This window comes from Cydia splendana, chromosome 2 (assembly GCF_910591565.1).
Source record: "Cydia splendana chromosome 2, ilCydSple1.2, whole genome shotgun sequence".
Taxonomy (NCBI): domain Eukaryota; kingdom Metazoa; phylum Arthropoda; class Insecta; order Lepidoptera; family Tortricidae; genus Cydia; species Cydia splendana.
The window spans coordinates 17,972,289-18,044,377 of NC_085961.1; the positions used below are offsets into that span (position 1 = coordinate 17,972,289).

Genomic DNA, 72,089 nt, shown 5'->3' on the forward strand with positions numbered 1-72,089 from the left:
AACTGATAATGAAGGTATTTTTCTGCAGTGAGGTGCAATATCTCCCTGTTTATGCATATATTTCAATTTGAGTACAAAATACCCACAATTGCAAAGTTGAGTTTTGAGCACTGCAATGTATGGGCGGGTTCCAGTGTGCGACGGCGCCGTTGAATTACGCCATTTAGCTACCTCGCCTCCCTAACTATAGGAAACACTTCGGTACCAGAATGTTCCAATTTAAATAGCTTTTCACGCCACTGCTCGGAAATGTCGCAATAGATGGTCTAAATCAAGGCTAAAGTAGCGACTTGTTGTACACATAAACCAACAGTAGGTGAACAGGGGTGAATAGGGATAAAAATCGCGACTGACATTTACCGGATAATTTTGTTTTTTCGATGCCTACTTGGTTTGTTTGCTTGGTTGAGGCTCTGGTAAAAGTGCCGCCTACGGCAAACCATGGCTGTTTATTTATTAACCCATTCTTAGAAATTATTTACCCTAGTTACTCGAGTATAAAGAAAACTGCAATTATATACACTACCACACTGTACCTAGATACTAAAAAGTTAAAACTATTGTTCGATCGTAATTTTGTAATCAAATCAACAACGTAGGGTGACTGCTATAATTATTGGCCACTACATACCTACCTAGTAAGGGGTCATCCATTAATTACGTCACACGAATTTCTAGGTTTTTTTACCCCTCCCCCCTCCTTGTCACACTTGGTCACATTTGGCAAACCCCTCCCCCCTGGTGTGACGTCACATTTCTTCAACGAAATCGGCAATTATTCATTTAATATTATATCAAAATATTTTTGACAAAAGAAATATTAGTAATTTTATAACCCAAAACTGATTAAGAAATAAAATTAAACGAATAAAAACGATTATCGTTTCAAAAACTTGTTATTTAAATGTATATTAGCGTATAAAATAATTTAAATACATTTTCGGTTACCGATGAAGTTAAAGTGACGTCACAAAGTTTGTGACTCCTCCTCCCCCTTGTCACAACATGTCACATTTTCTTGACCCCCTCCCTCCCCCTAAACGTGTGATGTAATTAATGGATGACCCCTAATTGGCTTATTTCAGATTTTTTTGAAGTGGCCTATTACTATGAAGTGGCCATGGCCAATAAATATACTATAGCAGTCATCCTATAGGTACATATTGCTAAATAAATAAAACTAAAAATTTTTCACTATATTCATTTTAAATTGTATATTATAAATAATATTTATTTATTTATTATTTATATCTAAGTAAGTAGATTCACCAAAAACGTATGAATAGGTCGATTAAACAAATAAATACAAATAAATAAATTTATTTCAAGTGGATATGCCACGATGCCACTCAGTCGGCCATTTTGTCCCTGATAGCTATTGTGAGTCGACAGTAGTTCTAACGCTATAATATTTCCTACGCAACTCTTATTTAATACCAGAAACAACCTCTCAGGCCAATTCAAATTTCATATTATAGAATTGGTAGGTATCATAATTTTGAAATATGAATTGCTGCTTATTTGCGTAACATATCTAATCGGCTAATACATAAAACGTATAAAATTAACTAAAACTACGTACGAGCTAAATGTTCATCTTCATGGTTACTTTTTGTCTTCAGGTTTCTTATTACTGAAAAGAAAATAACCTTAAGTAAGCTGCCACTTTTTCTCCTATCCCAGAATAGGTAGTCAAAGGTTGACTCGATATTTACGTAAGTACGACTGTACATAGGGTCATGCATCAGTTTACCGTCCAGTGCCTGTTTCCGTCACTTGGCGTAGTTGCTACAGAATTGCGTATAATTAATTGAAGGGATGTTTAAAAAAACAACATAACTGACTACACTGGTTGACACCTGAAACGATTAACAATGTTCTTAAAGAAGTGTCAACCGCTCTAAGCAGTTATGTTGTTTTTCTAAACATCCCTTCAATTAATATATGCCTGTATATTCAAAAGATACGCAATTCTTTGTAGCAACTACAACTACGCCAAGTGGACGGAGACAGGCACTGGACGGTAAACTGACGCAATCTATACGTGGGCACCAAAGAGTTCGAAAGGTGCAAAAAAATGTTATTTCGCCACTAAACATGTATTACGTGTAAAAATATTATTACACGATATAAAGTAGATATATATTTGTTATTATTTAATTAAAATGCTAAATAATACGATATTTCAACAACAACCTTTTTTTAACTATTTGGCTGAATGAACTATCATTGCCATGTTGGCTGTCGTAACTAGAAAAAATGAAAAATTAAAAAGTAAAACCGGCGTTCGGTGATTTTCACTCAAAATTTACATGTATCTAAATAATTCATCTTAAACTGCAACCGTGTAAGAGTTTTTGTGTAAAATGAGTTATTGTGATAAATTTTTGTAATGTACCTATTTATCATCCCTAATCGTAATATATGGTGCTGAATTAACAATATCATACGGATTCAAGGGAAATTCGTAACTGTAAGTATGTAAACAATATAGTCTACCACCCTACCACCAACTAAATGATGACGTCACAAATGGCATGCGAGGCGTTTTCGCGCGAAGTTTAAACTAGCTATAATAAAATGCAATTATCTATGTTAAATCTTATGAGTATAACTGAAATATAGTGTTTTTCGGAACTAATACAAGTGTACCGACGATATTAAAAGGGTTTTCAAAATTTGTCATCAGGCCTATTAACAAAAGTGACCTTTACATTTTTTTTTAATTCGATGAACTGTAAAGTGGTTGATTGTAAGCTAGTGGTAAGTAATGTAAGTATCAGGGATTTACCATAATCGACACCATTATAATAAATAGGGCATACTTTCGTTAAATCTATTCCAATAATAATGACAAAAGGTCTTCCAATGATTTTGTTACACGAGGTGTTGATAATACAATACAGTGTGGAAAGATAAGTCGGGCCCTGGAGGGAAACTACCTTAAATCCTTAAGCTGGCTCATTTTACTTAAAGGAGACATTCCTTTATTTTTAAAAAGAAACAAAACTGTATTTAAAGATTTTTTTTTTTTCAATTTGGTTTGTCTAAAAAAATCTTGAGTACTAAATATTAGATTGTATGGATATTTTGTATGACAGACGAGTGTAAGACCTAATGTTTCTTGGAGAAATTGAGAGAGAGAAATTGAGGAGAAATGGAGCTGTGCGCTTCAGCTTCAGGTAACTAGAAATATATAATAATAGACTATACATGGAGTACGGACCTACCCACCTATCATAAGCCGAGCTGACTCAAAAACTTTCTAAAACAGTAGCTCACCAGCGTGACTCGGTGCCGAATTTCTTTTGGTAGTATTAAATACAAAGAGAGACAATATAACATACAAAACCAGATATGTAAATTGGACTGGCCGCCAATCGTTAGCTAATATTTGAGCATTGCGCGTCCCGCGTCATAATATAACAAAAAATCAAGTCATTACTGAAAGTCCTCTTTTGTCCACCATTAGTTCCATAGTTTTTGTACTTTTAAATAATAATCATTACTGACACTAAACGTGCGCCCGTCCCGTACAGTTAAACCCAACAAACAACAACAAAATGGCGGAAGCGTGGCGTATGAAGAGAAAGAAGCCACGGCTGTAATGTTGGCATTGGCAGAGTAGTCTAGAGACCATAGAAGGTAGGATGGTCTAGAAGTGGTATACGCGTGCCTCCGTGAGGGACAAAACATACGCAAATGTTATCATTAACATTAACTGTATCGACTAGTAGAATAAAATTGCGAGTGTTTATTTTTTGGAATTTTTAGTCAGTTCGAGTCCCGGGCGAGGCAAGCGAGTTTTAGAAAATCTTTGAATGCAGTTTTGTTTCTTTTAAAAAATAAAGGAATGTCTCCTTTATGTAAAATGAGCCAGCTTAAGGATTTAAGATAGTTTCCCTCCAGGGCCCGACTTATCTTTCCACACTGTATATATCTACTGACAAACAAAAGAAACCTACCTGTAAGTATGGGCCACTTCATTGACGGTTTTCATTTTCAATTCAGGCGCCTTTTTATATATGAATACATCCGGAACGACTGGCTCGTACTTGTAGTTGAATAACCTTTTTATCATGAAATCCTTCGTTTCTTCTTCTGTTTTAGGTTTCGGTAAGAAGGAAGCTATACCTACAATAACATATATTAAATGCAGTCACAGAATAAATAATAGTACTAGGTACAGAAGACTCACTCTCTAACATATTATGGCTAGCCATCAAAATTGGTGTGGAACGGATGTACTTTTAGCTACCTGTAGCAAAGCGACGAAATCGTGGAGTGAGCCACGCCTGATGCAGTTTATGCAGTGACAACAAGCATAAAGAGCCGGCTGCAAAGTACAGCGAAATCAAACTACCCACCTTTTAATATTAAACTGAATAGGGACCGTGCACGTTGGAGGGTCTGCCATCTGGTGGCTTAAATCGGAAACTTAAACTTGACATTGACACTTCACTCCAAAGCAGGTGCTGCCCCCTACGTGCACGCACGCTCCCTTGCGCGTAATAGGTTATGCCATCGTGTGGCTTAAATCGGAAACTTAAACTTGACCTTTACTTTGCGCCAATAAACAAGGGGCTTCTGTGCTGCCCCCTGCAATTTATGCACGCTCCTTATATTAAGGTAGACTTGATATAAGGAGCGTGCATACATTACGTGGTACCGGACCGCAACCATGATAAGGTCTGCTTTATCTCTTTCTCGCTTTCTACTCGGGCTACATCCATCGGGTTCATTCCCCAGTTTAGCAGACCTGTGCGAGGCAAGAAGTTTGTTTGTTCAGACTAATGATTTTAGAGTTAAGTCTATGGGGTTTTCGCAACTTTACATACTATAATTACAGATGTAGTGCATAATTGTTTTCCATCGTATTTTCTCGGAAACGTTTGTAGGTATTTGTCATGCTAGTTCAGTAATGTCAGTACTTTTTGTACCGAACTGACTGAAATAGCAAGACACGTTCGTAAGTCTCCGTGAAAATACGATGGAAAATAATTACCTATGCACGTCATACGTTATGAATAAATACTTACCCCGAACAATATGTTATACAAAGACCTTGGCACATCGGCGTTTATTATATCTACATACTTTATCATTTTAAATAAACTTAGAATACTTATAAGATAGGTATCTACTAAATTAAACAACAATTATTGTTTAGAACATGTTTATTTAGTAACATCCATAATTGTATGCAACAATTTTCAACTATACAGACCTAAACAATAAACCTGCGATAAAATTGCAAAAGAGGTATATGTAAAATAATTCATAAAATTGATCTACATCGCTATACTGTAAACAGGACCCTGGTGTAAGTCCGAAATGATTAATTGACGTAAAAACAAGTGAATGTTGCCTATATATTGGCTAGCTTCACCCCCGTTAATGAAATATTTTTTTGATTTTAATTCCTTGATATCAATTGCAAACCGTCGTCGATGCAAAACAAATTCTAGAAAGACGTACAGTTACATAATTTTATCATACATCGTCACAGCAACATATCACTTTGTATCGACAGATACGAACCTAATTAAAAATAAATTATGACATTGTAATACTTACAAATACGTTAAAGAGGTAAATGTTTCGCCCTGCGAAGAACAAGTCTCACTGTTGTCAAATACTGAACATAAAAAATAATACTAAACGAAATCAGATTCGTAGTTTTTAAAACTAACATGAATTTACTCTATACATTACGTGTATAACTATTGTTATAATGTATTTTCGTACGTAGCAATTAGGTTCACTACTCGAATACGTTCATGAAAACTAAATAGCAAAAACGGAAGTAGGAAAAATGAGGCTAACTTAGTAGATGACTACTTATATGATGATGATGATATTGATGATATTCCTTGCTTAACATGATTGTGTATGACACTTTAACATTGAAACACTTTTTTTGTTATAATATTGAGACCACTTGTGTGTTTGCTTTTGGATAAAGGTATTGTATCACTTACATATTATGCGTCTTGGTATACTTGATATACTTGTAACACTGATTTTCAGTAAGGCAAACTTTGGATACCTAAATAGTAAATCTATTTAACCGAATAAATAAATAAATAGGTAAATTAAACATAAGTAGGTAAAGATAATAATATGTAAAATAATAAATAATAACAACGCGTTCGAGTAGTGGAGACAATTCAGTGCATTATTTCATTAGTGTTTAATATAGGTCCCACCAGACAGAAAACGTTTAAGAAAAACTAAAAAAAAATACGATTATTTGTATTTGTTTTGATGTCAATACCGGTAAATACTTATATTTTACCATTTAGGCACTGAGTCGACACAAATATAACATAAATTGTAGATATTTATGATGACATTATTTCGGTGATAGCTATATTTATTCTTAGGTTTGATAATACCTAATCATTATCATCGTACCATAACGCTCCGCGATTGTTGCACCATTTAGGGTCCTAGCTAAATCGGTTGTTAAATACTTACGCTATACAATTTTCAATTTAGCAAGAGCTCTAAATGGCATAATAATCCCGTGTGGTGACTGCATGCATGAGTATTCTTATACAAGACAGTCTTGTATAAGACAGGTATTACGTTTTCTATTAAATGAGACCTTGATAATGACATTTACGAACGAATGCTGTGTGATATTTGCTAATAAAACTGTTACTTATGTCGTCGCTACCAGATATACCTAGCACTGAATAAGGAAACTTAAATATTTCCTTTTGACGAAACTTGTAGCAATAATAACAAAATGCATTAAACACATGACGACCTGATTATTTCACGACACTTTTATGCTGCAGTGACTAGAGTTTTCTTTTTAAGGTCATAATTTACTATGTATTGCCTATTGTTTTCATAACGCTCACAACATTCATCAGAATGAAATGTATTTTAACGATGAAATAATTACGTACGTCACATAATCGTAAAGTTTATACAATTACACACATTCAAATATTGTTAATGGATTTACAAACGTGATAGTTAATAGGTACTTAATAAATATTCAATAACATTCCATTTAGTTTAAAATAAAACAAGAATAAATTCTACATCCGATTTCAACTATGAACATGAAATACTAAATACTATGTATTGTTTAATAATATTTATGTGTTATCGTCGTTATCGAAGCTGGTACGACTCCCATCTAGCGCGTTACTACAAATGAAACTCTGTTTATGTTTAATGTGTTTGATTTGTAACATACTTAAATGCGCCCTTCGCGGTATTTATACCGAAAAGTAAGGTTACCGCGATTAAAAATGCCTTTAGTCCAATTATGGTCAAGATTATCGTGCCGAAAACGACAACATAAAGCCATATTTAACTCGTAACACCACGCCACAGTAAAAGTTCCTACTATGTTTGAGCAGCGTTAGGCATATCTTTAATTTTTTATTAGTCGGAGTCAGAGGTAATCGTGTCTTCAGGATCGTAACTAATGCACAGCGTGACACAAAACGGACCATTATACATCTTATTAACTTGGATCAATTACTTAACTAGTAGCGCGCTAGTTGGAAGACGTAGCTTAGAAAGGCATCACGATACCGTGAATATAAATACACATATTTGAACTTTTTTTACCTAATACTACAAACTTCTGCAAGTGCTAGTATACATAGGAACAACTAGTTTACTACTTGAAAATAAATACTTACATATAAAGGTTACTTGTACTGGGTACCTTTTCAAATTAGTAAATGGGTAATACTTTTCATGTAAGTCATTGGGTATACGTACCGCATTTGCATTATTGATTCGCTATTGTCTTATTATTACTTTATGCTCATGCGAAACATGTTACTGAAAAGTGAGAGAAATGCGTTAGAGATGACAAGTAAACCGGCCAGTTTTTAACATGTTTACCGTGTTTAGATGTTTTTGGGAACGGGTTGGATAGGTCGTACGTTGAAGGTTTCTTCGGGTTTCCACTGCCACACTTCCGGCATGGAGCTCTCGTAGTTAAAATCGTAGATTTGGGTTTCGACATGTTTGGAGAGGTCTTTTGGTTCTGGATACAATGACGCTAAACCTGTAATGTAATTAGAGATATATAGAGAAAAATGGAAGTACTTCAATATTCCACTACTTATAGATACTAAAATTTGTAATAAAGTTACCTACAGACTACAGACACAAAAAATATTCATGCAAACCATTATCTACGCAATTCCTATCAATTATGACAACACTTTCGACTGAACTTAACTACAATTACCTAACAGTTACACTGCGTTCTACTCAACAGAAAAATATAAAAATGAGAGATCATTTTCTTGGAACAAGTTACCAAACAAAAAAAAACAAAACAAACCATTACATCCGATAAAAAATATCTTCACACACTGGTTAAAACACATTTTATAATAAGTAAGAAAAACGATTTGAAATAGTTATAACAAAGAAAAAAAACTGTCGTGCAGTCCGGCTGATTTTTCGTTTATATAAAAGAGTTATATGCTTATATTTTCATTTGGTTTATCTAAAAAAAAAGTGTTTATGAATTATATCAGTACTATAAATTGGTGTCTGGCAATAAATATTTAAGTTTAGTATTTAACCTAAATTAGGCAAACACATGCAAAACGCTTCATGGACAGGATTTTAATGTTTATTTTTAATACACATGACTCAAACGATTTATAAAAAAAATATCCACGTAAAAATTGGTACCATTAAACAAACTCTCTCCTATAAATTTCAGGCAAACAGAATAAATCGAGCATTTAGGGGTTAAATGCTTTAGAAGTTTAGACTACTACTTGTATCCACAAAATCTGACATATGCGCTTCCATAGGTAAATGTACATGGGACTATACATGCAGAAACATCCGTATACATGGTGACCTTAGCCATTGGACAAACCCTGAAATCCCACGTAGGGTTACTTCTAAGAAATGCTCTAACGGTAATATTTTTTTAATTAGAACAAAAGATAAAAAAAAATATCATACAAAAGTTATTTCCAGTAATCGACAGCAAATAAGAAACACACTGTATTAATTAATCATTGGCAGTGCTTTTGACAATTTGTTTGAAAAAACATACAACCGAATTGATAACCTCCTTCTTTGAGATTTGGAAGTCGGTTAAAAATGTGCGGCAATGATGACATTTGTCAAAAATCAGAATCTTATTAATGTCATAAATAAAAAAGATAATAAAAACGGTCGAAGAAGGTTTCATACTATTTATTACCTACCTCAGAAGCTACTAACACATACAGGTTGCTCCAAAGTAAAAAAATCGTAATTTGTTAATTTCTTCGTAACCGCTACACCGATTGTTATGATACTTTGTATATTGGTTCTAAATACCCTACTGCATAGGGGCTGTCCATAAATTACGTCATCGATTTTTGACGATTTTGGACCCCCCCCCCCTATAATCATCCAAAAATCATGCATCAAATGACCCCATTTCCTCCTACTTCATGCTACCGTCATCCGATGTCCAGACCCCCCCCCCCCCCTAATTTGAAATGACGTAATTTATGATTGTACGTTTCGGCTTTGTCCAATGGCTAGGTACACCCTGCAACAGCGTATATAGGTACTATACATACGTATATTCGCTGTACGATTGGAACAGAAAATAAAGAGTCACCCCTGTGAGCATATTTTTTTTTTTGGGCATATTTATAATGAAAGACATTTACGTACCTTCATCGTAAGCCATCTTGGCGACTTCAATTGCGATCTTAAGAGATACTTCTTTCACTTGGGACAGCGGCGGATAAATACGGCCAAGGCTCAAATCCTCGTCACTAACGAAGTTAGCTAGAGTCTGAAATACAATTGATATAAAATATTAATTAATATTAATTCGTAACTAATGCACAACGAGATACAAAACGGACCATTATACACCTTATTTCCTTGGAATAAATTAACTAAGTTGATGAAATATATTTCGTTTCATTTTAACTTCACTTACATAATTATACTTAAAATGCTAAAATCATAACCATTTGCAATGATGTTTCACTCAATGTATAAGCCGCTCGAAAACAATTAATAACACCATCTTTAGCTAACGCTAAGTACAGCGAGCTGCAAAATAACATGGACACATTATAATTGAATTCATTAATGATGTGTCCATGCAATTTAGCTTTTTACTGGGTGTACATACCCTGGCAGCGGTGAGGAACATAGCCTCGGGGATGTGGTGCGTCTGCGTGGCGATGACTCCGAGCGCTACGCCTGGGAAGATGTACGAGTTGTTGCCCTGCCCCGTGAGGTACTCCTTGTTGCCGAACTTCACTGGTGGGAACGGCGAGCCGGACGCAAACACGCATTTACCCTGCAACGATATATTTGCAAACTTTTACTATGACACGCACACTCTCACACATGTACCATGTACCCTATATAGACCCTAGCATTAAGTATCATATATCAGAATAAACATATACTCCAGAGATAGTGTTTGTCTTTACGTCCCACACCACACCCTGCGCTGATATGAGTGTAACACAGTTTATTACCTACAGAGATACTGGTTTCTGTTACTTGGTAATGGTAAGCCAACTTGGACTAATGAAAGTAGTGAATCAAGCTTTCTAGGAGCCAGAGGCAATGAGCTTATGAATTGTGGCAAACATTTCTATAACGCTGCCCTCGAATGTAGGTCTCAAAAATATATTTGGAAAATAAAATAATGCTTGCTGCATACTCTACTATTCACAATCTAATTTTATATACGTATTTATCCGAAACGACATTCTAATCGCGGTTTAGTAATAATATCCTAAGATACATTGAAAAAAAAAGCAGCTTAAGCTTATTCCTATTAAATTCTTATTTTATTTATTAGGAATTTTAATTACTTATGTACGGGATATCATTTGATATTTACCTCTAGCTTTTCGGTAAAGGAAAACATCATTCAAAGGTGTATGTGAAGTCCCCAACCCGCATTGGCGCATGAGAAGAAGCCTGTGCCCAGCAGTGGGACGTATATAGGCTGAATTATCATTATTGTACAAACAGGAACACCCCTAACTGTACATCGGTGGACCTTATTACAAAATCCATAAGGTCCATTGATGTACAGTTAACAGTGTGGGCATTATTAATTCTTATTTAGGCTTATAAAAGAAGTGTACACACATCAGTATGGTCATAAGCGGCCTGCGCAGTGCACTCCGCTTTGCTCGTGGGGTTGGAAAGCGCGAATATGACTGGCCTGTCGGTGTTCTTCGCCATCTGCTTCAGAATCTCCGTCGTGAACGCCCCGCCCACCGTCGAGCAGCCTGAAAAGATTATACACGCGTATTAAAAGTATATCTATAGTATATAGTATATCTATAGTATGTAATTTCCTTACTTGTCCTATCATGTAAACAAACACTTCTCAACAAACAAAACAAAAGACATTATCACACTTTTCTCTGGAATTACACAATAATCATCACATAAAATGTTGTTGTATTATTAAAGAAACTCACAAAGTACTGAAATCAAACAAATAACCACTGAAAAATAACATTTATAATAAGATTTTCATAAATAATCGCAGTAACGAACGGATCACCTCAAAAACATCTGACATTACACACATCGTCTAGATTGTCTATGAATCGTATTGTTCGAATGACACTTTGACGTCACGTTTATTTACATGATAAGACACGTAAGGATGAATACACATACACCTGATACACCCCTAGATATTGTCATTATTCAAGGTAAGTCGGCATAATTTCTGAAGCTATAAGAAGCGGACTTGATAGGGCCGATAAGTACAATTGTATAAATAATTAAAAAAAAGATAAGTCGTCATATTTGACTGACTTCTAGGATGACAAACGAAAGCGCCAGTTGTTCTGAATTTACACATGTATGACATCGCTCAGTCTATTAGCCGCGCTCTAGTTCTTAACAAAGATGTCTTACACGTGTATTGACACAACTTGTTAATCAGGTAAGGGTTTTCAATGAAAGGTATTAAAATAAAATGTCTGTACTTCAATGATAACGGCACCATCCACATCAGCTGACAATTTTGTGGCAACAATATTTTATACTACCTTATTTTTCCTTTGTATGTTTTTACAGTATGACATTTATTTAACTGTATTAAACCGAGATATCAGCGGAAAAATGCAGTTCCCTACCTACCTCACGAGGATGCAAACTAGATTTTTCTCACTATTTGCCAGCACTATTTTAAAATTACGTGGGTGTAGCTATTGTTGGATGGATGTGGTTGTGGGTATAATTATTTTGCCAAACTTGCCAAATAATAGGCAGCTCGCGTCCGTTGCTTTTTGTAGACAGACAGTGCCGTGAATTCCACGACCCGTACTGATCCTACCATACCCACATACAGGCCCAGATTTAGAAACCTAGGGCCTTTAGGCACTTTGTTTGGCACTTAGAATTTATTGGTCTTGCTAGGCTTGATCTTAGCGACCGCGGTCGCGAAGTCCTTCTCCGGCTCGATGTTCTGGCCGAACGCGGTCGCGTAAGTCGGCACTCCGCCCTCGCGCTTCGTGGACAGCAGCCCTTCGATGTCGAACATGTACACGCGGTCGCGCGCCTGCTGCTCCATCGTTCCCTTTTACATCTTGTATTAATTGAATGATACACACCGATAAGACAGCTAGGCTTGATCTTAGCGACAGCGGCCGCGAAGTCCTTCTCCGGCTCGATGTTCTTGCCGAACGCGGTCGCGTGAGTCGGCACTCCGCCCTCGCGCTTCGTGGACAGCAGCCCGTCGATGTCGAACATGTACACGCGGTCGCGCGCCTGCTGCTCCGTCGTTCCCTTTTACATCTTGTATTAATTGAATGATACACACCGATAAGACAGCTAGGCTTGATCTTAGCGACAGCGGCCGCGAAGTCCTTCTCCGGCTCGATATTCTTGCCGAACGCGGTCGCGTGAGTCGGCACTCCGCCCTCGCGCTTCGTGGACAGCAGCCCGTCGATGTCGAACATGTACACGCGGTCGCGCGCCTGCTGCTCCGACAGCCCTTCTTGCATCATCGCGGCGACGGTCAAGTTTGCGATGCCGTTGGCGGCCTGTATGCAAAGAGTAGGCAGTTTATTATTGCGCTAGTTAGTTAGTTATACTGGGCATTCTCCGCAAATCGACAACCATTGTGCCTATTTTGCGTGAAAACGAGGTAGTATTACTCTAGCCACCCCAGCTCCTCCATGAAACCTAGCAGTGTCTTCAGGTTGCTAACTGCCTCCTTCAGTGTGCACTGAGTCACTAGGTATTGGTTCCTGTGTACATCTTTATTATTGCGCTAATTCAAAGAAACATCTTAAGGAAACTCCTATTTTCAAAGCATTGATCTCATCGTAAAAAATGTTTGTAAGTATTTCATCCGAATATACGGATTTATGGGGCTCATTTTTATAGGTACGCAAAACACATCTTTTACAAGATTAAATATGAAAATAACAGATGAGTAAGAGTAAAACGATCACGCTAATCCAATTCTAAATACACCGGCAATTACGGAATTATTGACTGTCCGCCTTTTTTGCTTGCCTGTAACCTTGGTGCTATTAACACTTAAACGTGAATTCTGTGGAACTCTGTTTGATTTAACTTTCGTGCCTCAAAAGTGCTGCTATAAACAAGAATACATTATTATATTATGCTAGGCGATACATACCTAACCCATTTACGCTTGGCTATAAGTATAGATGAATTCAGTAAATTATTTAAGTTGGTAACAAATTAAAAGTAACATACAGCGACAGCACTGAGAAACGTGAGGAGCGTGAATGTGCCCTTGTTCCGGTGCGTCCATTCAGTTCGCATCATTGTTTACGTATGTCGTGTACCTACTTAGGCAAGGTATGCATGTACGAGTAGTTATTCCCGTAAGAAACCTTTCAAGATTGCATAAGCTCAGGAAATTAGGAAAATTGCAATCGTAACCAGAAGACCTAGGGGTTCGATCATCATCATCTTCCTCGCGTTATCCCGGCATTCTGCCAAGGCTCATGGGAGACTGGGGTCCGCTTGGCATTTAATCCCGAGAATTGGCGTTGGCACTAGTTGTCCAACCCAGAGGGTAAACTAGACCTTATTGAGAGTAGTCCGGTTTCCTCACGATGTTTCACCAAAAAGCGACTGATAAATATCAAATGATATTTCGTACATAAGTTCAAAAAGTTCTCATTGGTACGAGCCGGGGTCTGAACCCGCGACCTCTGCATTGAAAGTCGCACGCTCTTACCGCTAGGCCACCAGCGCACCTAGGGTTTCGATAATCGGCCGCAAAAGATAAAGGCAACTTATCCTTATCCAACTTTTTTCTTAATAACATATATTTATACTTACAGAGCCAGCGCCAAGGAACATATAGATATTCTCGCTGAGCTTGCGCTTGGTGACGCGCACGGCGGCCATAAGACCCGCAACAGCCACGCTCGCCGTGCCTTGGATGTCGTCGTTGAACGTGCAGTACTTGTTGCGGTACTTCTCCAGCAAGCGCCCTGCGTTCAGAAGGGCGAAGTCTTCAAACTGAAATACATACGCTGCTTTAGCATACGGTACCGGAAAAACAACAACACTCGTAGACTGTACATCGGCGGACCTTATTACAAAAGGCATAAGGTCCACCTATGTACAATTAACAGTGTGAGCGATGGTACCAAAGCGTCTCACAAGACCCCATTTTATAACGCTACGAGTTACAATTTTATAAGTATAAAATGACAACACTGGCAAGACCTTTCGCATTATAATACAGTAAAATTATACATTTAGCGTTTGCGTCAAATCCGGTAGTTCTGATTTTTTGCAGACTTATTTATAATGTTGGTCCAATGAATAATCCAAGTTTGGGACCTCGAGCGCCGAACGCAACTTTGTCAAAAATCGAAAAACCTGCGAAAATTTCGGTTTTTGTTTAGTTTTGGGCGATTCTAACCCTAAAGGACTAGTTTTTGATAGTACCTTCCTTAGACGTTTTTAAAGAAGACTAAATTTGCTACAATACGAGATTAGAACTGTCTCTGTAGATTGAATAGTTTCCGAGATAAAGCCTTTCAAAATTTAGATTTTTTTGAAATTGAGCTCGTAAGCTAAGTGAGTGCAGTGAGTATGCACTTTTGACTCAGGCGATGCCGCTTGGCACGATTGTTCCTAAGGTCAAACAAAGCTGATTTGGCGCAGTAGCCACGATATCGTACCGTGTCTACCCCCCAAAACTAAATAAAAACTGAAATTTTCGCAGGTTTTTCGATTTTTGACAAAGTTGCATTCGGCGCTCAAGGTCACAAACTTGGATTATTAATTGGGCCAACATCATTAATAAGTCTGCAAAAAATCAGAACTACCGGATTTGACGCAGAAGAGCGACGTTACAAAATTTTACAATTTCACTGGATTATTAATGTGGCTGGCGTGAGCGTATCTGTGTTGCTTGTAATTTGCTTTATTAAATTGTGTACTAACCGTCAAACCTACTTACTTTCGGTGTGATAGCTCTACGATTAAAAAATCTATTTAGTCAGCTTATTATTCATAAAAAAAAAATTCTCCGAACTCTAAGTAATTCACAGAAAAAAAAAACACTTAGAACATACTAAAATATTAGATCTCCGTTTGCATTTCTTTGAATATCGATCGAGTATATTTCGCTATTTGAGTTGTGTTCGCGCATATATTTGATAAGATAATTATTGTTATCGACTATTTTTGAAATAATATCAACAACGCCACATAGCATCTACAATAGTTACAGAAATCTAGATAAACTCTACTTATCCTGGAAATCGAAATCTCTCTAAATATAAACAAATACTAATAAAAACGTTATGTAATTGTCAATTGATAACATAAATGCTAGTCCACTAGGTCACATATTACGTTATCATAAGAAGTTTTAAGTTTTATGGCGTTATTCATAAAGCATTAGATAAAGATAAAATAGTTTATTCAAGTAGGCATATTACAATGCGCTTATGAACGTCAAATAAAGCTACACCGGCTCCAACCCTGCCTCTAGAAGATTTAACTTAACTTACTTTACTTGAATAGCTATTAATCGATTGTCTTAATCTGTCATTTTAACTTGTGTACCTATTTATAAGAAAGGGATAAAACATGATTTAACTAATTGAGACTTGTACAGTTTTATGATTAAGGGGTTATTTTCTACGGAAGTTTTAAATTTTCTTCAATTTGGCGAAAACAAGTAATTTATTTAATTTATTTCTAAATATTTTTGTTATGACGTCAAACAAAATACGTATCTTTACATCACATGCATAACTTTTCTTACAGATTACGAGTATCAAGTATTACAAACGGCTCTGTCCAGGTAAGCAACAACTTATTCGGATATCACTCCTATCATTATCGCAACGATTGAATCTGGACGTGAAGGTGATAATTTTAAAGTAGGTAACCGATCACACGTTGTTATGTAAACAAATCACCTGCAAAGTCATATCAGTTTATCTATCATTATTGTTTGAAAACGTGCTCTGAATCAATAGCGTAAAGTTTAAATTCTTTTACAAGGTCATTACCATCTGTCATAGCGTGAATGAACGTTTATGTAACATCCTTTGCAGTACGTCATTCTTTATTACGTTAGTCAGACCAACCAGCACGCTTTATTTGGTTTTAATATTAGGGTCCGGTAATGTTTGCACCAACTCCACATGACACGTGGGGAAGATAGTATCGGAACTCGTCTAAGGGTGGTATTCCACCTGTCCAAATTGTCCAATGTGTATTTGCGTCTCACATTTTGCTTAATGTGAGTATTTTTTTAAACGTATAAGTATTATCATACCGAAAGTATTAAGGTTTGACGGTTAGTACACCATTTAATAAATGAGAGTGTGAGGCGTAATGACATTGGACCAAGAAATTGGACATTGTAATACCATCCTAAGGATCAATTTAAAAGACGATGGAGTAAATCCGTGCACGTGACCAGATAATCAGCCTGACTAATAAATTAGAAAAATATCAGTAGACTTTGTCTGCACCTTACGAGTACAGCGCCAGAAAAGAATTATGCTATAATCCGAGCTTGCCAAATTTTATGCTTTCTTCCGGATGGGACTATACATACATACCTACACACTTTAGAAATTTGTTAGGGAATTGAACCGAACTAACTACCAAGGACACCTTGCGTAAGACTGTTCGAAATGCTACGTGACTGTGACTAATCTACCTTGCGTATTCGAATGTTATAATATTAATTGTATTCCATGACCGTAACTGAATTCAATACGTAAGATTGGAAGAAATCGGTTCAATGGAATATGATTCCGATGTATTCCAGATTTGTGATTTAAAATCTTTAAACCATTTTATGCATTTATGACTTTTTAAGTTTTTATCAAGACAACAATCTCACCTCTCACCGTTAGTGAACTAAGACCATTATTGCCTATTATTATACACAAGTAGCGAGTATTTTTATTTATTTATCAGTTTTCGTATTTAGCGACATGGCCGCCAAATCTGTATGGCTTTTGTTCACAGTGACCGAATTTAGCTATTACTCACCTGCAGCAAAGTATTTTGTCCGTATTTCTGGACACAGGCTTCCATGAATTCGTCGATAAAATCGTCATATTCCTTGCCACGTACACGTTTCTGCCTCAGACCGATGTAAAGAGGGTCTTCTAGGAGGTCCTACAAAAACAATTTATAAATAACAGGTTCAAATTTTCTGTTTAGGTAGTACTCAGTCTGTCTTGAAGATACATAGATCGCATTTGTCTGTCATTAACTTCTAAATGTTTAAATTATCGTCACCTCATAAAACGGATCAATCAATCCCAGATCAGTTGGTTTGAGTAATATCCTAAAAATACTGCAAATAGGTACCTGGTTATTAGTTCCAACGTCCAACGTGATAGGCAAGCACTGGTGAGGTTTAATGCCCGCCAGGGCAGTGTAAAGTGACAGCTTGCCCACAGGAATGCCCATGCCGTAAGCTCCAAGGTCACCGAGACCTAAGATTCTTTCACCGTCTGTGAATACAATGGCTCTCACGTCTGGTTCCGGCCTAAAATAATTAGGAATTAATTTATATGTAACCTTACGAGTATCGCTTACTCATAGCATAAGACTAAGATATTGTAGAACAGTGCACTAGAGTGTTTAGTTTCATCAAGTAACGCTAGTACACTTACCAGTTTTTAAGGATGTTGAAAATATGTCCTTTATCGTTGATTGTAATAAACAGACCTCTAGGTCTTCTGTAGATGAGGCCAAACCTCTGGCAAGCTAAGCCCACGGTCGGTGTATAGACAATCGGCAGGTATTTCTCAACGTTTTCCGAGAGAAGTCTGAAGAACAGCTTCTCATTCCTGTCCTGCAATATTTTAAAGCACTGTGTAAGGGGTTTCTAGACGGGCAAATAATACTAACATCTTTTTTATGTCCAATCGATATTAGGTACTTAATTCCAAAGATTGGTTAAAAATGATTATCAAAATGTAGAACAAACTTCACAATTGATACCTAACACAATGTTTGATTTTTCAATTGACACCGAAACTATGTTTCATTATAAAATGTTTTTCATAATGAATTATATTTCTAATAGTGATGTACCGACTATTGATTTGGCCGACTAGCCGACTAGCCGACTAATCGGCGCTCGAATGGCCGATTAGTCGGCCGACTAGTCGGCTAGTCGGCCAGATCATTAGTTTCGTATAAGTTCAGGTGAAAAACAATAGTTTTGCTCCTTTAGTTGCGCTATTCATCATAATTTAGCTTGGCTAAAAGGTGTTCTCTACAGGTTCAAAGACCTATCACAAGAATCCTCGTTCAATTTCTGTCTTTAGTTCTTTTATTTTGCATTCCTGAGCAGACCGTCAGTACAGCTTGTAGGAGATATTTCCAAGGCTCTATTTCCCGTACAGTCAACGGTAAAAATATGGGTGTACAAATCATTTCAAAAATATGTCCCATAACTCTTATGTCAGTGAATTAAGAACTATGGGACATATTTTTGAGTAAGTTGTCTACACCCATATTTTTACCGTTGACTGTACGTAGTCGCCAGTTAAGAACCTATCCCCGGTGGTCAGCGTCTTTATGAGCAACGTGCCCTGACTAAGTCCTTAAATTTTGCAATAACATTAATAGTTCCTCATGGCTTCACCATAAAAAAAAACAAAAACTGAATAATAATAAAAAAATAACTATCGATCTTGCACATGAAATTACACAAGAATCAGTTAAGATCGACCTGTAAACACCAGCCCACCAACATACGATAACGTTCAACCGGTCAATTATATGAACAAAAGTTTTCGTATGCATCCTGAATATGTATTTTAGTAAAATAAACATAAAACATATGGTAAATATTGACTGTTGATTTCTTTTTTTCTGTTTTTATTTCACTAATAAAGTGCCGACTAATCGGCCATTTTTGCCGACTAGTCGCCGACTAATCGCTGACTACAAATGTGGCCGGATAGTCGGCTTTCCCGACTAGTCGGCGACTAGTCGGTACATCCCTAATTTCTAACTATCCCTATTCGTGTCTAGTAATTATAGTTGACGAGCATGTGGTAGATAAATCGTAAATACACAATTGTCAATAAATGCGGTATTATGTAGCTATTACCATAAACATCGATTAAATACTGTAATTGGTTCTGGGTTCCCTTTACCATCTTATAAACTTGAGAAGGTAGATTGACGATAATGTTATTGGTTAACTGTTAATAAAGTAAGTATATAAGTGAGTAATAAATCAGTTTTTTCCTCCACCGCAGTATCTACTTGTTTATTTATTCGTGCGTTTATTATTTTTTATTGTAAATGACGTCAAATGTATGTCAACGTTTTAAAATAATGAGTGTGTTGAGCAGGAAGGTAAATAAAAAATAAATTCTCTCAACATGGTGTCGCATATCATTGACATAAGGTATTCGTCCTATGATAGATATTTTAGGGCTTGTGCACAAATCACGCGAGGTTCGATAGGGGGAGGGGGGTTCACGAAAAAATCACGATAGATCACGTTGGGGGAGGGGGGTATAAGGAAATCTCACGTGTATTTTTTTTCTACAGTGAACGAAACTAAGAAAAAAAACCTACCACATGAGTACATAGATACTTTTTCTCGGTTCCGTTAAACATAAATCTTCATTCTGCACTTCAAATTACGAGTCTATGTAACGAAAATAGAAAAATAAACAATACATATACAATACTATTTATCTTAAAATTAGGTCGAATGAAAAAAAATCAAAAAAATACACGTGTGGTTGTGTGGGGGGAGGGGGGTAGCCAAAAACCTCACCAAATATCACCAAGGGGGAGGGGGGCTCAAAAAGTAGCCGAAAACACCTCGCGTGATTTATGCACAACCTCTTAGATAATAGAATAGTTTATGGAATACTTAGTATTACTTAGTCTATAAATGGTGATATAAACCATTAATTGATACATTATGCCAGAAGGACAGTCACCTGCAATAATATGTTACTCTTCTCCAAAAAAAACCGCAAATCGGTAAGTAATAAAAATAAATAACGTAACTCAATATAAAATGAATCGTCCAATGATTGTCATAAGCATACCATGGACTTTGTTGCATCGTACCATTCGTACCCACACCGTTGTTTAATGTAACAACCGCACAACCGTTAGCTCTCTCCTGCCACCGTGGCCAAATCCTTAAAAACAAAATGATAAAGTAATGGTACCTTGATCACTCTTAGTCACCTGTAACTCGACGAGGTAGAGGTATTTGTTCAAATTGTCTTCGTATCTGTCTATAGAAATCCTGCAGATATCCAGTTGTTCTTCTTGCGTTTTGAACTTGGCAGCTAAGAGGCCATGGATGCCGAGATATTGCCGTTCTTCTAACGTGAAGGCGAGGCCCTAGAAGAAAATAAAAATATATCTAGTCTTAAATTACCTATGTTGACCGTTTAAATATACGAACAAAATTGTATACCTACCCAAAACTCTAATTATTAGGAATGGTATGTACATACGTACAATTTGTTCCATTAAACTTAAAATAATATAACCGACCCAAACCCAATAAACCCGCCGCCGGCCAAGCACGGACTAAAAATATTCCAATAAGAAATATGCCTGAGTATTACCTACACGTAACAAACAAATATATTTGAATCACTTTTTTTCATAAGAAAATATATTAATGTCGGATTATTAATGCCAAAAACCTTAAATTATAAAAATAATTATTATAGAAATCGGTTTATGATCAAGTGGCCAAATAAGTATGGACGTACAAATGGAAATGGAAATATATTTTCGATGCATAAAAGTCGCAATATAGTTATATCTAACACACGCATATCTTCTCCTGAGAGTGCATTACTGAAATTTTCATTGCAGCGCTATTATCGTATTGTAGTTATTAAAATGTCAATCCTGATAGTGATAATGATGATTCCAAACTATAATGAGTCCATTTTAAGCATTCTCTAGTTCAGCCTAAATAGTCAATTATGGAGTTAAGGACGTCTACCTATTAAAACCAAGGCCAGGACTCGTCCTGGCCTTGGTTTTAATAAAACTCGTTTTATTTTAAGACAGACAGATATTTCATTATGGTAAACCCAACGAAACGTAACACAATACATATTTTGTAATTCTACGAAAAACATTGTATAAGTATTAGGAACCTACCAATATCAAACTTTAGAGGTAAAATGTTTGAAAACAGTGACCAACGTCAACAAAGGGGCAAAGCCCTAATAATCCTTCTAAACACGTGAATGATCTAAAGGTAGAACTAAGTTCACGTCCTCAGACGCCCTTGACTACGATGTAACGTAACATTAGGTACGAACTACTTAAGTACGAACAGGAAGGGCACAATAGGCCTAGACTGGTAGATAATGTTTTACATTTCATTTACGTTCATCTGTCGTGTTGAATTTTAAGAAACCTATCAATCTATCATAGATCTAGTGGTATCTTCTACATCAAATGGCATACCTATATCATAACTTTATTTTATCACGTTGTGATAAATCGTAAGTTTTTATTACCAACCGATTTTAAAAAGTTTATACGAGTTTAAAGAAAAAACCTTAATTAGGGTAATGTTTTATTTAAACTTTTATAGCCGTCTATCCAACATATTTCTACCTACATTCCTACATAGTCTCAACTTCCTGGTTTATAGATTAGTTTCGAACTCACCTTGTTAAGACGAGGGTCTTTTAGATGATCTATTCCTCGAACCATGTTGGGGCACAATATGTCCCCGGTGACCTCGTGATGGGCCCTGGTCAGGGAGGAACAGTCGCCGATGGCAGGGCATTTCGCTAGGGCTAGTGCAAGCACTCTGTTGGAAACACATGAGCTTGTGTTGTGTCTGCAACAAATAACATACATTAAGTTCTGGCATACTTGGCATCGCTTTTACTATGGCAACTGGACTCAACTGGAAAGAGCTGAAAGTAGCCGCTCAAGATCGCGACAAATGGAAAATTCTTCTGCGAGCCCTATGTTCCTTAATGAGGGATAACTGGAATACATCAAGTTCTGGCATAAGAATCATGTGGTTAGTGCTTGGTATAATACGAGGGTTGCACTGAAAATGTCGGGAATAGAGAAAACTGTCGCATCTAGACGGTCAATCTTTATTTTAATACATACTTAAACTCAAACTGACCACGCATATAAATTTTCTTTTGAAAGTAATCATTCTGTAATGCACACGGCTCATAATCCCAAAGTCCTTTTTGTATGGCGATTTTGGGGCCTTAGTGGTTTTGTATGAAATTCGTGGAGTAGCCAACGGAATTGAAGTTTTTTTACATATATATATATATATAAAAGATTTTTTTACTGTTGTCATATGAATATTTAGGAATGTCGAAATCTGCCGATATGCAACTTTTTTGGCAGTCTTTTTAATTAACAGCACAAATGCGATTTTAATTTTTGACGTCGCTTTGGAATGACATGCTTCTTTAAGATCACCCATGGGATAAAATGAAAGTGACTTTCATATTTAATTTTAACTGCAAACGAGCGTACGATGAACTCTAGTTCATAAAAAAATAACAGAAGCCCATTGTAACTTTTATTTGTTCGCTGAGGGCATATTGAAAACCGTTTAAAAATATGATCCGAAAAATCACTTGGCCAAAAATTCAAATAATGTTCGACATACAATTTTCAAATTGCCAGTAATTCTTAAATACAAATGACAACCAAATGGAATATACCTTAAAAGTTTTATAAAGAGTTACATTTTTATAAATTATATGCCTGTTTCTATTATGTTATTTCTAAGTGTCCCATTCCCGAATATTTCAGTGCGACCCTCGTAATAACATCGACGATCCTGTTGTAGATTAAGTGTATCACTTCTATGTCAATATACATAGCTATTTAGAGAACACTCAGAATGTCCTGCAACTAATTAAAGTACTTACATAGGAAGAGCAGCAAAGTTGTGATCATAGCAAGACACGTTCGTAAGTGTCCGTGAGAATACAAGGAATAGCGTAGCTAGGCATACACACAACAAAGAAAATCGATACCTCAGGAATATTCAATGTCAGCTTGTTCAAACTGCAGCATTTTCTCATTAGGCTTGAACTGTCTTGGCGTGAAGGAAAAACCGTAATTTATTGATTGCCTTTACGGGCGGGTTTAGTCGGAAAACTATAACTAGTAATTCATATAGTCTCCCAAAAAAGTAACGAGGAAGAGTATTGCGCTCATACCAAATCAACACTACACTAGTGGCTCTTTGAAGTTTTTCAAACAGATGAATAATGATTGCCTTGTTCTTAAAATAATTAAGTAATTAATTACCGTCTACGAGGAGTATCAATTTTACTTTTTTTCATATTCGGGGACTTTCTACACAGATCAACCTAGCCACAAACTAACCAAAGTTAAGCTTACTACATCTGGGTTCCAGGCTACGAACGCAATAAACACACAAATATATTTCCTTACCGTGATTCGAAACCGGCAGTTCGCAGTTCCGTAGGCAGGGTCACTAGCGACTAGATATCGTTTATAGGAACCTTTCTAAAACCTAACCTACCTCCTATCTCCGGTGTACGTAATTTCCAGTAGTTATACATAGTTGGAAATTTAGATAAAAAAGCGCAAACGTATATTAGTGAAAAAATTTCCACACCACAGGTGACTACGTAAGAGGTGGGAATAACGTTTCATGACGAGATGTCGCGGTTTGAAGGCGTTCCTCAAATTAATTGCGCGCCAAACTTTTTCGTTGACGAATTGTTTACGTTGTTGCGCTCTTGCCAAGTCATAGCAGCATACTCATAATTACCGTGGATGACGTGGATCAGTTTATAAACATCACTCACTGTAGAGGGCTCCACTGACCTTGCAACAATTCGCATGCGATTTGAGATCTATTGCCGACGAAGTATGTAGATGCAACAAACTCAATCAATCCATCAAATGCTGCAATCTATCAAAAAGTGTTACAAATTCCACGGAGCCCTTTAGGCCTACTACGGTCAGCTCTATCGACATACATTAATTATTTTTGATACAAATGTTACAAGTACCGATCTACATGATTTGATAATTATTGAGCTAGTAATTTATTTCGATGCCAAATTATTAGACACTTAATGGGCGGGATTCAGTAGGCTTTTGGAACTTAAGTAGGTACCTACACGGTTGAATGGAAGACGGCAGACCGCTAGCGATTGTATGGTGCAGAACGACGGCGACGCGTCGCCATGGCCATAAAACCGCCTAACATCGATAACAAACGCACCGGCGTAAACCGACGTGGTTGTTAACCGCAAATATGTATGAGCCCTAACCGCAAGTCTGTATGAGCCTGGTCAACATTTTGCAACTCAGATTTGAACGCACCGGAACGTTTAAAGCTTGCGCTCGTCATCAGTGGTCGATGGTGACTGACTGTTATGTTCGTACCACAGACAAGACATCCTCCAGACTGAGCATAGTAGCTCTACCCCCTCTGCCACAATATACGGTAGTTTTACTGCATTTTCGAGTCGAAAGTGTCTTTGTGTGACGTCCGTGTCTTTGAACGGACCAATCACGGCTCGGGACCTCGCTCACCTCGTCACCCGCACCCCAGTATTTTTGGCAGCATCGGTTTCATTAAATAATTGCTCCAAACTCCGTCTAGAGGATTCCTAGTCTATGGTTCGTACCTACAGTTGTAGTGCATAATTATTTTCCATCGTATTTTCACGGAAACGTACGAACGTGTCTTGCTATTTCAGTCAGTCTCAGTACAAAAAGTACTGAGGTTGACTGAAGTAGCATGACAAATACGAACGGTTCCGAGAAAGTACGATGGAAACATGAAAACAATTATGCACTACATATTTACCTCATTATTATGGTCCAAACAAAGTTAGTCAGATCCTGTTACTTAACAACACCTGCCCGTGTGTTTTCCACTAATCACTAATGACTATATCCTGTAACTAGCAATTGTAAATGTATAACTACTACATTGTGCTTTACGTAATTAACCATTTTAGCACACTATACCTACCTAAATGTATAAAGGAGCGTTTAGTACAGTGTATTATTGTTGCAGCATATTAGCTTCTATATAATTTTTGATATAGACCAGACATAAAATTGCCTACAATATTTGTTAACTTATAAAAGTTAAATTATATCTTTATGAATCTGTCTAAAAATCTTGCAATTTTGTCAACAAGATAGTATTATATATAGACATGCAAAAACTTATCTTGTTTATTTACAAAATGCACACCCTACTATAAAATGAATGACCTATTATAAAAAAGTGTCATTATTATCAAAGTGCCTTCAAAAATACACTTCTTATCAGAATAACAAATCTTATAGTAAACATTGTTGTTTATATAGGTAAACAGAGCACACAGTTTAAAAATGTGTTTCATAGCTACTATAGATATTTTATTTAGCACAGTGAATGGTTGCCAGCTCAATAAGTTTGGGCCTAGCTATTAATAAACAGTAGCCACTGGCAGTAATATTTGCCAATTATCATTAATACTCATTTGGTTTTCTAATACAAGTTTGTAAGTTGTCACCAGTTGATTTTTTTGGATTTGGTTACTTGGTCACTATGTGTATTATGAAACAAAAGAATTAATGTATATTGATTTTACATACAATAGTTGACACTATTCAAAGAATGGAACTTGTGAAACATTAATGCATTTGTATATTGTTGGTTAACGCACCTAGCCTAGGTGACCTAGTTACACAAATTGAATGGCCAACAATAGAAACTAGCAACATTAATTTAATTAATTAAAACTCTTCACCTCAGTAAAAAATCTGAAGATCATATGATTTTTTTCTCCTTTAATAGTTGACCTGACCACTCAGAATGAATCATTTACAAATTTGATTAATTTACCTCAATAAATTGGTATCAATGTCGCAAATAATAACAAACAGCCAATTTAAATTACAAGCTTGAACTATTTAATAAGTTTAATAACCGAACCCAGAATAAGGCTAGACTTTTACACCAGAAGTAGGGCTGTACTACAACTTTATTCCCATTCTAATAATTCTAATCTATAAAGTGGTGTGTAACTTGTATGTAAACATTGCTTAACAAATCTCTGGTGGATAATGGTCTAATAAATTTGACAAAAAACTATTATTCCACACCTCATAAGCAGGCACAGAAATTATATTTGAAATAAAAAAAACAGAGTTACATGGTTTTCAATGTGTCGAAATACTGATATTCATTAAAATGTATGGGTAAATCTTTACTTTATGGACCCACGATTTTTGGGGTGGGGAGGGGGGGAGAGGGCTACCCCCCAGTCCAACCCCCATGGTGAGGAACCCCATGGTTATGGAGATATTCATGGTTAAAGTTTGTATGGAATTACTAAGAAATAAGGGATTACAGCAAATTTTGAAGGAGGGGGTGAGGGGTGAGCGGGGGCGCGCTTCGCCCGAAGGCCCGCTTCGTCGCCCCTAAGGTCGCGAGCTGACGAGACCATAGCTCGCTACTACTAGCTACTCCGCGAGCCTTCGACCTCAGCGGTGACGCTGTTGGATCTGGGTTAGCTCCGGCGCTGCGGAAGAGCAGCCCTTCCGCCCTCGCGTGACAAAGCACGCTCACTACACTCGGCTCCGCAGCTTCGGCTTACTGGTCGCCTTCGGCGACCAGCCTCAGCCGCTCGCCTCGCTCGTTCCCGCGCTCCGTCACGGCGGGCGAGGGCTGCCCTCCCTCCGCGCCTCCGTTTTTGGAATTGCTCTCTAGGGGTAGGACAGACAAGACCACGTGGATAGTGGGGTGCTCTGATTCGGTTTTAAGTGACCTTGACATTTTGGGTACCTTGAGATTCTGGTGACCAAAGATTTTGGTGACCTTGAGATTCTGGTGACCAAAAATTTTGGTGACCTTGAGATTTTGGTCACCATAAAATTTCGTGACCTTGAGATTTTGGTGACCTTGAGGATGGTGGTGTGGTATAAAAGGTAATATAAATTAACAAAAAACGGCAGCTATCGACATCTGCTATTACATTTCTCCTTTATTTCATAGTAATTTCATACAAACTTTAACCATGGATATCTCCATAACCATGGGGTTCCGCGCCATGGGGGTTGGACTGGGAAGTAGCCCTTTGCACCCTCTACCCCCCCATACCCAACACACCCTCCAAAGCGTGGGTCCATAAAGTAAAGATTAGCCGTTTTTTCATAAGTACGTGTGTCTCGAGAGCTAAAGGCAAATTTTAATAGAGAATTGTGTATGAAACATGTATCTATAAAATCGAATCCTACTAGACAAAAGTTGTTGCCACTTGTAATCACACTTCACGAAAAACTTACTAATATACAAAAGTCAAAAACAACTCATTTAAAAGGCCTATAAAATGTATCATTTGGTCTGTGACAGTTTTATTCATAAATTCGATAAATACAACTGTCAAGTTATGTAAACTCCAAATTAAAATATACTTACAACAATGATCTTGGGAGCGTGGAAAACATTGCGAAATTATTGCTTCATCTACAATTATGATAATCTAATGGAAATTAGCGATGTCTTCCCGTCTTTTAAGCACTATTTTTTTAGAATAACTGAAACGCCCTCCATGCGTTTAATGGCAGTGATGACTGATTATAATATATGACATGACAGGCGAGGCACAGCACAGGCGTTATATGACCTTCAAAATGTCTATAGAATTCATAGACAAATCTCATCCCTGTAATAGACGGGCGTACCGGACTACAACTTTTTGAATATGCGATGGAGAGGCAGATACCGATTTTCGATTTTATGATGTTGGCGTGGCGGTAGGCCTACAGGGCTTAATATAAAGGCCCCTGCATACAATGGGCCAGCGCCGGCCATTCCAAGGGACGCAGCCATGCGGTAGAATGAGGTAGCAATATCATTTGCTCCCTCTAACGCATAAATTCGACCCTCACACTGGCCCACGCTGGCCCATTGTGTATAGGGGCCAGGCTGACGCAACTAGGAACAAAAAAAGCTTTTGTATGGAATTTGGTGACCTAAACTCTAAATCATAATTAGATTCCAAAAAATGTTGCCACTGCAATAATTTGTTTGTAAAATAGTAAATTCCTTTTTATGAATAAATACGCTAAGATAATTTATTTATTGGTAATTTTACGCCTACGATTTAAAAAAGTACTTTTATTTACTTATTTTATTTTTACATAAATACAAGACGCGCTAGTAAAAAGTGGAAACATTGTCTTCTTTTTTTGGAATCTAATTATGATTTAGAGTATAGCCATAGCCAAAAAAACAAAATAAAACGTCAGTGCTATTTATACTTGGTCAAGCAGATCTTGTCAGTAGAAAAAGGCGGCAAGTTTGAAAAATGTAGGCGCAAAGGGATATGAAATTTGAATTTCGCGCCTTTTTTTACTGACAAGATTTGCTTGACCATCTATATCTCTCAAGTCAACTATCAGCCACATTGCTTTGTTGCTTGTCATGGGGCGGTTCGCATGTTTTACTTACGTATTTCTTGCAATTTCTTTTTTAAAAGCCTTCGTTATTTTCCAAAACAGTCAAACGTGATAAGAACATACAGTGAGTCAATAGATTTTGTTTAAATGCCACCGAAAACTAATTTGTTTAAGTGCGAACTATGTGGCAATTGATACGCTCGCGAAAATCGCAAAAAAACCGAATGAAGACCGGTAAGTATACTTTTAACCTTATTTTGGTGTAGCAGGCTATAAAAACATCGAAAATTAGATATTTAATGGCTCCTCTACACGAATGGCCAACGCCGGCCAATCCAAGGGACGCAGCCATGCGGTAGACTGAGATAGCAATATCACTTGCTCCCTCTAATGCATAAATGCGTCCCTTGGATTGGCCGGCGTTGGCCATTCGTGTAGAGGAGCCATCATATCCACTTTCATTGTGAACTAGGGATGTACTACAAGTATCGATAACTGCAGCCTCATTTTTTATCAATGTAAATAGTAAAATAAAATGAGTGAATTTCCTGATAACTTGCATGCAACATGGCTATAATTATTTCTCCGAATATTTTTAGTGGAAAATTATCTATCATCTGTGCATTAATGGAATGGACATTATGTTATATATTTTTGGAATCTAGTTTATTTAAGATTTAACCTAAAATATAAGAAAATGTATATGTGTCTGTTTTAATGGTAAAATGTTTTCAGTTGCAGGTAGTGGGTCAAATAAGTTGTAAAAAAAAAAGACTGAAGTTTTATTATTCAGGAATATAATATATAGTAAAAAAATCATTTAATCAGGTGAATACACATTTTCCTCTGTTACCTGTGGACCGTCGAACCATCGGGATGTATTTTAAATTAAATACATTAAATTATTTAAAAAAAATAATTTTACATATTTTTATTTATACAAATAAAAATCGTGTTTCACATTTAAGTCCAACCATGTATTGGTCCACTCAAAGAACACTATATTGTATAACATACGACTTAAATGTGGACTTGATTCTAAAGCCCCCTCCAGACTATGCGCGTGAATCGCGGGCGAAGCCGCGAACGCGAGTGTGGAGTCGATTTCGCTGTCTGCGAAAATCGACTCCACACTTGCGGGGCTTAACCTGATTTCGAGTTCGAAATTTGTTGACAGGGGCCCATGTTTCAACCCTCCCCAATTTATCGATATCGATAAAATACGCAAGCGTGTAAACTCTAAATCATAATTAGATTCCAAAAAATGTTGCCACTGCAATAATTTGTTTGTAAAATAGTAAATTCCTTTGTATAAATAAATACGCTAAGATAATTTATTTATTGGTAATTTTACGCCTACGATTTAAAAAAGTACTTTTATTTACTTATTTTTACATAAATACAAGACGCGCTAGTAAAAAGTGGCAACATTGTCTTACTTTTTTTGGAATCTAATTATGATTTAGAGTATAGCATACTACACTATTTAACTGTGTTATGTTGGTACTATTGTTCTTTGACAGTTCTTTGTCGTACATGTTGGTAATGGTTGGAGAACCAAACACACACAGACTGATCAAGTCGCTAGTATGGAAGTCCCGCCTCTTAAAACGTAGTGATTATATTCTCTTTGATAGGGGCTTAATAATAAAGCCTCCTCGACACTCGTGCGCGAAGCCGCGAACGCGAGTGTGGAGTCGATTTTCGCAGACAGCGAAATCGACTCCACACTCGCATTCGCGGTTTCGCCCGCGATTCACGCGCATAGTCTGGAGGGGGCTAGGCAAGGCCTATTGACTTCCTTGAAACGATGTGACCCTTCAAAATTGTACATGTGTTGTCCGTTCCCAGACGAGATTGCCAGTAATTAACATCAAAATATTTTACTACAGCAACATTGCTAGAACTGGCTTTGTCTATAGATACGATTTCTAGGAACAAATCATATATTTCGATTTGTATTTTATGAAGTAGTCATATGTAAATTATTATTTATTTTTTGATATATGTATATTATTATCTATTATATTTCAGTTAGTCTTTGTCTATGTTCATAAAATCTACGAAGGGTAGACGTGCCTCTACCCTCCTTGATAAAATAAAAAAAAATCTTTGTCAATTGGCCTCTTTGATAGGCCTTGATTTGGGTCTGGCCGGTAAGAACATGGACAAGATAAAAGTCTGTAATGTCAATGCTGTCATTTAAGTCATTTAATGCAAAAATATCAATTTTCATATAAAACGATTTATTCACTTGAAATATATTTATTTACCTATTAATTTTAAAAATAAAAACTATTCATATGTACGACCAACATATCTAAATGCGTCTTCGCACAGACTTAGTTAAATTTAAACCGTTGTCTCTCTTCCTTCCTTGCTGTATGTATCCGGCAATGGCGACTTTATCAACAATTCTTATCCGGATTATGGAAAGCCCTAATGTGTGTGTGGAAACCGTTGTAGTAAATCAGAAACAGCGATAATTTCAAGGTAAGATATATATTAATCTTTAAATAAAAATGAGCGTGCTAATTACCAAATTCAAATATAATAATTTAATCTTACTATCCCCGTAAGTCCCGCGGACGCTATATCGCGTCCGAAATTATAATCAAAATTCAACATAGATGTAAAACCCCACATTGTTTAAGCTGGTAACCCTAGGAATTAGCGACGTTAGTAATTAGGAAGATAGATTATATTGTTTAATTTTTTGACTATTTTGTTTTAGAAAGTGAATCAGCAGATGGCTTGAGCGTGAGATAATAATATAATCCTGGGCCGTCATATGATTTCTTGGAAAAAGCTCAGAAGGGCACGTATCTGCCGCATATCCAAACTAGTTTCCCGGTGACCAAGAACGCTGCGCGGAGCTGTGAAGCAGAAAATGTCCGATAACCGGATAGATGTAATAACAACTTGTAACCATTTGCCATATCAGTGTATGTATTCATATGTATTATGAAAATATTTATATCTTAATAATACGTAACTTTTTGTTACCTTTTATATTTCACGAATTTCTGAATATAGTACCTAATCATTATCTTTTAACGTATTTTTTTACTTATTTGTGAAATGCTAATTTAAGAGCCCAACAACGTGCACACTAGCGCCACTGCTAAATAATCGTGATTATTTAAATTTAACGACATGTATTTAAAAAAGGGGCCGCTACGGACTGTATTGTGTATTTAGGTACCTTTTGAATACATCAAACTAGATTTTATGTTGCTGGATTCGTCGATCTATGAGCTCAAAACAAAAACGGCCGTTTTAACTTTGGACGGGTAGATTGACGAATCCAATAACATAAAAACTAGTTTAATGTATTCAGCAGTGGCGCTAGTGTGCACGTTGTTGGGCTCTTAAAAACCTGACCCCAACAAAAAAGAAAAAAATACAAAAATAAATTCCCTCTCTGGGATTCGAACCCAGGACCATTAGCTTCCTGAACTGGATTACTGCCAATACCCGCTAGGCTAAACGGGTTGTCAATTCTAATTACAATGGTATCCTACCAGAGCGCTAGTAGTATAAACGAACTTTTGAAAGGGACATTTTTTTGTATGGAGTTATCGTTCTTCTCCTAGTGAGTATTATATTCTTTGGGGCTAGGTCTTGACGCATTAAAACGTAGTGATTATATGCTCTTTGGCATTATATTGTTCGCTCTTTTTTGGCTCCTCTACACGATGGCCCAAAGCTGGACCAGCGCGTGATCGATAGATAGAATTCTTTGCACCCATGTAGCTGGTAATTATCTAAATTCACATGCCATTTCGCAGCTATAGACAGCGGGAGAGAAATTAAGTAAGTTACGTAAGCGCTTTAATCTGTACCATTGTCCATAATTATGAGGTCGCGCATTATTTTGGCTGTGCATTATTGGCTCCGTTTGACATTGACAGAACTGACAACAATCGTCAAAACCATAGACCTATATAATAGGGACAAGACATATTGTTCTATACGTACAATTGCTTATAGAAATAGCACCCATTTTGACGGCACACACATAAATATATATCTATCTCGTTTTTACTCAGCACTGTAACCCTTAGCAAAAAAAGATGACAGTATTTCAGTACGTACATAAAGTGTTCCATGAAAATACGTAAATACCTAATGCGGCCGAAAATCCGCCATGTTTAGTCACCCAAATGTCATTGTCTGTCAGTTCAGCCGGTACTTGTCCTGTCAAAAAGTCGTGGTGAAAATTAAAATTATTAATTATCTTTCAATATTTTGCTTGTGATTGAAAATAATTGAAGCCAAATGTGAATAATTACGTCGCGAATATGCCAGTGTGTAGTGTATTAGGGTGCGGCATAAGAAAACCACCAAATCAGCCATCTTTAACCATACACAGGTACGCTATAATTTACATGAAAAATATTGGTTATTGTTAATGTTCCTGGGAAATTTAAGGATGTTTCACATTATAAATAGCAAGGTTCTTCTGTGCAGTTATAGATCATGAAGTGATTGGATTTATTTAACTATATTTTTACGCTTAAATAATGTAAACATTTCAGCTAGGGTTGTACTTTATTTATCGACTTTGATATCGATATATTATGATTGCCTATTTATATTTTCTTATTTTATTATGCTACCCCGCTTCAAACCAACTAAATTATCTTAATTTAATAATTAAATCATTTTTTATAGGTTACCAAGAAATGAACATAAAAAGAAAGACTGGCTGGAGATGGAGACCCTGACCGACTCTCGGGAGCACTCGAGTAACTCGGGTCCGTGGGGTCGTTACTCCACAAGCTGCCCTGCGGGCTTTTTTATATCATTATTATAGTTTTATAGTTATTCGACATTAAGAGACCATATACATATAGTTGTAATTTATAAAATGGTTAATGTATTGTTATTATTTTTGCTTGTATGTAAATTCAATGTTGACGTATAAAAATGCCCTTGTGGCCTATTTGCTGAATAAATGTTGAAGAAGTTGAAGAGCGGAAGTCATTCCTTATTTTTGTAATAAAAAAAATGTTCTGAAGGTGTTTTGTTTTTTTTCACCCGTCGCTTAATAAGCTTGAATTTTGTATCGCTCTCACTTATAGATATGGCGCACCAAGGTCGAGGTGCAGTGCGGTAGTGTGTTACAGACTTTAGGGTTAACAACACAACGAAATTGATTGTAATAGAGAGGTAAAGTCCAAGAAAAACACGTACACTTATTCTGACATCCAAAACAGATGGCGCTGTACTGCGCCATGTGTTTTGCGGTCACTAAGTTGTCAAACGTCAACTTTTTTTCGTCAAGTTACCGCAAAAATCGCAATATGTATTGAGTAGTACAGCGTCATCTGGTTTACCTGTCAAATTTGAAGCACGAAATTGTCCTAGACTCCACACATCTTACTCAATCAAAGTATCTTTTCACATAACAATATACTAATAAAGAATTTTTATTTATTTACTTACTTGCTATTAAAACATAAACTCCACAAATAATACATACTTAGTATTTTAAATAAAATGAGCCGAACACGTTAAAAAGTTATCGATGTATCGATAAAACCTAGTAGCAGTAAAAATCTTCTGGGCAGCACTAAAACCGCCATGTTTTGTTCCCGGATGACGTCACACTGGCACGCATTTTTCGTTGACGTTTCACTTCCATAGGTTTTATATTTCAGTGGTCAAAACAAGACGACAGAAAAGACTGTCATATGATGAAATCCGAAAAAAACAATGTTTTTATTTTAAATCTTAATTCTGATTAAGACCTTTTATTATCTACTATTGCGGCCAATTTTAAGAAAAAAATGATTAGGGAAGATGACCCCCAATTCCGAATTACACCGTTTCAGCAAATGGCATCAGCATGTTCCGGTGCACTTGTAACCTCATTATTCAGTAAGAATAATAAATCTGAATACTTATTTATTTTAACGTGACCTTCATATAATATGTTTGGTAAATTAGCGTTGTAATATTTTTCAGTGACTCCCTTGGACGTGGTTAAAATACGTTTGCAAGCACAACAGAAGGCATTATTGTCTAATAAGTGTTACCTATACTGCAATGGTTTGATGGAACATCTATGCCCCTGTGGTGAAACAGGTTGGATACCACGCCGAGTACACTTCCACGGAACTATGGTGCCTAAACTTTTATTTAGTATTATTTTGTTTTTATTCAGATAATGTGCCTTAACTTTATATTTCCTTTACTGTTATAATCCTCTTATCTTAAGAATGACTTATTTCAGACCTAAAGTAATATTGATAAACAGCATTAAGTAATAATTTTTTTAATGTTACAGGATGCTTTCTATAAAATTGCTAAATTGGAAGGAGTTCCTGCTTTATGGTCTGGTTTGAGTCCAACACTGATTTTGGCTCTACCCTGTACTGTGATATATTTTGTCACATATGAACAACTCAGATACAAAACGAAAACATTTTATAATAACCTTACAAAGACAAGTAAGCTTCAATTTTATTAGAACTGTTAGGGAGCAGCCCACCATACAATTACCACAAAAAAACCTATTATACTCTGTTTGCGGGTTTATGGAAGACATAGATATCAGACTTTTTCTTTTGTGCCCTATGCTTCTACAAATCTACATAATTTAATAAATTAAGAATGTTAATCTCATGATGCATAATTTAGTCTATATGACTTGGTTATAAGAATAATAGTTTTAATTGACATAGGTAGTTGAACTCAATATACACTTTCAAGGTTGAGGATTTACACTTGAGCTCAGCTCTGGTGGAATTAAAGAATGTTGCATTAACATTTCACAAGTGCCTTGGCATTGGTTACACAGTTATGTTGCTGTATTCTTTGATTCCCCTAATGCAGTTGGAGAAATACTTCTATTATTTTATTGTATTAATTAGTAGCATTTGCCAATAACTTTGTCTGCGTCAAATGTCAATATGCTATGTCTCTCCCAAATTTTATTAAATGGTTCAGCAGTTTAAGGGTGAATCAACTTTTAGAACACTGTATATGTGTCGCTAGGCTCCCTAGCAAAAACAAAAAAGTAAAAAAATCAACATGGTTTTTGAAAAATTGATTTTCTTTGCTAGGGACAGAAAATCAGTGTTCTAAAACTTGATTCACCCTTAAGTGTGACAGACAGAATTACTTTGGCATTTATAATATTAGTTAGGATACACAGCTTAAATATACAAAAACATTTGCTATCATTGTTTTCCAAATCAGCAACCCTGAAATCTTAAATATCATACTAAATAAATAATATGGAACTTAAAATATTTCAGCTGATCAACCCATGTGGATACCATTGATATCTGGTGCATCAGCAAGGACCATAGCTGTGACTATTGTCAGCCCACTGGAACTGATAAGAACAAAAATGCAGTCAAAAAAACTCACTTACTCAGGTAAAACTAAGCTTTTGTTTATGTAATGGTCTAAGAGACAGCACCGGTAAAAATATTTTTAGAATAACAAAACCCCACTAGTTTGTGTGTCAAATTATAGTTATTTGATCTGGGCACTTGGCATGTTTTCATTAGTGGAAACAAAATGAGGTTGTAAAGCCAATTGAAGTTGTGCAATGTATTAGAGCTCTGACTTTGATACAAATGCAATAATTAGGGAACTAAATGATTTTATTTATTAAGCGTAAAGGGTAATATTCATTTTCATCTGCCTCATATCAACATGAACAATAAACTACTATGATCACGGCCTGTACCACACTTGCTCTTTCAGAAATCAATGCTGCCTTAAGACAGGTTGTGAAATACGAAGGTTACCGAGGATTATTTAGAGGACTGGGATCTACTCTTCTCAGAGATGTTCCATTTTCGGGTAAAGTATTTTAAGTGTCTTTTTTACTCCAATAAATATAAATCACTACTTAATACCGTTGAATACCCATTACAATACAACCCTACTTTAATTTCAGGTATATATTGGACAACATTTGAAACTACAAAAAGAAAGTTCAGTCCACCTGATGCTAATCCTGAGAAAAATACATTTTTGTTCAATTTCTTTTGTGGTTCTGTTGCAGGCAGTGTAAGTATTTGCAATTTATTTGGTTAATCGGGTTATGGCGGTCTAGCATAAGTTGCGTTCTCGCGCGCGAGTCTATGGTACTTGAAGTCGCGCTAGATGTAGGTATGGAATCACGGGCGAGAACGCAACTCATGCTAGCATGATTAAACGTTAGATTTCTAAATCATAAATTTCATTAAGATTCGTACAAAGTATAAGGTTTGCTAAAGGACCTAAAAGGTTTATTACTTTCACTCCAACAGAAATAACAACCACGCACAGGGTGTTGTTATTTTTCTTATTGATAATTTAATGTAAGTAAATGTTATCTTTACAGCTGGCTGCCTTCATCACATTACCTTTTGATGTAGTGAAGACACACCAACAAATAGAATTGGGTGAAAAGGAAATTTACTCAGGTTGGTCATTCAGTAATTTCACCTCTGACAGAAATCTACTTAGACTTATCATACATCATACCATTTTAAGTAAGTTTTCCTACTAGCCCTACTGGAATTTGTAGGTACCTACATATTACCTGTTGCTCAGGCCTGTTGCTGGTGCCACATGGAGCAGGGTCGCCAGAGACAGGAACGAATGGAGAAGACTGGAGGAGGCCTATGCCGACTGGCAAGCGGGCACCCAAAACATTTAAATAGAGAGAAAAAAAAAAGGAAGAGCAAACAAACAGCATTAATAAGGGTGCCACGACAAAAAGGCTATAAAAAAAATAATAATAAAAAAACATATTACCAGTCTCTTTCTTTCTCTCACTCTCAATATTGTCATTGTGTGTCGAAAATACTGGTCATAAACATCAACCCTTTTTAGGGTTCCGTACCTCAAAAGGAAAAATTTAATAATTTCGACAACACTCAAGGAAACCAAAATGGCTAATACGCGGATCCCTTATTATTATCCATTATGGCCTGTGTTTGCATTTTCTTCCTAACCAGAAGAACTATTTAGCGCCAAGGACGGTGATCTCACGATTTTCCCTGTTTTTTCTCGATTTAAGAGTAAAAAGAATTAGATTACTTACTTATGACCTGCGCTGTAATACGTTTGTATTGTACCTAAACATCAATAGAAATTTCAAGAGTATTCTAACCTACAATAAAATCGTTTTCATTTACAGACAACAAACATCGTCAGAGGGCTTCCAATATGCAAGACATCGCTAAAAATATCTACAGAAACCATGGCGTTAAAGGACTTTTCACAGGCTTGCTACCTCGAATATTTAAAGTAGCACCAGCTTGTGCTATAATGATAGCAACTTTCGAATATGGAAAACAGTTTTTCCAGACATATAATACACAGAAATACAAGGAAAAGATGCAAAGGTAATATCACAATACACTACCTAGTTACCTACTTTTGGTATTTAATTGCTTATCAAGTTATCATTGATGTAAGTAGGTACCTAGTCCAGCAATTTTCAGTTAACGCTTCTGGGTTTATGATAAATTATGTTTAAGCTATTTATCTTTTACGTTTGCCGAAAAAAAAATTTTTTTCTCATGTCTTCTTTGTGTCAATTATTGCTCTTAAAAACCATACATAAGTAGGTAATCATTGTTTGAAATTGTATGGTAAGTACCTATATGATATATATATATGATAGACTGAGAGCTAGCCACTGAAATAGATTAACGATTTCGAGTAGTGATCCAAAAGACTCGAGCCCTTTTTACCAATGAAATAAAAAAGGCTTTTAGCCTTTTAGGCGTCAAGAGATGAGGCGAGACCTAAAAAAAGGCTAACAGGGCTCCGAGTCTTTTGGATCATTAATTTCGAGAGCAACGAAACCTGTCTAGTTAGCTAATATACTATCCAGTATCCTTAATTGGTACCAGCTAGATCCGGGCAATCCGGGATTAGATCCTTATTATTATTACTTACATCGGTGGAGATCGGAGAATTCAGACAATTTTTGAAAAATGCACGTTTTAGAATTCTGAGTTTAGTGGCATTTCCATCGGCGGAAAACAAGTGCCAGTTGTCGTCTAACGTTATTCATTGTCGTCGCCTGCGCAACGTTGCATACGCAATGTTGTCTATTCTGATGCTAAAATATACATAGGACCCACCCTCTATAAATCATGCAACTTAGGCATTTTTCACTTGAAATGTCATTTCTTTTTGCCGACTGAAAAGTTTTACTCCGACCTCCACTGATGAACAGCTGCCAGATGCCCAGAACTAATAAGGATAGTATAGCAAACTGACTATACAGATTTCGTAGCTCTTGAATTTTACGGGGCTCGTTCTTAGTCTGTAGGTAAGTGACAGGATTATTATAATGTTACAAAAGCATATAATAATGGTGAACAAAACACTCGTGATATTAGAGTATTAGACCATAATGTTATAATCATGCTCGCCTGAGAAATTGCCTAGAAGATCCTTGAATGTACACAACAAAATCTTAAGTGATCTGAGGGCCTACCGCGAACCACGTTGGACGTGCTGCCTCCCTGTCACACTTACGTACGAATTTACACGCGCGACAGAGGGGCAACACGTCGAACGTGGTTCGCGGTAGGCCCTCTGATCTCCTAAGGGAACTCAAAAGTATTTTAATCAAATACCTACAATCACCAACTCGTAGGTGTATCTCAAACTCACAAATGTAATATTATGCCATATTTATCACAGAATCGCCAAACTAGTTTATTTATCATTACTTCCATATTCCAGGAGTGGCATAAAAGTCCAAATATGTAAAGATTGAGTGGCTTGAAGTTAGCTTTACAAGGTACCTGTATAGATTTAGTTGGTTATTAGGGTGTAATAAATTGCACATAGTAATTACTTGTAATTTAACAATCTGAACATCATATTAAACTAGGTATACCTAATAATATTTTAGACTAATCTATGTGTTCTAAGTATCATAAGTAGTAAATTGAGTCACACCTTTGGAATTGTTTGAAAGTAACTATTGTTGCTATTCAATAACCATTATACTAAAAGATGTGCTTAACTCTATTTTATAAGTAGGTAGTTAGTACTTAGTCCAATTGAACACACATACAATATTTATTTTATTTTTATTGTTGTATAATTTGGTTGTATATTTAATTTTCAAGTAGATATGATAGGCTTTTGTATAAGAAAGGGAAGACAGTAAATAATGTGTCACACTTAGCATAAAATGTAAATAAGCTTTCCCAATTAACCAATGCAGGGATATTTCAATACAACTTGTCACCCCCAGTTAATCCCTAACTTGAAGAAATAACAAATGAGGATAGTAGGGAAAACAGGAGAGAAATAACAAATGAGGATAATACCTTATCCATATCTTAGTTAGACTATAAGACCCAGTTTAGGTAGGTACATTATTGAGAAGAAAATGTTTTACAAAGTGAAATATTCAAAGTCAACTTTCTTTTGTTTACATATCTACTATACTTGGTTAAAAACTCCAATCATAATAACAGTTTTGCATAATATTTCATTACTTTTTTTTATTTGCTATTAAGATATTCTGTTAAGATTTAACTTTAATAAAGAGGCAAAGGTGAATCTAATACTAAAAAACATTTCTTTTCAGACATCAAGAGCTAGTTTTGACAGCCAATGGAAGTAGGGCTGAATATTCCTAAATATAGACAATATAGTTTATGCATTATTGCAAAGGATCAATAGGTATATCAAGTTTGTTATGACAAAGCTACATGCTGCTTGTATGTTATTGGATGAACACAATTTGTTTATCTTCATTATTAGGATTACTGGATTGAAAGAAAATTTGTCTTCTTTTGATGAACTAGTTCAATGTATGTAAATAATGGATCTATTTGTAAATAGGTGCAATAAAACTTAATGCTGAATGCATTTCTTTTATTTTTATACACTTTTATTTATCTTGACCCCGTATATCCAAACTATCTTTATACTTGTGTGCTTCAAATCTTGTAACTTAAATTTTAACCACTTTCCAGTGTCTGATTCAGTTGAAATTTTGAGTTACGGTAGTACTTCCGATGACAATGCAATAATATGCTAACATGGAGCTGATCTGATGATGCAGTCGGAAGGTAGCAAACGGAACTCTTTGATGGAAAAACACAAACACATCGAGTTTAGTTCATTAGAAAGGTCTCGAGAAGTTCTTAATAGACATGCAAGTGAGAAGTACAGTCAGCAATAAAACAAAACACCTGGTTTTCAGTCCCCCAAAACTTGTTTGAAAATATAAAACCAAAAACACCTAAGAACCAGAAGATTAATAATAATGCATGACTTTCTCATAATCTTCTTTGAAAAGTATGGCTGTTGGTTAATTACTCAATAAAAAGTAAATAATAAAAAATATTATATGGCCCTAATAATACCTATGCTACATTTTCATCAAAATATTTTCTTGAGTTTGATCTTATAATGTTAAAACATAATTTGATGTGGTAGCATGTGATAAGTAAGCATTTAAATCAATGGTTTGGTTTGCAGATTTACGCTGATTATTAATGTAAATCGCGGCACGCTCATTCTTTATTCCGTGATGTAAATGTTATCCATCTAGTAAAATGTAATTAATGATAAATAAATAAATATTGGGGACATCTTACACAGATCAACCTAGCCCCAAACTAAGCAAAGCTTGTACTATGGGTGCTAGGTGACGATATACATACTTATATAGATAAATACATACTTATATACATAGAAAACACCGATGACTCACGAACAAATATTAGTGTTCATCACACAAATAAATGCCCTTACTGGGATTCGAACCCAGGACCATCGGCTTCGCAGGCAGGGTCACTACTAGGGTTGCCAGATGGTCGGGATTTGGCGGGATTCTCCCGATTTTTAGCATGTGTTCCCGATTCCCGACAAAGTGAAAATTGTCCCGAAAAACAGCTTTACGTTATTATAAAACAATAATTTCAAGTGCCGAACTATCGACGAGCGTAGTGCCAATAATGTAAAATATAGTTGTTTTTAATACAATGAAGTACTTTAATTTGAATGGTTTTTTTCCCGACTTAAGTCCCAAAATGGCGAAAAAATTATATTTTTACCCGATAATAGCGCCTTTCGATCTGGCAACCCTAGTCACTACCCACTAGGCCAGACCAGATTAGTAAATTATTTGAACATAAAACACTATAAATTACAAATAATGTTTATTTATTATGAAGTTAATGCGCTATTACACCTAAAGGTTCAGCTTTAATATTGCCAAGGTCCAGTCTGCTATCAATGGATTCGTCTATTTGTCCCACGATTGCAACATTGTCGCCTCGGATGATATGCAGCCCGAGCACCACCTGCGCCACTCCAGTAGACGAAGAAAATACTCTTTCATGGGATTCATCTAATATAATGTTTATTGTTTGGTCAAAACCTTTCAGCGTGCCAATGAAATTCCGTCCATCGGATGTTATGACAGACACTGTTTGGTTCACGTAGTTTTCGAGGCCAGATGCCATTTCTAGTTTTAAATTACACGGTTTCTTCTTTATTAGATGCTTTTGCAGCTTTCGCTTTTTTATAATTCACAATTTTCACAAACCAAGATCCAAGATTTGTGGTTTATGTTTTTGACATGACAGTTTGTCAGTTGAACATGTGTCAGTGTCAGTGTGGCAATGTTGCCAGATGACGAAAAGGGAGTAGCGCTTTGAAACCGTATTTTCGGTTCAGTTGTTTATAACAGCTTTTATATCATACCGCAGTTTGTGAGGTTTGAGCGTCTGTTAATAATTCGCAATCTATCTAAACCTACGTACAATGCCTCAAGGGCCTATTTTAGATTTAAGCTAGTCATTAATTTCGTTTAGTAGTACCACTGTATATATATTGTATGTAAATAAATGTTTGTTAACCTACGTTCAATTTACAAATGTCAAATTTGACAACTATTTCACGTGTTAAAACTGTTAAATGTTAATGGGTGCCGACTGATGTATTGTGTGTTAAATATACAATTGTATCGTACAGCTTATTACGGCGGCGTTATTAAGAAATTTATAGAATAAAGTTTATACATATATATAATTGACCGTACAGGAAGTTAATGAGTATTCTTCAATATAAACGTTTACGTGAAGTCAAAAAGAGTTTTCACCATGTCTAATACAATAGTTCAATATGTTTTGTTGCGTAGTGATTTGTTGAAAGAATTGGGTTGGTCTATTGGAGCATTGGTAGCACAAGCATGCCATGCAGCTACGGCAGTTTTACATCTTTACAAAGACGACGAGCAGACAGTATGTTATTTGAACGATTTAGACAATATGCACAAGGTAGTTTTAGAGGTTAGTAATATTAGAGTATATAGGTACTTTATATATTTGATTAATTATAAAATTTATAAATGAAACGTCTAAACTAAAGATAATTAGAATTACCAATAAGAATGTTTTTACTAGAGACTCTTAAGAGCGCTCTTACAAGAAAAGTCGAAATAACGCAAAATTGATGATACTAGTCGACGAAATTCAGGACTTTGTGCTCATTATTAGAAACAATGAGTACTTGTTCCAGGAAAAGCGTCTTCTTATCTTTTTAAATATCGTTGTAAATATTAGAAAAAGGACTTATTAAATTAGTAATGATTTTTTTTCTGATGGTCGTTTCCGAAAATCCCCGTGAAGCACTGAATGGCAAGCTCTTATTTGGAAATGTTGAGAAGTTTACTCTGCTAAACCTGGCTATTTTGTATTACTAATACCCTGTACTTTAGGCATATCAAACGATATTTTTCCTACACACCTTTGAGAAAGAGAAAATCAAAGTAAAACGAACTCAATTTTCTCTCCGAAACAAGTGTCAATTCCTACGAAAATCTACTTAATATCGAAGTCATTTTCATACTCAAGCAATCTGCAACGTTTGCTTATACTGTTGGTATACATTAGTGTTTATGAAATTCTACTATAATTTTTTGGCAATTTTTTGAAAACTACTCTATATTACCGATGACGCGCGCTGCGCCAGCTCAGTGCCGCGGCAGAGCTTGTAGAGGCAGGACGTGTGTCGGTCGGCTCCGCACATTTTCAACGGCGACAACGAGATTTTTTATCATTGTGTGCGGCGGGCGCCGTGTAAAACGCTATACTGTGTTCGTGTAAACCGCAACGAGAGACTTTGATCCTAGCACTGTTTTTATAGTATTATAATTTATAATGGTACAGTTTAATAAACTACCGGACAGGATTAAAAATATTTGAAACGACCTGACATTCTATATGTATTAATTTTGACTCAAGATAGTACTCAGGGTCTGATGATGGAGCCGGAAGGCGGTCACCGGTACCAATCAACCATGCAACTAAACCACTTCGTGTTTAGGCTCGTTTTATTCATCTCAACAAGATCTTTGACACAAGATAGTACTCATGGTCTGATGATGGAGCCGGAAGGTGGTCACCGGTACCAATCAACCATGCAACTAAACCACTTCGTGTTTGGGGTCGTTTGATTCGTCTCAACAAGATCTTTGACACAAGATAGTACTCAGGGTCTGATGATGGAGCCTGAAAGTGGTCACCGGTACCAATCAACCATGCAACTAAACCACTTCGTGCTTGGGCTCGTTCGATTCGTCGCAACAAGATCTTTGACAAAAGTTAGTACTCAGAGTCTGATGATGGAGCTGGACTGTGGCCACGGGTACCAGTCTATCATGTAACTGAACCACTTCGTGTTTGGGCTCGTTTGATTCGTCGCAACAAGATCTTTGACACAAGATACTACTCAGGGTCTGATGATGGAGCTCGAAGGTGGCGACGAGTACTAGTCTATCACGTAACTGAACCACTTCGTGTTTGGGCTCCGTGTTTGGGCTTCGTGTTTGGGCATCGTGTTTGGGCTTCGTGTTTAGTGTATCACCTAGTGTCAAAGATCTTGTTGAGACGAATCAAACGAGCCTAAACACGAAGTTGTTTAGTTACACGATAGACTGGTACCCGTGGCCACCTTCCAGCTCCATCATCAGACCCTGTGTATCTTCAGTGTCAAAGATCTTGTTGAGACGAATCAAACGAGCCCAAACACGAAGTGGTTTAGTTACATGATAGACTGGTACCCGTGGCCGCCTTCCAGCTCCATCATCAGACCCTGTGTATCTTCAGTGTCAAAGATCTTGTTGAGACGAATCAAACGAGCCTAATCATGTTACTACATGGTTGATTGGTATCCGTGACCACCTTAATCATCATCATTATCATCAGATCCTCAATACTAGTTCGTTTTTAAACCCTCGTTGATACAAACTTTACAACCTATAGGTACCAAATGCTATGACGAAACATGTAAATAAGCGAGTACCTATAATTTATTTCGAGTAATACTTATACCTTCATAAGTACGAGTATGGGGCTATTCATAAATTACGTCGTTTCAAATGGAAGGAGGGGGGGGGGGGGGTCTGGACATCGGATGATGGTAGTATGATGTATTTTTGGATGATTTGAGGGGTGGGGGGGTCAAAAATCGTCAAAAATAGATGAAAAATTAATTTATGAACACTTACATTTGCACTGCATTTAGTATTTTCGTACTTACCAAATAACAGTTTTAGGACTTTAAAAGTTAAGCACAGTTAGTGTTGTTATGGTTGATTTCAATATGCTTCGCGAAGGATCAAGAATGTTTAATCCATCATTGTAGTGCGAGTGTGGTAGAAGGGATCGGCATACTAAGCTCGCACGGCCTGCCGCAGCGCGTAAAATACCTAAACTCGCTCAACGCCGAAATGTAATAGCGCTCTTAACAAATGGTGTTAATGTAGTCATTTCTGTAACAGGTTCCAAATGAAGAAACACTGAAGAAATTGGCTGAGAAACTGAAAGAAAATTACATAGCTCATAAATTATGGATTGAACAACCAGAAAATATAGCCACATGTCTTGCCTTGAAACCATATCCAAAAGATGAGGTGAAAAAATTTGTAGGAAAATTTAAATTATACAAAGCAACACTGGAGACTTCACAATAGTAGGTATAGTTATATTTTGATAAAATACCAAAATAAATAAGCAGGAAAGTAAAATTATCTACTTATTATTTTTATTGTTTCAATATTTTTATTTTTTTATACTCATCAAAGTGACATTTCTTCAATTTGACTGATCAAATAACTAAAACTCGAATTGTCCTATACCTAAGTTCATAGCTGGATAAATGAAAACTTACATATCTGTTTCTAAACATTTATAAATTATTTAAAAAACCTATTTACAATTGTAATATATTAAGAATCAATAACATAATACTTTTTATTTTCACTTACTTCCTTGGTATGTTTTTTTATTAAATGTATTGTTGGTATCAATATCAAACATTCACAAGATATTTAGATTTATCTCCATGCATTCCAAAAATACACTATTCTAAGTCAAATATTATCACAGCTATAATTTAATTAATTATAGGTACATATATGTATATGAAACAATATATGAAATAAAATAATATTATGTAGCAATCATACAGCGCGCCATTTTTAAACAAACTATATCTCAATAATTAAATCTATACGAATCAATAACGAAATGAACTAAACTTACTAAAAACAACTTCAATTAAAAATGTTACCATTGAAATTACACAACCACAAAGATATGTGTAATAAACTCCTGCTATGTCATTAAATAATACTGGTTTCGAAAGATTATGTTTATTTTTGTAATACTTTAGTTTGTTCATATGAATATATGTTAATATAGACCTTTGCTGTAATCCAAAAGCAATGACGTGACGTTCAAGAAAGCGTATTCGCTTTAAATTAGGGTTACCTTTCCTTAAGTAACCTGTTTTGAATATGCGGGAATACGGAACTACCACCTGGTGTAGCGTTGCTTCACCTTTATCATTGTAAAACTCTGCTTTAGAGTAAAGGTAATTCAACGTAGATACAACAGTAAACCGTTTTCTTTCATATGCAACTGCTTTTAGAGCGTCAAGGTCATTTTTAGGGTTCCGTACCCAAAGGGTAAAACGGGACCCTATTACTAAGACTTCGCTGTCCGTCCGTCCGTCCGTCCGTCCGTCCGTCTGTCACCAGGCTGTATCTCACGAACCGTGATAGCTAGACAGTTGAAATTTTCACAGATGATGTATTTCTGTTGCCGCTATAACAACAAATACTAAAAACAGAATAAAATAAAGATTTAAATGGGGCTCCCATACAACAAACGTGATTTTTGACCAAAGTTAAGCAACGTCGGGAGTGGTCAGTATTTGGATGGGTGACCGTTTTTTTTTTTGCTTTTTTTTTGTTTTTTTTTTTTGCATTATGGTACGGAACCCTTCGTGCGCGAGTCCGACTCGCACTTGCCCGGTTTTTACATATTGTGCTCTTCTGTACTAATCCTCCCATATCTAGCTCCGCGCTTCCTTTCATATAATTATATGCAGCTCTACTTAAGTGCAATTTATAGTTTTGGCTTAGTATTTCGGGCAAGGAATTAACTTGATTAAAATACATCGGTCTTGTAAATATACTTGTTAAGTCGCTTTGGTCGAAACTCATAATTAGCCAAGCAAATAAAGCCCATGATAAGACAAAACATGTAATTTTTTTTTTAGGCGGATTGTTAGTAAAGTAACTGAACATATCTAGTGTCGTTAAAACTAAGTGGTACAAGTCCCTATTACAACTAAACTGTATAAAATATGCTACTAGAGTCACACATACAAACGCTAGGGACATAAGTCCCCATACCAATGGGTTGAACACTTTGTACATAACTTCCCATTTTTCAATTTGCCTAGCTTTTGGTACTATTAACACGAAATCGTCAAAAAAATGAGGGTAAGTAAAATCAAAAACTTGCAATCTGTAATGGGACAGAATTGTTCCTCCCAAAAGATAGTCTACAGCACCTCGTTGAAGCAATCCAAGAAAACCTGAGGCTGTGTGATTTTCACATACCAAGCCGTTTCTGGTCAAATTGGAATTATATGAAATGAATATGTTAGTAAAATTAATTATCTTTAAAATTCTTATGAATTCTTCTTCGTATCCAAATGGCTCGTCGTGGGTATCCAATGGGGTAAATACTAGTGGCACCGAAATGCTCACTATCACAGATATATTGCATCCCGAGTACGGTGTTTTATGTCGTTCTTCCAAAGAGGCTTTAATATCTGCCCAAATAGGTGAATCGTCTGACGAAAGACTATCACAAATGTACTCCTTAATAGCATTTACAGTAAAATTACAATGTTCACCAAGATGAAAATCATAAAAAAATATATAATCATGAAGCACAAGTATTGTTTTGAAAACGTATAGATAATGTAGCTTTCTGAAAAAATCTTCTTGGCAACAGCTAAAGTGTTTGACTGTTATGAAAAATATTGCATTGGGATTCCAATATATATCCTTTACCAAATCGTCGAATCCTTTTTCGCACTCTTCGAGGTTATCGCAATGAACAACATAAGCTTCGTTGTGTTGCTTAAGTCTTGTAGCCAAAAATGTCCTCATCTGGGTTTTAATATTCAACGAATAAATATAATCCAGGAATTTGTTGTTCTTAACATTGACTATAGTTACATATTTTAACGCTGCTGTGTTTTTAATAATTTTCAAAGAACATTGGTTATTGTTATATTCATCATCTTCAATCAATTGTTTTAACATGGCCGGTTTTATAGCGCTTGATGACTGTATCAAACAAATGGTGGTCATATGTAATATGCCTGTAATGAAGTAAATTAAATTAGCCATAGGTACCTATATATCTCTTGAAGTTACTTCTTTGTGTTATAATTTATAATGCATTGCGAGCGACTCATCGCTCTCAATGATCTCAAGCTTACTTGAAACTTGTACATTAATACATACACACCTCTCACTCTCACTCAATAAATCAGGCTCTTACCTTACAAATTACAGTACGTACATTTTAGGGATCCGTCACATAGAAATAAAAACTCAATTTTTAAAGAGTTATTTTTTTATTGAAAGAGCTTTATTTAGCTATAATTACACCCCAGAATGAATATAAGCGAATTTGGTCGGGAAACTATGTTCTTTATAGAAACATTACCCAACCCAAACCCAAACCCAACCCAAAGGTATCGATTTGTATGAAGCATAATGGGAATAATTAATGGGATTTTCTCTGAAATTAAAAGGTAAACCCTTATTATCCTCGCAGGTGCTTATATTACCAATTATTTGTGATATTATTTGTTCTGTTAGTTATTGTTTTAAATAATAAAACTATATTTTATCGCTTGCTTATTTAATTATTTTAAATGGCGTGTGAAGGCTGTGTTAGTTTAAATCAATAAAATATAAACATGGGAAAGTAGGTATATAATATACATATATATGTAGGTATATAAATTAAATGCCTAATATTTTTGGATCTATGACAAAAAATTATTGGTTTCTAATATAAAAATAAATGCTGCGGAATCCTTGAAACGCATTTTATAAATACCTACGCGTTGTTAAGTAATAAGTATACCATTCCAATTATGGCCAAAGTTAATCAATTTTATTGTGTCTACAATTTGTCCCTCCTATCTAAGTATTATAATTTACTAACGTTGTAGTACTTCGGGTCGTTGCGCCACACTCGCCACAGCAGTAAGCACAGAATAATTAATAGTACTACCATACAGAAAGGTCCGAAGTTTGACAGCGATACAGGGTCGAATCTAGGGCTTGCATTCCGGAATTTCGAAATTCCGGAATCTCGGACAAATTTTCCGATATTACAATTCCGGAATTGATACCACTGAATATCGAAAATTCCGGAATTGGATTTAAGTACTTTTTTTAGGTTTTAATACGTTTATTATTGAAAATTGTTAAGAAACTACACTATACTGTTGTTTTTTGTCGTTATTACGTGCCTCTTAGTCATTTAATGAACTATAGTATATATTTTATTTTTCCGTTTGCAGTTGGAATAATAAAGCAAAGCGATTTACTTGCTTAGAATAGTCAGAATAGTCTGAAACCTAAATAAGCGAATTTTTAGAATTGAAATTTAAAAATATTTGTACTTTTTATCTTCGATTCAGAGAGAAAGAGGTTTTCTCTATCGATCCTGTAGAAGCACATAATATATGATTATTCTGAATCATAATTAGGAACTAGGAAGGAAAAAGCCAACTTAGACCTTCAACTTCTTAAACACCACCACTACCTACTAATAGGTTAGGAAGAGTAGGAAGCTGTTAAATTTAACTATTTTATAAAATTATGCATCGAATGATTTGCTAGCAACTACGGTCTCCCCAAATAAATACCGCGTATCATAGAAGTGAATAAAAGTAACTATTTTAATAAGGTGGTAAAATAAGAGGTGAAAAAAAAGTAATTCAAATTAAATTTATCTTAAACAATACCTACTAACTTTAATAAACGTAAAGTATCAGAATTTCACATTTTTTGTTGTTTTTTACGAAAAAATCTCATAAAATTATGACAAACCCTAATTCCGGAACCAGTTCCGGAATTCCGGAATTTGAATCCAATATCGAAAATCAGTTCCGGAATTGGAAACCATCCGATATTGCAAGCCCTAGTCGAATCATGCTATCCCTTTCGAATGTATGGCACTATCCCTTTTGGCTATTTAGGGTTGTTAAAATTCAAGTGATAATCTTATCTGTGGTCGTGCACGTAAAAGGACGTCAATTGGTGTCAACCCTAATAATTGCTTGGAGCAATGCCGAGCCGAACGGAGCCGAGTTTGGCCGAAGTCAGGTCAGGAGTGACTCCCCACAGTAAGTAAGTATAGTACAATGTGCTACAAGCGTGTTACGTACGTACACACGAGGCGATATTGTGCGCGCGAGCTGTAAAGACTAAATAATACGGCTAGATATGGATGTCGTAGACTCGTAGTATTTGTATGGAGACGGCCGCTATATGACGGCACCGCTATCCTAGGAAACCAGAGCATAAGCGCCATAGACGCTATTGGCGCTTTAAGTCCTTTATGGCAATTTCCGCATTTTGTAAAATTTTCAAAATCTGGATCGTCAAAAAAGCATTATTATGGGAAAGGACTGTAGGTGTAGACGCCTTTATGTTTCAAATATTAAATATCAAATATCAACATTTATTCAGCAAATAGGCCACAAGGGCACTTTTACACGTCAACATTGAATTTACATACAAGCAAAAATAATAACAAGACATTAACAATTTTATAAAATACAACTAACAATATAAACTAACGTATTACAATTACTTAGAGATGTATATGGTCTCTTAATGTCGAATTACATAACAAATACAGATACAAAACACAAAAAAAAAGCTATAATATTTAGAGGTGTAAATGTCTCTAGGTGTCAGAACTATAAACAAACAAACAAACAAACAAACAAAATTTACTTTATTCATGTAGGCCTAGCAACAAGCTCTTATGAATCGTAATTAATCTTAATCTAATTATCAGAGCAATTTATTGATGTTAATATTATTCCATAATAAAATTGGATTATTATACATATCAAATTTAACACTAAAAATTTCACAAAAGGATCGTCAAACATTAAAAAGATTGTATAAAAAAATACTAGTCTAGAATTTCTAGAATAAAATCTAAATGTCAAAAAAAAGCATAAGTGACAAAAGAAGTAGATAGTATTACATCGGAATATCCATTTCCTCATCAATAATCAAATATACCTAATAAATAAATAATCATTTCGAATAACAATTAATCCCACGTTGTAATATCATTCATGTAGTCTTGTGTGGTATAATAAGCTTTAGAAATAAGTTTACGCTTTACATAATTCTTAAATTTATTAATAGATAATTCAGTAATATGGTTTGGAAGTTTATTATAAAATCTTACACAATTACCCATGAATGATTTTTTAATTTTATGGAGCCGAGTGAAGGGCACTGCGAGCTTATGTTTATTTCTAGTATTAATATTATGAATTTCACAATTTTTCCAATATTTACAATATTTTTATGTACGTACAGAATATTCTCATAAATGTATTGACAGTGCACTGTCATTATGTCAATTTCCTTAAATTTATCTCTAAGTGAGTCTCTATGGTTCATTTTGTATATTGCTCGGATAGCCCTCTTCTGCAGAACAAAAATGGTATTTATCTCTGAAGCACCGCCCCACAGTAAAATACCATATGCCATAATGCTATGGAAGTAACTAAAATATACTAATCGAGCTGTTTTCACATCAGTTAACTGACTGATTTTGCTCACTGCAAAAGCTGCAGAGCTCAGTCTATTCGAAAGAGTAGCAATATGGGGACCCCACTGGAGTTTAGAATCTAAAGTTATACCAAGAAAAACTGTACTATCAACTAATTCCAATTCCTCATCCTTCACAATGACACTTGTTTGCACATGCCTTACGTTACTACTAGTGACAAACTTAATACATTTAGTCTTTTTCTCATTTAACAGTAAATTATTAACATTGAACCAATTTACTACTTTTGAAATAGCATTGTTTACATCATTGTAAGCTTGTTGCTGTCGTTTGACTTTGAAAATAAGTGAGGTGTCGTCTGCAAACAATACTATATCATGGTGGGTCTTAATAAGGAATGGCAAGTCATTTATGTAGATAAGGAACAGGAAAGGCCCCAATATTGACCCCTGTGGAACACCCATAGAGACCAATGACCCAGGTGATCGCTGTCCATTCACATCGACCCTTTGTATTCTACCATTTAAGTAGGACTTAAGTAAATTCAGTGCCGATCCTCTAACTCCGTAATAATGAAGTTTCCTGATTAATGTTTCATGACAAACACAGTCGAAGGCCTTAGATAAATCACAGAAGACACCTAAAGCATCTCGTGACTCCTCCCAGGCATCGAAAATATGCTTAATTAGCTCAACACCAGCATCGGTTGTTGAGCGACCCCGTGTAAAACCAAACTGCTTATTATGCATCAAATTATTAACGTTAAAATGTCGTACTAATTGAGAAAAAACTAATTTTTCAAAAATCTTGCTAAATGTTGGTAGCACAGATATCGGTCTAAAGTTAGTGGGGTCAGAGCTGCTACCAGATTTAAATAAAGGAATTACTTTACTATGTTTCATTAGATCAGGAAACTCGCCGCAATCAACACTGTTGTTAAATATAACTACCAAGTAACTACCGATTTGACAGCATGGACAGAGACTCCCCAGAGGTCATTAGTTTTTTTGACATTAATTGATTTAAACGCCTTTATTACATCTGAGGTACAAACATGTTCAAAATGAAGGTCTCCACAACACTCTGGAGCGTTATGTTTTAATAATGTAACAGCAGATGAGGGTGATGAATTTAAATCCTTAGTTGTGGATACTGGTACCTCGGTGAAAAATTTTTCAAATTTTGTAGCTACTTCTAAATTGGAATCTATAATTTTGTTATCAATGTTTAGTTTAAGTTCTTTAATTGTATGTTTCGAGCGACCAGTCTCCACATTTATAACTTTCCAGGTTGCTTTAACAATGTCGGAACTACTTTTTATTTTTTGACTTAGATAATTTCGCTTAGCTATATGACAATCTACTTTAAACTTCTTCGAATACTCCTTCACATGTTCTTTAAATTCATCACTCTGATTAAACCGCCGTTCCTCATATAAGGCATACAGTTCACGTCTTCTTTGATGTAAGTCCGCAGTAGCCCACTCACTAAAAACTGATGCACCACTAACTACGACCGATTTTGAGGTGAATATCGCAATATATATAAGATTATATAGTTTATCAAATTATCCTTAGAGATGTATAGGGTCTCCAAGAGTCAATATCCTGTATAATTAACACATTCATTAAGAGAAAAGAAACATACGAGAGCAGAATGAGGCGTCTCACTGTAATTAATTAATAAAAATAAAGTTACTATAGTTCGTTTTTTTAGCATTAGAAAGAACTCCAAAGAAGCAAGCGTGCAGTTTTTATCAGGCTCTTTAATTGTTAATAATTATTGAATTATCTAATGTAGCATGGTCAATACTATGATATTTTATATGTAGATAAGCCATACAGTAACATATCAAGCGAAAAAAATGATGCCAACCAATGCTGCCAACGACACGGCAGCATTAGTTACAATTTGTTTACAACTTCATACGCAAATGCGTAAAAGAGACGGCACAATTAAAAGAATACCTAACCAAAAAAGAGACGGCTAGTGTTTGTCACTTGCGCGTGAATTTGGTAAATCAGTGATACCACCATAACACGACGGCAAACAGTGAATATGGCGCGAAGCGTAAAACTTATTAAGAAATAAAAATATCAAAGACTAAGATGTTTGACAGAAGGTGCAAATCATTTTAATGCAGTTGTATGTATAGTAATGTACTCGCTACCGAAGTAAAAAGTTTTCATATTTAGTTATGTAAATAAAAGATATTATATTATACTCTTTATTCATCATTTTTCTTATACTATAGAAACATTTTGACAAAAAGCAAACTCAATAACAACAAAATCCTTTATTTTGCTAACAATTTTATGTTATTAATAATTGTTACTGTGTGAGAAAATGAAATGCCTGACAATAAATACTAATTTTGTAGTAATCTTTGTATAAACAGCAATATACCTATTTACTTAATTGACGCGACCCGGACAATAATATGGCAGTAAAAAACTTCAATATTAAAATTGAAATTTAAGTATGTATATTTCTTTTATTTGTACGACAAGCACCAAACAACGAATGCAACTTACCATGACGCGTCTGCTATGATAATCTATGTACGCAGTTGGTGCGTCCTTGTCATTCTCGCTGATGAGAACATAAACTTATCTCGTTCTGTCAGCCGGCGAAAATGGCGGCTGGGTTTATTTAATTCAAGATTAAACCGAAGAAAAACGGGTTATTTCAGCTTTTACTTACCAATGATATGTGACGCCGTCAATTTTTTTGCGCTTCCGCGGATAATTTGAGCATTTGAACATAACGCAGGTCAGCATTTTGTTGCTTAATACACGTTATTTGTGGAAAAGTATTAACCGGTGTACACCTTCGCGCTTGCGTCAGGCAGACTGAGACAAACTCGTACACATGACACGAGGTGAGTGCTTCAATTTTGGAACGTGTATAACACATCTACATATAAAATATCATAGGGTCAATACATATAATTTACTTCAAATTATTACCGCTAAAAGTGCCGGATTTGGAACCACAATCTTACTTCTGCGAAGTTCTTTCTAATGCTAAATAAAACGGACTATAAGTATAATAGCTCGTGTAAGCTTAAACAGACCAGTCTCCACAAACAGCACCCGTTCACGAGTATGACGCGTATCTCAGCCATCGCCTCCCTCAACTTTCATTCGGGAAAGTGGCGACCCGATCAACGACGCCACCGTAAGCAAAGACTTTTAAGCGAGCATGACATGTTCAAGCTGCCGGCCTATATTAATATTAAAATAGTAATAACATGTAGCTGTAAGACACAGCATTTGGTCGTATGTTACATAAAAAGACAGTATAGCATCACATAATTACTAGCCTAAATTGACTTAGAGATGTAAAGGTCTCTAAGTGTCAAAAACATTAAAAATATAGGTATGTACAATCAAAAATAAAATAAATAAATACTTAGAGATGTATAAGGTCTCCAAGTGACCAAAACTAAAATTAAACTAAACAATATAATCAAGCGAGAACATGATTGTCTCATGTGTCAATTCTACTGGAAACTAGCATATTTAATTCACAACGTAAAAAAAAACAATATTTATTTAAAGTCAGACCGTAAAAAGTCTGCAGCGATTTTGATAGCCCACGCAGTGCAAGTGTCATTTTAAACGTCAAACCTCTATGAAATTATGACGTATACATAACACTTACACTGCGTGGGCTATCAAATCCGCTGCAGACTTTGGTGCAACTATAACTCTTATTATACTAATGAAATCAAGCTACCGGCTTAAAGGCATCTCTATCATTTATAAAATCTTTTATACTGTAGTACGCCTTACTTAACAAGGAGCGCTTAATGTGCGACTTAAATTTATGAAGTGGTAAATTCACTATATCAGTGTTATAAAAACTTTGTTATAAAAACGTGTACAGTTCCCGACGAAAGACGTAATAATCTTACGGAGACGGTGGGCGGGCACAGCAAGTTTATGTTTGTTTCTAGTGTTATAGTTATGGATATCACTGTTAACCTTGCATTCGTGGATGTTTTTCCGAACATACATAATATTCTCTAGTATGTATTGAGATGCAATGGTAAGAATGTTAACTTCTTTGAATTTCTCTCTTATAGGGATTCTCGAGCGCCGAGTCCATAGATGGAACGTGTAGCCGCCGTGCAGGTCAGGATCTCGACGACTCAAATAAAAAGCTTCGATTTGAAGTAAACTATTATAATTTCAATAGGTACTGGTTTTACAAGGGTTCCTTGACTAAACGGTTAAATGTAAAAGTGGTGTGGTAATCGTATGGAGGGTGATGAAAGAGTGATTTGCATAATTTGAATGTCCGAAAATAGTGGTTAAGATTTGGGTGCCTCTAATTGGCCGCGATACATAATATGTGGAGCGCTCCTATTGGTGCTTTAGAAAAAGCTTCCAAATACTAGCCGAGCCCGACGGCTGCGTTTAGTTACTGTATTATACAAATAAAGGTTGCGTTCGCAACAGAACGTACAGCTCGTTTTTGCAGCACAAATATTGTCTGAATGTCTGCCGCTTTTCCCCAGAACAGAATTCCATACGACATAACACTATGGAAGTAACTAAAGTATACCAGCCTGGCCGTCTCTACGTTTGTTAGCTGTTTGATTCTCCTCACTGCATAGGCTGCTGAACTAAGTTTTCCGGCTAGAGTGCCTATATGTGCATGCCATTGCAGTTTGGAGTCTAGAGTGACTCCCAGGAAAACAGTTCGATCTTCAAATTCCAGCGTATCACCTTTTATTTTAATCTTGCTGTTATTTACCTGCTTGACGTTAGGTAGCGTAAACTTGATGCATTTGGTTTTCTTGGCGTTCAAAAGCAAATTGTTTGCCGTAAACCAGTTTACTATGGTAGATAGCGCGTCATTAATGCTTTCGAAGCTATTTTCCTTTCTGTCCACTTTAAATATAAGGGAAGTGTCATCTGCAAATAACACTATATCATGTCTATCTTGCACAACTTTTGGTAAGTCATTAATGTACACCAAAAACAGGAAGGGACCAAGAATTGAACCTTGAGGCACTCCGAGGGCTACCGGGGACCCCGCCGATTGAGTTCCATTAATAACTACTCGCTGAGTTCTATCCGAAAGGTACGATGAGACCAGGTCAACGGCACTAGCTTGTATCCCATAGCGGCTTAATTTTCTCTTTAAATTTTCGTGATCAACGCAATCAAATGCCTTTGACAGATCATAGAAAATTCCAACAACATCTTGAGCTTTTTCCCAGGCATCAAAGATGTGTTTTAGAAGTACCGCACCGGCGTCAGAAGTTGATCGACCTTTGGTAAAACCAAATTGATTGCTATCAAGCAGTTTATTTCTGTTGAAATGTGACAATAGTTGATTCAGAATAAGTTTCTCGAACACTTTGCTTAATGCCGGTAGTATTGAAATCGGTCTAAAGTTCGTGGGATCTGTTCTCGTTCCTGATTTAAACATTTACTGTATCAATATCGTTAGATCGTCTGTTATTAAGCCCCCCATTCACACTCCTACATTGTAGTCCGGCTCGCAGGACTACGGAGTAGGATATAGCTCACACACCCTCCTATATTGTAGTACGCCTTGCAGGACTACGGAGCAAGAAATAGCTCACACACGGTACTATTTTGCCGTCCATATCAGTACTGCTTCGTTTCTCACAAGTGTCGGTCTACTTACTCTCGAAAATGTTCCGTGCAATTAAAAAAAAGAAAATAGCTCTTCTGCTATGTCTTTTCTTGTTATTGGATAAAAATAAAAAAGAGTGTGGGAAAAGAAACTGCTAAAAATTTGCCAGAGAGCGTCATATTTCTTAAGTATTGGTAATAATTGTTGCAATGCCTATTCCTCCATTGTTTGTTGGAGTGATTGGGTGATTTTTGGTCCCACAAACAGTGAATTTCTTCATAAATTAAAAAAAAATGGCGCGCACTGATGTTGTCATACGTCAAACACGGCAGTCCGCAACGTAGGACGGCAACCCACACACAATCCTGCGCGGCGGACTACAGCGGTGGGCGGGGCTTGCAGGATTTGTAGGACCCAAGAGGCATCCTACTTGGGTGTTGTAGGACGGCACTAGTGATGTGCCGTTCCCGGGAAAATTCCCTTGATGGGATTATTCCCGGAAACGCTCCCGGGAAATTTCCCATATGAAGGGAAAGTAGGGGAATTTTGAAATTGCGCATTGATATACTATTTTATTATCAGAAATTCAGTCAACACTTAGCATCATTTTTTTTTTTTTAAACATTATAAACTGTATCTAATCAGCCTACGCAAATTCCCTATACTCCCGGGAAATTTCCCATTCTTCCCGGGAATTTTCCCATTCTTCCCGGGAAATTTCCCATTCTTCCTGGGAATTTTCCCATAGTTACTGGGAATGATTCCCCAGCCAAAATATTTTTTTTTACAATAAAACGTCATTATTCAACAAAATCTATACAAATCATCACAGTTTAATCAGGGTCAAAATAAGTTAGGTACCTACTAATAAGAATAGTGGAGTTCCGTAAGCTTTTTACCAAGAAACTCTTCTACAAACGAGTGTTAAGGACGGGTTCTTGAAAATGTTTTTGCATTACATTATCAAAATATAAAAAAAAAACTGTAGCCATAATTTTATGGAAATTAAAAAAAAAAAATATCTATTTGTATGTAGAAAATTTCGGAATGGTCTGACTTCGTTAAGATTTCGCATTCAGGTACATCGGGGGCTTAAAGTGATGCCATATTTGTTTTTGAAACATCCAAAGTGGCGAATGTTGTAAATGTAAGCAAATCCACTTTCCAAGTTTTTGTTGGGAAGCCACTTTGCTTTTTACGGTTTTTGGCTACTTTATTTTACTAAACGCAGTTACTTGTCGTTATAGCTAGCTTTAATTAAAATGGTAATACACTTAATCTATGTTTCAATATTCCCCTGTTTGGGAAATATTCCCGGGAACATCGGGAAATTTCCCAGGAATTTCCCATATGGGAATATTCCTTGTTCCCGGGAAATTCCCACGGCACATCACTAGACGGCACGTAGTCCGCGAACCCCATACACAAACCTACATAATGAGGCGGACTACGAGGCGGACTACAAGGTAAGAGTGTGAATGGGGGGTTTTATGAATGAAATTAATAAATACCTTAAAACTAGCATAGATATTAGGGGCTATTCATAAATTACGTCATTTCAAATTAGGGGGGGGGGGGGGTCTGGACATCGGATGACGGTAGCATGAAGTAGGAGGAAATGGGGTCATTTGAAGCATGATTTTTGGATGATTATAGGGGGGGGGGGGGTCCAAAATCGTCAAAAATCGATGACGTAATTTATGGACAGCCCCTTATATAAAAATATATTTTATAACTAAACTTTAAAAAACTAAACACTACATATCACATTATGGCTGCGATGCATTACGCAATCCCGCAGTGTCAGGGAGCCGGCCGCGGAACCGCCGAAACTTGACACCCTTCGGCCAAAACTCCTCCTTGGTGAAGGTCGCTAGATGGTCAGTCGGAACGCTCACCACAAACGAATTAAAATTCGCATTGTGTCGAGATTCCAACTTCGCGACCCTCAGGATGAATCCGGTCTTCGTTTTCACATACTTTACGATGTCATCGACCTTCGTAAGGTAATGTAGACGGGACACATACAGCAGCGTCGACGGTGTTGCAGGACGCACCAAATGGTTAGGTCCAGTCGGTGCGGTACCACACTGATTCTGACGAGCCGGTTTTCTTCTCTTCTCCACCTTCTTGAAACCGTCCTCGTCACATCGCGACTCCCTTAGAGTCGGCTGTTTTAGAGGGCATCTCCAAACGTCATCGATATTGCATGCGATTTGCGTTACAAAGCTATTATAGACGGGCGTACCAGACTTAGAGCTCACGAAACTTATGTCAAATGCCAATGTTGTGCCCATCCCAGTCTCTGTTGGGAACTCGGTACTCGAAGTTGTTGACTCGTACATCTACCTAGGACAAGTAGTCCAATTAGGTAGGTCCAACATCGAGAACGAGGTCAACCGCCGAATCCAACTCGGTTGGGCAGCGTTCGGGAAACTACGTAATGTCTTTTCGTCCGACATACCTCAGTGCCTCAAGACGAAAGTCTTTAATCAATGTGTGTTACCAGTGATGACTTACGGTTCCGAAACGTGGTCTTTCACTATCGGCCTCATATCAAAACTCAAAGTCGCTCAATGAGCTATGGAGAGGGCTATGTTCGGAGTTTCTCTGCGTGATCGAATCAGAAATGAGGAGATCCGTAGACGAACTAAAGTCACCGACATAGCCCACCGGATTAGCAAGCTGAAGTGGCAATGGGCAGGCCACATTGCACGCAGAGAAGATGGCCGATGGGGTCGAAAAGTGCTCAAGTGGAGACCACGGACTAGCAAGCGCAGCGTAGGACGTCCACCCACAAGATGGACAGACAACCTTGTTAAGGCCGCCGGAAGACGCTGGATGCGGATCGCTTCCAACCGGTACGAATGGAGGTCCAAGGGGGAGGCCTATGTTCAGCAGTGGACGTCTTATGGCTGAGATGATGATGATGATGAAAACTCACAGAAACATCTGGGCATAGGATTTTGTGTGGAAAATGGCAGCGACTACAGAGCCAGTCACATGGTGGGAAACATTATTTTCCCATACAGCTTTGGTAAAATTGCTGTTAAAATACTAACCATGCCTGCCACCTCTGCAGCGGTAGAGAGGTCCTTATCTACATTTTCCAACATTCATACTAAACGAAGGAATCGGTTGAAGACAAACAGAGCGGGAAAATTGACATATATATCCCATAACTGGAAATTTTCTCACCAATCAGCATCACAAAAACCGAAGTACCGAAGTAGACCGAAGTACTACGACCAATGAGGATATTCCAGACGCTGATACTTCCGAATCTGAAGACGATTTTCCAGATGTTGAAGATGTGGAAGATTTTGATTCAAGTACATCTAATGACGTTTTGTCTGCAGATTGAATATTAATATGAATATAAAGACATTAGATGGTCACAATGCTTTTGCAGCTTTCGCTTTTTTATAATTCACAAAACAAGATCCAAGATTTGTGGTTTGTTTTTGACATGACAATTGACAGTTGTGTCAAATTATCACTTGAACAAGTGTCAGTGTCAGTGTGGCAATGTTGCCAGATGACGAAAAGGGAGTAGCGCTTTGAAACCGTATTTTCGGTTCAGTTGTTTATAACAGTTTTTATATCATACCGCAGTTTGTGAGGTTTGAGCAAAGAATATAATACTCACTAGGAGAAGAACGATAACTCCATACAAAAAAATGTCCCTTTCAAAAGTTCGTTTATACTACTAGCGCTCTGGTAGGATACCATTGTAATTAGAATTGACAACCCGTTTAGCCTAGCGGGTATTGGCAGTAATCCAGTTCAGGAAGCTAATGGTCCTGGGTTCGAATCCCAGAGAGGGAATTTCTTTTTGTATTTTTTTCTTTTTTGTTGGGGTCAGGTTTTTAAGAGCCCATCAACGTGCACACTAGCGCCACTGCTGAATACATTAAACTAGTTTTTATGTTATTGGATTCGTCTTCGAGCAACACGGAAGGGAGGCGGCATTCGCACTATTTCCCCTCTGCCGAGGTACAAGATTAGCGCGTCAATATAATCTAGCGCGGGTAATAAAACTAGTTGCACTTGGATTTTTCACTAGACCGAGTCCAACCGCGCGCGTGAACACTGCTGCACAAAAATGCCTGTTTGCTCGGTTTTTTGTTATAATAAGAGGTCGGGGACATCAAATTTACAAAAAGAAAGTGTTACATTTCACATGTAATATTTTTTTTTACATATCATACGTTTAATTACATTCAAACACAATTATTATATTTTAGTCTCATGTAATTGTTGGATTTATCGATTTTGCTCGCTCAGTACAAATTGCGGATCGGTCGAGCGACAAATCCGACTTCTCATCTCTCAGAATACAATAACATACTTCAACGAAAATGTGTTAGTGTGCGTGTTGTGACACTTGTCATTCGTCCGTACACAAAAAGAGATCGAGGTTTGCAAGATTTGTCTTTGACGTGTGTCATTTTCTATGTATTTGTGTCATCATTACAGATTGGATTTTGTATGTAAGTGTGTGAGAAGTGCGACTGTGTGCACCTTTCCCCCCGCGAAAAATGGCAGAAAGATTTGTACGGCGAGATATCGCTTGGGCCCCTCCCTTCCGATGTGTCGGAAGCCGGTGTTGCTCGAAGGGATTCGTCAATCTACCCGTCCAAAGTTAAAACGGCCGTTTTTGTTTTGAGCTCATAGATCGACGAATCCAGCAACATAAAATCTAGTTTGATGTATTCAAAAGGTACCTAAATACACAATACAGTCCGTAGCGGCCCCTTTTTTAAATACATGTCGTTAAATTTAAATAATCACGATTATTTAGCAGTGGCGGTGCACGTTGTTGGGCTCTTAAATTAGCATTTCACAAATAAGTAAAACAATACGTTAAAAGATAATGATTAGGTACTATATTCAGAAATTCGTGAAATATAAAAGGTAACAAAAAGTTACGTATTATTAAGATATAAATATTTTCATAATACATATGAATACATACACTGATATGGCAAATGGTTACAAGTTGTTATTACATCTATCCGGTTATCGGACATTTTCTGCTTCACAGCTCCGCGCAGCGTTCTTGGTCACAGGGAAACTAGTTTGGATACGCGGCAGATACGTGCCCTTCTGAGCTTTTTCCAAGAAATCATATGACGGCCCAGGATTATATTATTATCTCACGCTCAAGCCATCTGCTGATTCACTTTCTAAAACAAAATAGTCAAAAAATTAAACAATATAATCTATCTTCCTAATTACTAACGTCGCTAATTCCTAGGGTTACCAGTTTAAACAACGTGGGGTTTTACATCTATGTTGAATTTTGATTATAATTTCGGACGCGATATAGCGTCCGCGGGACTTACGGGGATAGTAAGATTAAATTATTATATTTGAATTTGGTAATTAGCACGCTCATTTTTATTTAAAGATTAATATATATCTTACCTTGAAATTATCGCTGTCTCTGATTTACTACAACGGTTTCCACACACACATTAGGGCTTTCCATAAACCGGATAAGAATTGTTGATAAAGTCGCCATTGCCGGATACATACAGCAAGGAAGGAAGAGAGACAACGGTTTGAATTTAACTAAGTCTGTGCGAAGACGCATTTAGATATGTTGCTCGTACATATGAATAGTTTTTATTTTTAAAATTAATAGGTAAATAAATATATTTCAAGTGAATAAATCGTTTTATATGAAAATTGATATTTTTGCATTAAACGACTTTACTTAAATGACAGCATTGACATTACAGACTTTTATCTTGTCTATGTTCTTACCGGCCAGACCCAAATCAAGGCCTATCAAAGAGGCCAATTGCCAAAGATTTTTTTTTATTTTATCAAGGAGGGTAGAGGCACGTCTACCCTTCGTAGATTTTATGAACATAGACAAAGACAAACTGAAATATAATAGATAATAATATACATATATCAAAAAATAAATAATAATTTACATATGACTACTTCATAAAATACAAATCAAAATATATTTGATAAAATAATTTGATTTGTTCCTAGAAATCGTATCTATAGACAAAGCCAGTTCTAGCAATGTTGCTGTAGTAAAATATTTTGATGTTAATTACTGGCAATCTCGTCTGGGAACGGACAACACATGTACAATTTTGAAGGGTCACATCGTTTCAAGGAAGTCAATAGGCCTTGGGTTTGAGCGTCTGTTAATAATTCGCAACCTATCTAAACCCATGGTATAATAATATACTCCGCCTGGTACTCCATTCCCGTCTTTTCTAGGTCACCTAACTGACACGGGCCTACGTCATCATGCGACAGCGCTATATGATAATATGCGATAGCGCTATATATAGCGGCCATGTTGTTGTGACGTAGGCCCGTGTCACTCTGGGAATGGAAGACCATGTTTTATTAGACTATGTCTAAACCTACGTTCAATTTACAAATGTCAAATTTGACAACTATTTCATGTGTTAAATGTTAATGGGTGCCGACTGATGTATTGTGTGTTAAATATACAATTGTATCGTACAGCTTATTACGGCGGCGTTATTAAGAAATTTATAGAATAAAGTTTATACATATATATAATTGACCGTACAGGAAGTTGATGAGTATTCTTCAATATAAACGTTTACGTTACAGGTGAAGTTAGAAAGAGTTTTCACCATGTCTAATACAATAGTTCAATATGTTTTGTTGCGTAGTGATTTGTTAAAAGAATTGGGTTGGTCTATTGGAGCATTGGTAGCACAAGCATGCCATGCAACTACGGCAGTTTTACATCTTTACAAAGACGACGAGCAGACAGTATGTTATTTGAACGATTTAGACTATATGCACAAGGTAGTTTTAGAGGTTAGTAATATTAGAGTACCTATATACATTTATTAATTATAAAATTCATAAATGAAACGTCTAAACTATAGATTATTAGAATGACCTATAGAACGTTTTTACTAGAGACTCTTAACAAATGGTGTTAATGTAGTCATTTCTGTGACAGGTTCCAAATGAAGAAACACTGAAGAAATTGGCTGAGAAACTGAAAGAAAATGACATAGCGCATAAGTTATGGATTGAACAACCAGAAAATATAGCCACAAGTCTCGCCTTGAAACCATATCCAAAAGATGAGGTGAAAAAATTTGTAGGAAAATTTCAATTATACAAAGCAACACTGGAGACTTCACAATAGTAGGTATAGTTATATTTTGATAAAATACCAAAATAAATAAGCAGGAAAGTAAAATTATCTACTTATTATTTTTATTGTTTCAATATTTTTATTTTTTTATACTCATCAAAGTGACATTTCTTCAATTTGACTGATCAAATAACTAAAACTCGAATTGTCCTATAAGTTCATAGCTGCATAAATGAAAACTTACATATCTGTTTCTAAACATTTATAAATTATTAAAAAAACCTATTTACAATTGTAATATATTAAGAATCAATAACATAATACTTTTTATTTTCACTTACTTCCTTGGTATGTTTTTTAATTAAATGTATTGTTGGTATCAATATCAAACATTCACAAGATATTTAGATTTATCTCCATGCATTCCAAAAATACACTATTCTAGGTCAAATATTATCACAGCTATAATTTAATTAATTATAGGTACATATATGTATATAATAAATAATAATAATAATAAAATTGTTTATTCATTATAAGTGTTAGGTTACATTGTACAGGGTTGGTACCTCTTTTTAAGTAAACAGATACTTGTATTAAGAGGCACCGCTCTTCCTTAGTTGCTAAGTGAACAACAATAAATTATTTCATGAATAAAATTAAAAGAAATAATATTAACATTTCAGTGAATAACAAAAGTAGTTAGAGATAATTTAATTTAAATTTAAACTGAAATTAATGAGCGAATGTGTGTGTGTGTGTGTGTGTGTGTGTGTGTGTGTGTGTGCGCGTGCGCGCGCGTGTGTGTGTGTGTGTGTGCGTGTGTGTGCGAATGTGTGTCTGTGTATTTAGATATCAAAAACATTATGGATTAAGTTTTCAATATCATGATAGCTTTTAAATTTTAGCCAATTTGTTATGATGTTTTTGCATTCGTAATATGATAATGGATATATATTTAAATCTTTATTAATAGAATTATATAGTTTAACGGATTTACAAACGAATTGTCTACTAGCATACGTTGTGTTTATTTGAACTGTTGGAATTAAATTGTTTCTTCTCCTTCTATTATGTGTGTTTGGTGTATATGGTACGGTCTTGTGTAATTTTAGGGTCGTAAATAATATGTACAGTTTTCTGACAGATAATACATTAGAAAGATTATATAACTCTATGGTAGGAAATCTAAACGGCTTGAAATACATAACTTTAAGCAATGATCTCTGGGCTCTTTCGAGTTCTAAAAATTTGGTTTTTGTAGCACCCCCCCAGACCGGTATACAGTAACTTATGACTGATTGGACAAGGGTTACATATATTTGTTTGAGAAGTTGTGAGGTACAAATGTGTCTTAGGTTTTTAAAGACCCATACAAGTTTCCTGATACGGCTCATGAGCAGCTCTATGTGCAAATGCCATGTTAGGCGTTGGTCCACTAGTATTCCTAGATACTTTAGTATTTTCAACTTTATTTATAGTAGAGCATGTACAGATTTGCGTATTGTTGTTGCATGTGTGGATTTTTATATTAAAATGGTGATCTGGTTGTGTACTATTGTAGTTCGTAAAGCAAATATAGTTTGTTTTAGATGTATTTAACGTAAGAAGTCGAGAGCGCAGCCAGCAGGCAACTTCTGACAGACCTTGTTCTGCAGAATGCTTCACGTCTTCCCAAGTGTCTCCAGTGAAGACAATGGCAGTGTCGTCAGCATAAGAAAAAATGTGTCCGTTTTTAATATACATATTACATAACTGGTTTATATAGATTAAAAATAGGGTCGGCCCAAGGACACTCCCCTGTGGTACACCAAAAGTTGTATCCGTTTCTTCGCTAATGTGGGTTCCGATTTTAACTTTTTGTGTACGATTTTGCAGGTAGTCTTTAAGGAGTTGTAGTGGGATGTCTCTAATGCCTATGCTTTCTAATACTGTAACTAGGGAAGAAATGGAGACTGTGTCAAATGCTTTTTTCAGATCTAAAAATATTGTTAAACATTTTTTATTCTTATCTATTTTGTTCACGATCAGTGATGAGAGAGCTGTAACAGCATCTTCTGTTGACAGCCCTCTTCTGAAGCCATATTGGCTATCTGATAGTATTTTGAATTTCGTTAGGTAACTAAGAATGCGGTTATTAAGAAGTTTTTCTAGTATTTTGGAAATTGCGGGAATATGAAACAATATATGAAATAAAATAATATTATGTAGCAATCATACAGCGCGCCATTTTTAAACAAACTATATTTCAATAATTAAATCTATACGAATCAATAACGAAATGAACTAAACTTACTAAAAACAACTTCAATTAAAAATGTTACCATTGAAATTACACAACCACAAAGATATGTGTAATAAACTCCTGCTATGTCATTAAATAATACTGGTTTCGAAAGATTATGTTTATTTTCATCACACTTGCTCGGAAAAGATGTATTTACACGTAGGGCTTGCGGGCGGGAAATTGAATTTTTCGCCCTAGGGCGGAAAAAATCTTTTCCGAGCAAGTGTGATGAAAAACACTTATTTACACGTAGGGCTTGCGGGCGGGAAATTGAAATTTTCGCCCTAGGGCGGAAAAGTGTTTTATACAGAAGTTTGTTTTTATTAATTCTCCTTTTTTTCCTTACAAGTGTGATGAAAAACATTGTGTGTGCCACGGGCGGTAAAGAAATTCCGAACTCGTGAACATTTTAAGCCCTCGCTTCGCGTCGGGCTTAAAATTGACACTCGTTCGTAATTTCTTATTTCCCGCCCTTAATACACAATGTACTATTTTGTAATACTTTAGTTTGTTCATATGAATATATGTTAATATAGACCTTTGCTGTAATCCAAAAGCAATGACGTGACGTTCAAGAAAGCGTATTCGCTTTAAATTAGGGTTACCTTTCCTTAAGTAACCTGTTTTGAATATGCGGGAATACGGAACTACCACCTGGTGTAGCGTTGCTTCACCTTTATCATTGTAAAACTCTGCTTTAGAGTAAAGGTAATTCAACGTAGATACAACAGTAAACCGTTTTCTTTCATATGCAACTGCTTTTAGAGCGTCAAGGTCATTTTTACATATTGTGCTCTTCTGTACTAATCCTCCCATATCTAGCTCCGCGCTTCCTTTCATATAATTATATGCAGCTCTACTTAAGTGCAATTTATAGTTTTGGCTTAGTATTTCGGGCAAGGAATTAACTTGATTAAAATACATCGGTCTTGTAAATATACTTGTTAAGTCGCTTTGGTAGAAACTCATAATTAGCCAAGCAAATAAAGCCCATGATAAGACAAAACATGTAATCTTTTTTTAGGCGGATTGTTAGTTAAGTAACTGAACATATCTAGTGTCGTTAAAACTAAGTAGTACAAGTCCCTATTACAACTAAACTGTATAAAATATGCTACTAGAGTCACACATACAAAGGCTAGGGATATAAGTCCCCATACCAATGGGTTAAACACTTTGTACATAACTTCCCATTTTTCAATTTGCCTTGCTTTTGGTACTATTAACACGAAATCGTCAAAAAGATGAGGGTAAGTAAAATCAAAAACTTGCAATCTGTAATGGGACAGAATTGTTCCTCCCAAAAGATAGTCTACAGCACCTCGTTGAAGCAATCCAAGAAAACCTGAAGCTGTGTGATTTTCACATACCAAGCCATTTCTGGTCAAATTGGAATTATATGAAATGAACATGTTAGTAAAATTAATTCTCTTTAAAATTCTTATAAATTCTTCTTCGTATCCAAATGGCTCGTCGTGGGTATCCAATGGGGTAAATATTTGTGGCACCGAAATGCTCACTATCACAGATATATTGCATCCCGAGTACGGTGTTTTATGTCGTTCTTCCAAAGAGGCTTTAATATCTGCCCAAATAGGTGAATCGTCTGACGAAAGACTATCACATTTGTACTCCTTAATAGCATTTACAGTAAAATTACAATGTTCACCAAGTTGAAAATCATAAAAAAATATATAATCATGAAGCACAAGTACTGTTTTGAAAACGTATAGATAATGTAGCTTTCTGAAAAAATCTTCTCGGCAACAGCTAAAGTATTTGACTGTTATGAAAAATATTGCATTGGGATTCCAATATATATCCTTTACCAAATCGTCGAATCCTTTTTCGCACTCTTCGAGGTTATCGCAATGAACAACATAAGCTTCGTTGTGCTGCTTAAGTCTTGTAGCCAAAAATGTCCTCATCTGGGTTTTAATATTCAACGAATAAATATAATCCAGGAATTTGTTGTTCTTAACATTGACTATAGTTACATATTTTAACGCTGCTGTGTTTTTAATAATTTTCAAAGAACATTGGTTATTGTTATGTTCATCATCTTCAATCAATTGTGTTAACATGGCCGGTTTTATAGCGCTTGATGACTGTATCAAACAAATGGTGGTCATAGGCAATATGCCTGTAATGAAGTAAATTAAATTAGCCATAGGTACCTATATATCTCTTGAAGTTACTTCTTTGTGTTATAATGCATTGCGAGCGACTCATCGCTCTCAATGATCTCAAGCTTACTTGAAACTTGTTCATTAATAAATACACACCTACACTTAATAAATCAGGCTCTTACCTTACAAATTACAGTACCTACCTACATTTTAGGGATCCGCAGTGTTGCCAGATGGTCACAAAAGTCACATTTTTCGTGACTTTTCGCCTTCTCGTGTGACATGTGCGTGACTTACGATCTTGAGGCAATTTTTGTGACTTTTTATTAAGCTAGTCGAATTTTGGACAAGTTTAGTTCTGCAATTTGTATTATTTAGGAACGCGGTGAACGCACCCAAGTTGACACTTGCACTGACACCTTGACGTTACATCCACCATCATGTTTATTATAATAGTCGTGGCAAGATGAGACTTGTTACCTTGACATGACGGTGTCATTTAGTTTGATAGTAGTAGTTTTTTTTAGTGTATGATTCATTTATTTTAGCCTCATATCTCGAATATCTGTACGAATAGCATTATAATTACTTCGGACAAAAGTTTTATCACAAGATTTTCTACAAATTTGGTTATGTTCATTTTTACTCTGCGATCAATACTTAAGGAGCTACAGGCTGTTAAAGTTAAATAAGAGATAAAAAATAGACGGTTTAAGAAAACGTCGTTTTTTCGTAATTGTTCATCAGAAAAGAAAAAAAGTTTAGGATAAGCAAGCTAAGCGACCTGCTGATATAATATAAAAAAAAACCGGCCAAGAGCATGTCGGGCAATGCTCAGTGTAGGGTTCCGTAGTTACCCGTCCGTCAAAATAGACTATTTGCAAAAACTCAAAAACTGCTAAACAGATTAGGTTCGCTATATTTTTCCTTGAAAGTCTTTACTAAGTTTTACTATCACGATTTTTTAAATATTTTTTGGACCCATGGTTAAAATTCTAGGGGAACTAAAGTGGAAAACACAACTTTTTTCTTTCAGATCGATTATTTCCGAAAATATTAAATTGGTCAAAAATGGTCCTTAGAGACCCTTATTCATTTTAAAAGACCTATCCAAGACACCCCACACTATAGGGTTAAAGCGAAAAAAAAAATACATCCCTACTTAATGTAGGGGGCTGTCCATAAATTACGTCATTGATTTTTGACGATTTGTGACCCCCCCCCCCCCTAAATTCATCCAAAAAACATGCTTCGAATGACCTCGTTTCCTCCTACGTCATGCTACCATCATCCGATGTCCAGACCCCCCCCCCCCCCCTAATTTGTAATGACGTAATTTATGAATAGCCCCTAGGGGAGTCACCCTAAAAAAATATTTTTTCTAGTTTATATTTTACGACTTTGTCAGTGTAACAAATTTATATATTCATGCCAAATTTAATAATAGAAACTAGAAAAAAATATTTTTTTATGGTGGCTGCCCTACATTAAAGTGGGGATGAATTTTTTTTCGCTTCCACCCTATAGTGTGGGATGTCGTTAGATAGGTCTTTTAAAACGAATACTGGTCTTCAAGAACCATTTTTTGATCAACTTAATATTTTCGGAAATAATCGATTTGAAAGAAAATAAGTTGTGTTTTCCCCTTCAGTTCCCCTATCTTTTGAACCATGGGTCCAAAAAATATGAAAAAAAAATCATAAAAACAATACTTAGTAAAGACTTTCAAGGAAAAATATAGCGAACCTAATCGGTATAGCTGTTTTTGAGTTTTTGCGAATAGTCCATTTTGACAGACGGGTAACTACGGAACCCTACACTGAGCATGGCCCGACATGCTCTTGGCCGGTTTTTTTTTTATATTTTATCAGCAGGTCACTTAGCTTGCTTACACCAAACTAATTTTTTTATTTATGATGAACAATTACGAAAAAAACGACGTTTTCTTAAATCGTTTATTTTTTATCTCTAATTTAACTTTAACAGCCTGAAGCTCCTAAGGGGCTGTCCATAAATTACGTCATCGATTTTTGACGATTTTGGACCCCCCCCCCCCCCTATAATCATCCAAAAATCATGCTTCAAATGACCCCATTTCCTCCTACTTCATGCTACCGTCATCCGATGTCCAGACCCCCCCCCCCCCCCTAATTTGAAATGACGTAATTTATGAATAGCCCCTAAAGTATTGATCGTAGAGTAAAAATAAACATAACCAAATTTGTAGGAAATTGTATGATAAAACTTTTGTCCGAAGTAATTATAATGCTATTTGTACATATATTCGAGATATGAGCAAAAATATGAAATAGGTACCTTTAACCCTCCCTGCACCCTCAGCACACCCCCTACCCTCGAGGACTTTTAGTATGTTTATCTGGACACCACAAGGTATACCTGTACCAATTTTCAAAACTACACGAATTATTTCCGCAGATTTTTCTAATTTGCTTGGGTTATTGACAATCTTAATTTTTTAACTTTCTCATTGATCCCCAAAAGTAGCCCCCATGCTTAAAATTCATTTGTTTACGTTACATGACTTGCATGTCCGTCTTTGGGTCACTAATTTACATATGTGTACCAAATTTCAGCTTAATTAGTCCAGTAGTTTCCGTGAAAATAGGCTGTGACAGACGGACGGACAGACAGACAAACAGACGCACGAGTGATCCTATAAGGGTTCCGTTTTTTCCTTTTGAGGAAAAATCATATAAGGTTAGTAGATTTTTTGTGAAATATATTATTTTCTGAATTTCTTCTAACAAAATCGATTTACCTACCCATACAATACAATAATATAAAAATGTGACTTGAGCAGCAAAAACGTGACTTTTAGGGAAACGAAACGTAACTTATGACTCCAGAGC

At 36.1% G+C, this 72,089-nt stretch overlaps 5 protein-coding genes across 6 annotated transcripts; 3 read left to right on the top strand and 2 right to left on the bottom strand.

Moving 5' to 3' along the window:
- Positions 1 to 5,159: 5,159 nt before the first annotated feature.
- Positions 5,160 to 28,111, bottom strand: LOC134805484 (NADP-dependent malic enzyme). The gene is made up of 12 exons (XM_063778782.1): positions 27,941 to 28,111; positions 22,165 to 22,339; positions 20,707 to 20,865; positions 18,150 to 18,331; positions 17,842 to 18,022; positions 17,518 to 17,646; positions 14,323 to 14,505; positions 12,821 to 13,043; positions 11,128 to 11,270; positions 10,148 to 10,318; positions 9,676 to 9,799; positions 5,160 to 8,044 (listed from the first exon to the last, which is right to left on the bottom strand). The coding sequence occupies exons 1-12, from the start codon at positions 27,967 to 27,969 to the stop codon at positions 7,884 to 7,886; spliced, it is 1,860 nt and encodes a 619-aa protein (XP_063634852.1). The 5' UTR covers positions 27,970 to 28,111; the 3' UTR covers positions 5,160 to 7,883.
- A 6,486-nt stretch (positions 28,112 to 34,597) lies between these two features.
- LOC134804695 (probable mitochondrial glutathione transporter SLC25A40) lies at positions 34,598 to 40,759 on the top strand. Of its 2 annotated transcripts, none has more exons than XM_063777824.1 (9): positions 34,598 to 34,809; positions 34,897 to 35,054; positions 35,219 to 35,381; positions 36,192 to 36,314; positions 36,649 to 36,747; positions 36,845 to 36,957; positions 37,274 to 37,355; positions 38,075 to 38,282; positions 40,499 to 40,759. In XM_063777824.1, the coding sequence occupies exons 1-9, from the start codon at positions 34,719 to 34,721 to the stop codon at positions 40,548 to 40,550; spliced, it is 1,089 nt and encodes a 362-aa protein (XP_063633894.1). In that variant the 5' UTR covers positions 34,598 to 34,718; the 3' UTR covers positions 40,551 to 40,759. The 2 variants fall into 2 exon arrangements, with proteins under 2 accessions (XP_063633894.1, XP_063633904.1); XM_063777834.1 differs by lacking the exon at positions 40,499 to 40,759 and adding an exon at positions 39,640 to 39,721.
- A 1,304-nt stretch (positions 40,760 to 42,063) lies between these two features.
- On the bottom strand, positions 42,064 to 42,474 carry LOC134799474 (U6 snRNA-associated Sm-like protein LSm8). The gene has a single exon (XM_063771886.1). It carries the CDS (start codon positions 42,384 to 42,386, stop codon positions 42,096 to 42,098), a length of 291 nt encoding a protein of 96 aa, XP_063627956.1. The 5' UTR covers positions 42,387 to 42,474; the 3' UTR covers positions 42,064 to 42,095.
- A 391-nt stretch (positions 42,475 to 42,865) lies between these two features.
- Positions 42,866 to 45,992, top strand: LOC134804700 (putative peptidyl-tRNA hydrolase PTRHD1). The gene is made up of 2 exons (XM_063777848.1): positions 42,866 to 43,214; positions 45,707 to 45,992. The coding sequence occupies exons 1-2, from the start codon at positions 43,026 to 43,028 to the stop codon at positions 45,896 to 45,898; spliced, it is 381 nt and encodes a 126-aa protein (XP_063633918.1). The 5' UTR covers positions 42,866 to 43,025; the 3' UTR covers positions 45,899 to 45,992.
- An 18,160-nt stretch (positions 45,993 to 64,152) lies between these two features.
- Positions 64,153 to 64,958, top strand: LOC134799483 (putative peptidyl-tRNA hydrolase PTRHD1). The gene is made up of 2 exons (XM_063771896.1): positions 64,153 to 64,514; positions 64,663 to 64,958. The coding sequence occupies exons 1-2, from the start codon at positions 64,326 to 64,328 to the stop codon at positions 64,852 to 64,854; spliced, it is 381 nt and encodes a 126-aa protein (XP_063627966.1). The 5' UTR covers positions 64,153 to 64,325; the 3' UTR covers positions 64,855 to 64,958.
- Positions 64,959 to 72,089: the final 7,131 nt, after the last annotated feature.

What these genes read in the sequence shown, in the direction of transcription:
- LOC134804695 (XM_063777824.1), top strand. Translation starts at nt 34,719, where the DNA reads ATGATTAGGGAAGATGACCCCCAATTCCGAATTACACCGTTTCAGCAA. An exon ending in AAAAAAACTCACTTACTCAG is followed by an intron (nt 36,315 to 36,648) that starts GTAAAACTAAGC and finishes TTGCTCTTTCAG; the next exon opens with AAATCAATGCTGCCTTAAGA. An exon ending in TACAAGGAAAAGATGCAAAG is followed by an intron (nt 38,283 to 40,498) that starts GTAATATCACAA and finishes ATTTCTTTTCAG; the next exon opens with ACATCAAGAGCTAGTTTTGA.
- LOC134804700 (XM_063777848.1), top strand. Translation starts at nt 43,026, where the DNA reads ATGTCTAATACAATAGTTCAATATGTTTTGTTGCGTAGTGATTTGTTG. An exon ending in TGCACAAGGTAGTTTTAGAG is followed by an intron (nt 43,215 to 45,706) that starts GTTAGTAATATT and finishes TTTCTGTAACAG; the next exon opens with GTTCCAAATGAAGAAACACT.
- LOC134799483 (XM_063771896.1), top strand. Translation starts at nt 64,326, where the DNA reads ATGTCTAATACAATAGTTCAATATGTTTTGTTGCGTAGTGATTTGTTA. An exon ending in TGCACAAGGTAGTTTTAGAG is followed by an intron (nt 64,515 to 64,662) that starts GTTAGTAATATT and finishes TTTCTGTGACAG; the next exon opens with GTTCCAAATGAAGAAACACT.
- LOC134805484 (XM_063778782.1), bottom strand. Translation starts at nt 27,969, where the DNA reads ATGTTTTCCACGCTCCCAAGATCATTGTT. An exon ending in TTCAACATCCTTAAAAACTG is followed by an intron (nt 18,023 to 18,149) that starts GTAAGTGTACTA and finishes TAATTATTTTAG; the next exon opens with GCCGGAACCAGACGTGAGAG. An exon ending in ACGTTGGAACTAATAACCAG is followed by an intron (nt 17,647 to 17,841) that starts GTACCTATTTGC and finishes TTGTTTTTGTAG; the next exon opens with GACCTCCTAGAAGACCCTCT.
- LOC134799474 (XM_063771886.1), bottom strand. Translation starts at nt 42,386, where the DNA reads ATGGCATCTGGCCTCGAAAACTACGTGAACCAAACAGTGTCTGTCATA.